The sequence below is a fragment of the Ruditapes philippinarum genome, unplaced genomic scaffold (genome assembly GCF_026571515.1).
Source record: "Ruditapes philippinarum isolate M1 unplaced genomic scaffold, ASM2657151v2 ctg5278_1_1_1_1, whole genome shotgun sequence".
NCBI lineage: Eukaryota > Metazoa > Mollusca > Bivalvia > Venerida > Veneridae > Ruditapes > Ruditapes philippinarum.
In genome coordinates, this window is record NW_026856007.1 from 1 (window position 1) to 72,089 (window position 72,089).

Genomic DNA, 72,089 nt, shown 5'->3' on the forward strand with positions numbered 1-72,089 from the left:
AAGTTAAATAACAATATTAAGAAATAAAGAAGTTATTTAAAAAACAATACTTCATGAAAATTCTAAGTTCAAGGGAGGTAAATCTGATAATTTTTGTGCCTAAAGTTTGAACCTTGTCACATATGATGTGGTGGATGACAAAAAACTAATATTTAAAGTTTGAAGTAAATACCTTAAGAAATATAGAAGTTATAGTAAAAAAGTGTAAAAACTGGAATCAGAAGTCTCGAAATAAAGCCTATTTGTTGCCATAGCAACAAGAATTTTCAACATGGGATGTAAAGAAAAATATGTGCATAATCTCCAGACTGCCATCTACCCTAATCAAGTTTCATAAAAATATTTTCAGTACTTTTAACGTTATCACTGGATCCAGTTTATTTGTTAAATTTGCCATGTTTTCAGTCTATTTATTGTCATAGCAACCCGTATTGTCAACATAGGAAGTATAGAAAAAAGACGTGCATAATCTCCATACTGCCATCTATCCATATATCAAGTTTCATTAAAATATTTTCAGTACTTGTTTAGTTATCGCGGGATCCAGTTTTGTGGACGGACTGATTGACTGACTGACAGACGGACGGATATGGAATGATATTGAATTAAAAATTACACAATGCCTTCTTGCACTTTCATCACGCTTGTTGACAATTACTCACTGCCTGCTTACTGTTACAATTTACTCATTGACACTGCTATTGTGCTTATTGGTACAGTCATTATGCATGCTTGTACTTTCATCATGCTTGTTGACAATGATACCATGCTTGCTGGAAGTTACAACTTGTTTTGTGTTTAGTCCCTGATGTCTATATGGCTGAATGACAGTGCAATGTAGCGAAATGAAATATTTCAACATGCCGGGACTGTATATAAGCTTTGATATATTAACATTGCACAATTATAATGCTCTTAGAACAAAACACACGACGTGACCACACAAAATGAAAGATGCAATCAGCCACTTAGCAGGTTGAAAGTAAGCATAATGTGAATTGCAAATTTCACATCACATTTTGATACCAGGGGGCGCACGTTCGTAGTTTTCGCGAAATATGCCGGACCTTAATATGCTTTTGCCTAAACTCTTTCCCATCAGTTGTGTCCCTTTCTTTCAATTACGCCATTAATTAGGGGGGGGGGATCCCGGGATCGCCTATAGAAAAGCCGGGATCCGGGATCGTATTAAACATATAGTAATCCCGGGCATTGACCACCTACTCTCGGTGTATTATCATTACTATTATTATTATTATTATTATTATTATTATTATTATTATTATTATTGTTTTTGTAGAGATTTCTAAATAAGTTTGATTTGCAGTACCTATAAAAATCTTTAAAAATAACGTATTTTTTTTCACAGTCAAAAGCATTTATTATTTGACATAAGAATGTAAAACACACAAAATCTTATTTAATATTGTAAGTTCATGTAATGGCAATGGAAGTCTTTGTATATTGGGCATCAAGAGTGCATATATGCAATAAGAAAAAGTAAACACAAGTTGTCAATCAATTCAGCCAGAAAAGCCGGGTTCGTATTACAAAATATAGGGTTCCCGGAAATTTACCAGTGTAAGAAGATATTTTTCAGATAAGCCGGAATCGTATTGAAACATATAGGGATCCCGGGAATTGAACTGTTAAAGAATATAGTTTTCAGAAAAGCCGGGATCGTATTTAAACATAAAGGGATCCCGGGAATTGACCAGTTCAAGAATATAGTTTTCAGAAAAGCCGGGATCGTATTTAAACATAAAGGGATCCCGGGAATTTACCAGTTCAAGAATATAGTTTTCAGAAAACCCGGGATCGTATTAAAATATTTAAAGATCCCGGGAATTGGCCAGTTCAAGAATATAGTTTTCAGAAAAGCTTGGATCGTATTAAAACATATAGGGATCCCGGGATTTGACCAATTCAAGAATATAGTCTTTATTTTTCCAATTAATCAGGCATATAATTATAAGTATTGTGATTTCCGCATTTTAAGTTTGTTAATAATTAGCTCTAAATATATTAATATCCTAAGTTAAATTAATATACCGTTCATTACATACAAGTCCTCCATTTCTAAGAAAAACAATTTTGATGCAAAGCCGTAACGTAGTTTTGCAAAGAATTATGTTGATTTGATCTCAAAGACCTTTTTTAAACTTCACAGTAGTCTGTTAAACAGCAACGGTTGGTGTCATGTATTATTAGAACTGAAGAAAGAATTGATGCAGAAATCCAAGGGATCTGTTACCTGCTAAATGCTATCACTAGGAGGCACAACGTATCTGAAAAAATAAATAAAATTAAGGAAAATATTAAGGCTTCTTTATCATTACATGTTGTATATGTATTGTGAAATATTCATTATCATTAGTATCAGTTGCTATCTTTATTTTTATGGCGGCAATGGACATTTTTTATGTTTCTTTCATGACGTAAACTTATAGTTATACTAGTTATATAAATCTATATAGCAAAGTGTAAAATTTAAGCACTTGTACAATGTACAAATGAGAATTAGGTATTATTCATCTTTGTCCGTTAAATACCAATTCTATATAAATGCTTTGACATATTTAAATACATACAAAGAGTATTACTCTTTCTAAAGGATCTGACCTTCCTGACTTCTATTATACCATTTATTTTGGACATGCAAATCAAGAAAATTTAGTTTCTTCTGCGACATACACTTTTCATTCTTTGGCCTAGGTTCATTAATTTGCGAAAAATATATAATTTAAAGCAATCACATAATAAAGAAATCGCTATCTCCAGATTATCATGATAATATCATTTCAGAATAACACCTGATCATCAGCCTTGTAGGCGTCTACAAAAATAATGTTTCTGTTCACTTTTTAAGATTGTACGGCAATCCTTAAGCTCCATGGGGCACCAAGCGAAAAAAAAAAAACCCGAAATTACGAAAAAATTACTTCTTTCGAAGACTGATACGAATATAAGACAACATGGTTTTATAGCCCAAATAAGCAACCATACTAAACATATATTAATCAATGATGATTATTTAAAGTATAACGATTGATTCTAGAATTATATTTTGAATTATTAGTTTAAAGATAAATTGATCACCACGAATTTTCATTTAATTTCTGGCAGATTTAGAGGTAGTTTTAAGAAACGTGTCTGATGGATAATAATGAGCGATTCAAAGGTCACATTCTATAGAAAGCAGTTTTCGTAGGTGCATTTAAATTGTGTTGTTGATATGGCTGATGTTTATGACAATCAATGAACACATTTGATTAACCACTAGATTAATATACCTTCATACTGTACATTAGGTTAAGACTTTCATAAAGGGTGTATCGGATATTTTGCAGTGTCAGGACCTGATACCTGTTCACGACCAGCAACAAGCAGATATTGAAGAATACGACTGACGTATCCGTCCGATTGTTAGAATTTCCACATCTTTAAACGCTTTGCTGGAAATCTAGACTTGAGGTAAAAGACGAGGTTTTGCATTCGTTTTATTTGGTGATATTTTCAGTTATTTCTGTTTATCAAATCATCTTAAATATTTATGGTTTTACAAAGCTGTACAAAACGTGTTTTTACGTGTTTTCACGTTATTATGAAATAATAATTAATGACAATGCTCAATTCGTTCTTATTATAGTTGACCTCTATAGAACTGAATGTGCACAAGTATTAATACATTAGAATGCGTATCATATATCGCATCAATTTCAAAGTTATAACATGTATTGCAAGTAATTCGCGTTTTTAAATTATTGAATGAAAGTATCCTTAAAATTACAGGATGATTGTCAATAACGCAGGAGTTGTAAACATACTTAAATTTGAGAAATTAAAAAATCATTTAAGTCAGTGCATTTCATTTTGTTTCCTTCTTTATTATCGTGAAATGATAATAAACGTTCATGATAATTATATTTTATTATATAAGTTCAAGCAGATTTACGTTTACATTTCTGTATTAACTATAGTCTTATTGCACGTTGTGGCTAAATGAAATTGTTCAATAGAAAATTGCTTCTTATAATTTTTAATACAGTGTACAAGCTTGTTGATATTTGTTAAATATGAGTTTCACGATAAATATCATAAACAGTCGTACTGTGCACTTTGAGTATAATGTATTAATCACAATTCATTTATAAGTTTACGTTTGCATATATTAATTAATTAATAAAAGTATGGACCAACTGGTAACATATCAGGTTTCTTAAATATGTCTGCTCAGTAAAATATGATATTTATCATAATAAAATTGGCAATACATACAATTATATCTCTTGAACTGTAAATTTTTCCAGCTCTTTGAATGTTCATGAATCATAAATGTTAAAAGGTGTGATAAAATAAAAGTGCTATATCCTATTTCATCTCATTTCCATTAAGTTGATATTTTCTATTTGATCACTGACATTGAAAGACTAATCGCTCGCCCTCTGCAAAAAATGACGCTATTCAACTTATGTGACATTTAAACATTTTATTAGAACAAACACTTAAAAGCAGCAGGGATTAATGCCCGCCATTTTGATTATTTTTAAACAGACATAATATATTAAACTTTGGTTCTTAAGATGTAAAACTACTTACATTATAAACAATCTTTATAATGAACAGTATTTATATTACTTCAATACTTCCATTCTTTACGATAAAAGAGTACAAAAAAGCATAGATTCAAGAACTCCTTATTGTTATATTAATGCACAAAAAAGGAAATAAATTAACTGTTAAGAATAGTCCTCGATATTCAGAATCTTTACTTGATAAGTTATTCTTTTATTTGTTCAATTTGGTATTACAAGAAGTTTAATTGACTTTAAAAAAAGTTTTACTGTCATAAAGAATTTTATAAATAAATTTGAATTTGTTAATTGTTGCTTTACAGCACAAATAAGGTTCAACTTAGACCATTCATGAAAATGAAACCTTATTAAGACTATATAAATAAATATTAAGACTAAATAGATAAAATATTTTGAATGAAAAATATCCTGATTATTCTTTTCCCATACCTAATTTGAGCTTGAAACATCCAATTAAGTTTAAATATATGACTTTAATAGACGCTAACATGCTTTTATAATTTCCTCATGATTTGATAGTTATGATAGGGTTTTTTACCATCGTGTCTCTAAAAAAAGGATCGAACAAAGACTGTGAGTTAATTTCAATCGCAAAAAAACTTCAAAAATTTAAATGTTGTAGACTAGATTTTATTGAGACCGTTGTGTGGCCTGATTAATTCATGCAAGCTCCTATCCACACCTTCCCCTTCTCCATAATTGGCTTTGCAGGAATTTGTCTCCCATAATGTTTAGAAGAAATATTGTTTTTGCCTCGCCGTAACTCTGTCCGTCTGTATGTTCTTCCGTCACATAACCTGTCTGGACTACCCCTCAAAAACAAATGGTGCAATTTCATCAAAACTTTACAGGAATTATCAGAACCAAGTACAATTGTGCATATTGTCGGCATTGTCCTGTCAAATGATTTTGTCAGAGTTAAGGCTCTTTCATGAATTTCATTCTAAAGTTTGTCTAGACTACTCCTCTTATACCACTTATACAATTTCAAAGAAACCTAACAGGATTGATCTGTTTCTCAAGAACTTGTGCTTATTACACAAAGTTTTACGGTTAAAAAGATTTTTGGCCGAAGTATGGCCCTTCAAGCTACACAGAAGTTTGTCGTGACTACTCCTTAGAAACTACTGGTGCATTTTAATCTAAACTTAACACAAATGATCAATACTTGTCGTATTATCCATATTATAGGCTTTTCTTGCTTCAATGATTTTAGTCAATGAGTTCTGACCCTTTAATGGTTTTATTTTCTAAAGATTGTCCGGACTACTCGTTTAATACCACTGATGCAATTTCAATGCAAATTTATAGGATTGATTTATAACTCAAACGCTTGCAGAAAATACAAGGGTTTCTCGCTGGAAGGATTTTTTGGCCGAGTCATGGCCCTTGAATAAAAAGAGATAATAACATTTGTCCGGATTACTCCTCTTATACCAATAACACAATTACAGTGAAACTTTATATTTGGTCGATCTGTATGTATCTCAAATAATTTTTTTTTAATATAACATGGGTTTTCCGGTTGAATAATTATGGCCGAGTTATTATGTATTGTGTCGCATTATGTATACAATCATTCCTTTTTCTTTTTGCATTCTGCTTGCATTATTCTGGAGTTTTTTTATCATTTGCTTTTCTTTTCAAACTAGTTCCTGCTCTTTTTTATAACTCTTAATATATATATATATATAAGATTTTGAAAAACCAACTTTTTATTACAGACATGCTTACTACACAAAGTTAGCTCCATGATGTATTATTGACACTTAATTATTTGTTATATTAATAAGTAGAATTAGACAAAAAAACTATCAATTTTCCTTATGTCTAAATTGCTTGACACTGCCATATTTTGAGGTGTCTTAATCATAATACTGAGCAATGGAAAATAATACTAACAAGCTTTCATCATTTGATTTGATGCATTCGGTGAGGGACTTGTTTGTACCTCTTGAGTAATAAACGTTTTGTAATTAGAAATACAAATGATTTTGAATGCCAATAATCTTATTTTTTTAGAAAAAAAAATGGGAGTTGATATTCAAACATACAGAGCAAGAATTGGCACATACAAGCATTCTCGATGTTGTAAAACTATTGAAAAATACAGACACTCCATGGGTAGTGATGTGGCAGTTCTTGTAACGAACATAAGCAGTGACATTTCAACTGTTGGCTGTGTGTTCTTCATTGGCGTTCTTTTAATGATTGCTGGTGTTGAACCTAATCCAGGTCCAACAGAAAAGGGTAATTATTTGCACGCACGCACACACACACACACGCACACACCAAAACACGCGAATGCGTGCAGAAACGCGCACACACGCACGTACGACCACACACACACACACACACAGACACAAACACATACAAAAGAAACAAGCAAGCCCGGATGCGGACTATTGCAAACTTTTGATATGTTATAATAAAATATTTTTTTATATAGAGGTTTCATTTGCTATTAGTTATTGGCTAGGAACTATAAGAGTTTTTAAAATATATTCTATGCAAAGGTATCCTATATCAAACAAAGTTTGAAATATAAATGATTTCGATTGAACTTTTAGAAGTAATAAATTTTCTGCACTACGCATATGTGTATCATGTTAACTTTGCTCTTACACTTTTTTCTATTGTGTGTATTTGTATTTTCAAGAATTCCTCAAAAAAGGAAATTAAATAAGGTGTAAATATCACATTATGCTGAATAGACATTTTAATCGTCATATATTTATATGTATTCTATCATGCACTTTGAATCTGACAATTACTATGGCGATGAGGTATCTGGAGTTATAAAATAAGGCGCAATATAGAGTATTGATGACATCTTTATACATTTAAATTTCAAGAGATAAATGAATGTTAACGTATAATTAATATAATGCTAATATAATTATAAAACATAACACATTTTCATACAGTTTATTCTATTTTAACTGACCTTAACACAACGTCGTTATGTCCAATAATTGTGATCCCACTCGACCTGTCGACGTGCATTATACGTCGTCAACGCTTTTTTAACACAAGTGTAACCTTGACCTTTGAACTGGAAACCTATGCGCGACATAGCATCGTCATGTCTTACAATTTAATTCCAAATTATTTTATAATCCATTCAGGAATAACAGAATTGTACCGGATACAACCCCCAATGCACTTTAATGAAAAAGTCAGATCATGACTTTACAATACACCATCATCTGACCTCAGACTTTGATTCTAATGGTCAATAGTCTCTAACAGCTCAGTTAAAAAGTATGTTGGCTCAGTAGTCCCACCTGCAAGGGAAACTGGTTTTCATTGATAAGATATCAAGAAAAGTCGGTTAGGTCGACCAAATTTTGAGATATGGTATTTAACAAATGTGTTAAATTAAACAGACAAAAGTTGATCCAATGTCAACACCTACAATAAGACGAAACTCTTCAGATGTATTGTATCATCATGTTTACACCGATGTCATCACTGAAGAGAAAAGTATATCTCTTGAATTGAAATTGTTGGTCCTGTTGACCCAATATTGACATCTATAGCTGAAGTATTTAAGAAGTTGCCCTCTTTAATTGTAATGTTTTATAATGTTGACCCAATGTTGACATCAATTAGGCCTGCTGTACAGTATGTGGGCCAATTTTTCAAAAATACATACAATGCAGACTTCTTTTTTATGTTTTGACAAAGCACTTACTATAAAGCAAATGTGCCTAAAAGTTTTTTATGAAAGTGCCGTAGGGTTCCTCTTTCCTAATATAGGAGGGGCTGTTTCGGCCTGTATTAGCACGGAAACAAATAAGACAATTTACTAAGGATGAAAGAAAACGCAACACAGCTACTTCGTGGCGCAAACCAATGGAAGTGTATTCAATGTGCAAAATACAAAATGCAACACGCATGTTATTTCAATAATTGAATGAATACATTACGAGTAATAAATAACAACAAAAATTTCCTGTAATGGCACGGAAACAAATACACCAATTTACTAAGGATGAAAAAAACGCATCACAGCTACCTAGTGGCACAAACCAATGGAAGTGTATTCAATAGGCACATGCGTGCCTTCCAATCCGGGTGAGTAAATGTTAGGAGGCCCGTCCAGAAGAAATCTGTTGTTATGAATTATACAGAATGACATTAAGTGTTACATTTTGCAGTGAATGAAAAGGATGAATGAAAATGAGAAAAATATGGGAAAATGAATAGGATAAATATACAGGACATGTACATATATAACAAAATGACAAACGTACAGGGAATATATAACGACACAATATATAAGACATACATACAAACAATAAATTATACATGTCGGTATATTACCCTCATTACATACCTCCCCACTTCGGGAAATGTCGTCCCGACATGTAAATAATTTATGAAATTAACGTTAAGTAAAGCTAAAGAAATAACAGAAGTGCTTTAAAATTTACAATCCAAATATACTATGAAATGAAATTAACTCAATATGTAATAAAGGCAGCACTTCAAATTATTATTGAGTACATAAGGGCTCTTGCCGAACTGTTAGGCATCAAACAAAGCTGCCCGAAGACTGTACACATGATTAAACCACATGTTTAATCAAAATTGAGGATAAGATAATACTGTAAAGTATTTATATTTGAATTATAGGCGTGCACTCTAATATAATTCAAATAAACACATCTATATATAAGAGATAAAAGAGTACATTAGTACCCACTAGTACATCATAAGTACATTTGTACTAAAATGTTTCTTTTCAAATTGTTCACCTTATGAACAAAACTTAATGGGGAACAAAAGTAAATAAAATGTTGGATAAATATTTGAAATATTTGCTTTATTTAAGATTTCTACAAATATAGAAAACTCAATTCTGATAAAAGTAAACATATGTCTATATTTAAAACAAAATTGTCAAATTCATGAATATGTCACAACTGATATACTATAAACAGTATTAAGAACCAGTTGAATTGCCATACACTATTCCTCATCCATGCCGACTGGGCTCTATTTCTTCTTTGTCTCTTAAGTGGTTCATCAGACAGACATGCCAGCTGCTTTTGCTTATCAGTACTATTCTGGTCCGACACTTTCCCATCAGTTTTTGACTGATTATTCCGACGTGCTGGTACAATATTTTTACTTGATGAGTCTGAAATAAAAGGATCATCATTTACTTGAACATAATTATCAGTATTAGGGATGGTTGGTGTAAAAGTATCAGGATGATTATCAGGACATAGATCAGAAGATGTACCTGAATCCCTCTTATAATCAACTGAGATTTCAGGGATTTGTTATCGGAATACCTGTCAATGAGAGTAAGAGATTCCTGTGAAGGAGTCTATGTTTTTTCTTACTATGCTCCCGTTTGACTTCAAATATAAGAATATCGGACGTAGGTTGACTGTCCACCACATAAACATTTTCCCCATCTATCAGCCAACTTTGCTTTACCCCTTGTTCCAACATTCCGAACAAGAACCCAATTTCAACATTGGTCTCCCTGACCCGCAGATCATACCATTTCTTATGTCTTTTACGTTGTTCACGAGCTTCACGACTAGCTGCCTTATAAGCAAAGTTAAGTCTGCTACGTAATCCAGATACATATATGGACTTATCTGTCGGCTTAGAACGATTAGGTTCGAAACCTAAAAATGCGTCGATTGCCAGCCGAGGATGACGTCTTAACATTAAGAATAGTGTGTATAACCTGTGCTTGAATGTGGCGTTTAATTATACGCATGAAGAAGTACAGGGACATTAGCTCTTTAATTGGACTTTCTGTCCTCTTCTAGAGTGCCTAGCATGTTCATCAACGTTTCGTTAAAACGGTCAGGCATTCCGTTCCCTGCGGGTGATACGGTATTTCTAGTCTTTCATATATGTGCAATATTACACAGTTCAAGAATAACTTCTTTTTCAAAATTTCTACCCTAATCACTATGAAAACGACTTGGAAATCCATAATGACAAATTTAATTTTCAAAAAGAAGTTTTGCAGTGGTATGAGCCGTTTGATTTTTAGCTTGTATTGCTTGTGCGAAACGAGTGAAGTGATCGGTTATTATCAAAATATTTTCAAAGCCTCCTTTTGACATTTCTAGTGACAAAAATCCATACAAACCAAATCCATAGGATAACTAGAATGAATAGGTACAAGTTTGGCAGAAGTCTTATCCAAAGTCTTTGACAAATACAACGAGGGCAATGACAAATAAGATGTTCTATAGATTGTTCCAAGTGAGGCCATAAGAATCTTGATCTGATAAGGGCAACAGTACGTGCACAGCCTTGATGACCGGCTTCATCATGAAGACCTGTAAAAACCACATCCTGAAAATGATCTGGACAACAGGGTACCCATAAGATGTGACTTTACGATACAAGACGTCATTCTGTAAATACAAGTTACTCCATTCATTGAGATATTTTCTCACAGATTCAGGTTCAAGCGACTTTTGTCGATCCGTAAGTCTATTAACAGCTTGTAAAAGCTGTAACATACGAGCAAGTGAAGGAACACCCTTCTGTTCTTGCTTCCAAAAGACAGCTTTAAAGTGAGTACCAAAGCATGTCTCATCTTTGGGATTCAAGTCTAAAACTTGCTGAGTCAAAGAAACACATTCCATGGCCGGAATCTGACATTGACCTTCTGAATGAGCTTGAAGTAAAGCTTTAACTACATCGGAGAAAAGAATGGTGTTTCTAGTATCAGGGTTAGGTAGTCGAGGTAGTGCATCGGCATCAATGATATGTTTTCCTGCCCTGTATATAATATTGATGTTATAGGTTGATAATGCGGCTAACAATCTATGACTCATGGCGTCTAATTTAGCAGTAGCAAAAACGTAGGTCAGGGGATTATTGTCAGGACGAACTGTAACAGAATTTCCATATACTTCCAGATACTCATGAAATTTGTCACATATTGCCTATTTGAGTGCCAATAACTCTAGCTTGTGTGCTGGATAGTTCAACACAATTGGTCTAAATCCTCTGCTGGCATAAGAAACAACTCGCTCCTTCTCGTCATGGTTTTGGTAAAGAACTGCACAAAGCCCACCTGAACAAGCATCTATATTGAGATTAAACGGCTTGAAGCAACTTACTTTTTGATAAACAATGATGGTTCATAGATAATCACTTGACTAACATGTAAGATATGCTGTCTCATATACTCTATGAAATTCAAGAATTGTGATTTATTTAATTTTAAAATCTTCTCCTGTAAAATTGTGGAAAATGTAATCACTACAGTGTTGCGTTCAGCCCTCGATATGGGTTGACTCTTGCTTAAGATCACGCAGTTGTCTGTTGAACGTTTAATTCCAATTAGTCAGCAGTGAGAGAGCTTAACTGTAGTGTTTCCCAAGGTAGGTGTTTGGGGTCATGGCTATATCTGACCTTTGCTGCCACGATATTTGACATTGTGTCTCCTTCTATTCCCGTGTTGACCAAACGGATAACCAACGCTTTAAGCCACCACCGAAAAACTGTTTACAGTGTACGACATTGAAAAATCCACCATCGACACCAATGAGTAGATGAATGGAAACAAATTGAAAATAAGTAAAATACAAAAACACTGAGTTTATTCTTTATGGAAGCCGTCAGCAACAGGGGTTGGTTTGTGTGGCGGCATGGCCGAGTGGTTAACGCGTCGGACTAGTAATCTCATGATAGCTAGCCTCATGGGTGCAATACCCGTCAGGGACAAATCGTTGTTTCCTTGAGCAAAAACTTTACACTTATTGCTCAGTACTGGTTTGTTCTAGGAACGGATTCGAAAGTGTTTCTTTAAGCCTATAGCTTCCTACACAATCAAACTAAAATAAATTATGTATAAACCAATAGGGTTTAACACACAATAAATTGTAATTGTGATATTAAGATAGAATCGCAACATTGTATAAGATAGCATTGAATTTCTTAAATGAATCTTTAAATCTCAAAGAACATACCAAACGAAACTGCAAAACTGCAATTTTAAGATCAATAGCATCAGGCAGTGTTAATTTCCCAATGCCACTGAACCACTTCTTTAATCTCTTGTTATATCTCACTTGGACTAATGTAACGTGAGATTGTACGGTATTTCGGAAACTGAGTTAACGACGTCTTTGACATTCGACAATACGTTAGTTACTGTGACAATCTTTTTTATAGAGGATTGGTCACGATCCGGGAGATTCTGTTTTCTGATGTTGACCCTTTCATTTACTGGATAATGCCTGTAAGGCTGCTAGGCAATGGCATTTTTTCAACTTACCTGTAACTAAATCCCGAAAGTAAAGTTACATAATTTCTTTTTCAGAAAACACTAATAAGAATTCTCAATTATATGTCTGTAGAGATGAAACACATATTGATATAAGGAGTTATCTCGAAACTATGAAAAATGTCCAAATTGATCAGGCAATATATATTTGTTGATATGACGGTTGATAAAACTTAACTTTACCGCGACTGAATGAAAAGTATCAACATTGCATTGAAAACAACATTATTCCATTTTTCTGTACCTGATTTTATTTATACGGAATTTTTAAAATAAATACCACATGCGATATTACCATTTATCAGAAATTATTTAACGGAAGCCGACGGCGTCTATGACATTCGACAATACGTTACTGTGACAATCTTTTTTATAGAGGATTGGTCACGATCCGGGAGATTCTGTTTTCTGAAGTTGACCCTTTCATTTATGGGATAATGCCTGTAACATATTTTCTTTTTCAGAAAACACTGTCGATTTAAAAACAAAATCTGCAGAGAAATTCCCGAAGGAAGCTGGACCTCTACAAACAAAAGGTAACATTTAATATAAGCTTATATCGAAAACATAAAGCTACCCGTACCAAAAGGAAAGGTTTGCCGCAAACTCGCCGCAACTTTGCCGCAAATTCGCTGCAAACCTTTTAGTTCGCCAAAACACTGTGTCAAGTGTTTGCCAGATATCGCCACTAGTGGCAACTCTGTGGCAAACATTTGGCGACTTTGCGGCGAATTCACCAGAATATTAAGTTGTTCGCCAAAAGTTTGCCAGAAACTTTCAGTGGAAAACTAATTTGCCAGAGATTGCCAGAATCTTTCTATCAAAAAAATTATTCGCTGAAAGTTCACCAGAAACTTTTCTATAAAAACAAGTTTGCCAGATAATCGCCACAAACATATCAGTTCTGAAAGTTAATCCAACTTTGTTCAGTAAATAACTATTTTGCCAAGGAATTATATTATTATGCACATATAAAAAAAGTCCTTCATGTACCTACCTATAACCACGGATTTAAATGTCAATTAAAGTCCGTGCTATAACCTACCTACCTACCTACCCAACCTTATTTTAATGGGTCGGGAAGTGGAAACAAACAATTTTTTATTTTTTGCCTAAGAGTTATCAAATTAAAACATCATATGTATCATGGAGGGTATTGTAGTTCACAATAACAGTTAAAAAATTATAAGGTAGAAGACCCATAATGAAATCGGCAATCTTCGACAATTACCGCCATATCTCGCCATTTATCGTAACGAACTTCGTTTGTTTACGGTCTCCCTAATTACCGACAAGAACCGTCAGGAACCGACAAGAACCGACAAGAAGTAAAAATGGGAAAATACGAATTAATTTCACTTATTAATCATTTAATGATAACAATTCCTAATATTTTTTACATAAAAAACATAATAAATTCGTTCTGAACCATGTTTATAGGCAAATATCTATAACGACAAGAAGTCAGTCTCAGTTTCTCACCGTCAAGAACTCGGCCATGTTCGTATCATTGATATTACATTAAGAATTTGTGTATAAGTGTTTAATCATAATTTTTTTTTATTAAGATGATGTTGTATTATAAATAATAATTATTATGTTAAATGTATTCTAATTCAATTAAGAATATCATCATTAATGAATGACCTTATGAGAATATTCGCGGATACCGACAATTAAGAAAGTTTCATTATTGCTATCAATGGCGTGTTCAAATAATTTATTGTCAGCCTATATTCAATTAATAATTTTAAAACATTTCGTTGTCATTGGTTACAAAATATCCTGCATTTAGGCAGAGGTGTTATATGTCTCTGATTTAGGCAATATTTCTGTACCGACAAGAAATGTGTTCATGTCTACCGACAAGAAATGTTTTCATGCCAACAGTACCGACAAGAAATATTATCATGCTTCATGTTTTCTTTAAAGAGACATTATGTATAGGCAAGATATAACATATTTAATGAAAGTGTTCAGTTAAAGTTGTTTTAAATAATAGTGTTTCATAACTGTATCAAAATATATTTCATATATAAAGTTTTACATACCTGCCAATTAAAATATCCAATTATAATCCATTTACAATTTTTACACAAATACACTGGTAAAGCATGCAACAAGAATATAAGAAATAAAATAAAATAATGGACGAAAACATTAATTCAATTCAATTATTTTATTAGCATATATACATATAACATATTCAGGGCAAATTTTTTTTTTCAAGTACAAATTTCAAAATCGATTGCTCAAACAAAATTGATTGATATTACTCAATTAAAGCTTGTGCGCGTGTGTTTCTCACTCAGTTAGCTTTGAGCGATTTAATTTAATCAAAGCTGTGAAAACTTTAAGCGTGTATTGCGCTTGTTCATAGCAAACGCTTGGGGTGAAAAAGTGCGAAAACAATTTCGAAATGAAAAGCTGTGAAAGAAAGAGATAATTCGTACATTGTATATAAAAAGTAGCAACGAAAGAAAAAATGCCCGTAAGTTTAATGCAGTGTTGTGTTTGTGTACAGTGCATAACTTTTATGAACTTTCACATTTCTGCAACCTCTGGCGCGGCCCAAAAGCCCGTAAGTTCAAAGCAGTGATCTGATCTTAGAACTCAACCTAAACTTGAAACGTATTGTTTACTAAACCAGAGAAATATATTTCTTGTGTTAAGAATGAAAATCATAGAATTAGTTTGGCCAGATTTAGATGCTCTTTACATAACTTACTTATAGAAGAAGGAAGTCATAGAAATATAGAAAGAAACCTTAGAATTTGTACCAAATGTAATATGATCGAATGTCATTGAAAATGAATATCACTTCCTCTTAGTTTGTCCGTTTTATTTAATTTAAAATTAAAAAAAAAAAGTTAAAAATTTCTGCAACCTCTGGCGTGGCGTAACTGCCCTTAAGTTTTATGATAATGGCGAGAATTAAGTCATCATCAATTTCTTCAAAAACTGAAAAAATACAAAAGAAAGATTATATACTTGCTCTTTCTACACTACAGCTCGTTCTCAATTTCTTATTTATTTACAAAAAATATTATAAACATGTTCTACACCGACACTACAGCTCGTTCTCAATTTCTTGTCGGTAAATCTTGTACGCATGATCCCTGTTTTTTTTCTTGTCGGTAATCGATTTGTTAAATATATTTTAAAACTAAATGGAATAAACACAAATTATTTTTCTTATATGCATTAAAATATGAAAGTTTAAAGCCTGAAAAGTTATTTAATTACAAAAAAGATTATATACATGTTCTTTCTACAATACAGCTCGTTCTCGATTTCTTGTCGGTAAATCTTCATTACACAGGATCCCTGGTTTTTTCTTGTCGGTAATCGATTTGTTAAATATATTTTAAAACAAAAAGGTATAAACACAAATATTTTTTCTTATAAGCATTAGAATATGAAAGTTTAAAGTGTTAAAAATTATTAAATTACAAAAAAAGATTAAATACATGTTCTTTCTACAATTCAGCTCGTTCTCAATTTCTTGTCGGTAAATCTTCATTACGCATGATCCCTGTTTTTTTCTTGTCGGTAATCGATTTGTTAAATATATTTTAAAACAAAAAGGTATAAACACAAATATTTTTTTTATAAGCATTAAAATATGAAAGTTTAAAGTGTTAAAAGTTATTAAATTACAAAAAAAGATTATATACATGTTCTTTATACACTACAGCCCGTTCTCAATTTCTTGTCGATAATCTTCATTACGCATGATCCCTGTTTTTTTCTTGTCGGTTGCATATACATTCATGTAATGTCATGAAAAACTGATTTATGACTACAAATAAGGTTGAAACATGTTCATAAGATATTCTGACCACAACTTTTGCAACTGTTTATATTACTTATATCATATTGAAAATAACAAATCTTTCGTGTCGGCGTCAACGTAACAGTAACAGTACGCGTTGCACTCGAATTTTTCTTGTCGGTACGCATATATTTAATATTCTATAAAAATACAAGAAAATCCTTATCAAATATGAAAAATATATATGCCCTGCATGTTTAACAATCATAAAAACACATTTGTGCGTGTTTATTTGTAATATATAGGCTCTTGTCGGTTCCTGACGGTTCTTGTCGGTAATTAGGGAGACCCTTTGTTTACGTATAAAGTCGGAATTCTAATAATAGCGACTTATTCACGTGGTAGTATTCCCCAAGAAAATGACGTAATTTCCGCAGATATCTAACATGGCGTCTTACAGCGTGATACGCTCGGTCTATTCAAAAAAAGTGTAAAAAGATGCAGAAAACTCAAGTATTCCGACTTTATTATAGAACATAACTATAGTGCAGGTAACCAGTATTACGTGTCAACCAAACCAGCTCTACAAGACATCAACTCTTCCTAAATCGGTTGATAATGAGGGTTGGAAAGAGGGAAGAAGAATCGTTGAGTTTGGCGTGTTACGGTCAAACCTAAGATTTTGTAAAAAATGTAGACTTGGACCAGTTGGCTACCATTAACAGCACTGATTAACTTTTGACAACATGTTAGGTGAATTTAAACAGGGAGTGTCTGGTTATTTGTATGTGAAATGTCGAAACACAGAATGCGGTCATGTGAATTGTGTTCCCTATGGAAAAACACACAGACTCTAGTAGATTGAAGACCTGTGAAAGTTGGAATGCCATGTTTCGTTGTCAACACAAAATTAGGAACAGGTAAGTGATTAATGTATTGCATCATAGTTTACATTAAGTACTAGATCTATATACTGATAATGAATTCATAGATGTAATGTCTCATACCAAAATGAATATATCGATACATTATGATTTATCAGTGTTTATTTACTTGTCTTCCAATGATGTCAAACATGTAAAATTATGCGGACCAAATTTATGTTTCAGATTTATAAATAATTAATTTATTATACAGAATACATGTATCTTGTTTGTGTTTAGCTGTAAATTATTGTGAAAGAAGTGGCTAGCCATACGGCTAGCCAAAAGTTCTAGCCGTACTCGACTCACATACTCCATATAATTTTGAAAAGTGCCGTACGGCTAGCCAATACAGTGTGTCCTGGCTAGTCGTACGTGACTCGCGTACGGCTAGAACTTTTGGCTAGCCGTACGGCTAGCCACTTCCTATTGTGAAATGTTTTATAAACTTCCCTCTGAACTGTTTTAATTTCCCCAAAGTCACTGAGAAATTTGAAAAACAAATGATAAAACGTTGCTAAATTAAATCTTGCAACAATGCAATTTTTAGTAAGACATTACAGAATCCTACATGTACATTATATAAAAAACACAGTTTACACTAGGCTGCCAATACACACAGTCACAGTAGTACTAATATTCAACGTACATGAGGCAGCTAAAAATAGCTCTATATTAATTTATGCAATGTGTTATTATCAGGGTTATGTAAATTACAATCCATGTGAAGTTTTTTTTTGACAAAATATTTGTATACTTTAATGAAATAATTTGTTTCTTTCATTTTCTTACAGCAATGATTGATAGTGTAGGTGGGCCGGTGAGGGTCAACAATTTGTTGTCAACACTAAATATACCAACAATTGGAAATAAAAACATGAAAAGAAATGGAGAGACGTGTTGGAAATATCATTGAGACAGCACTGGCTTCTATGCCGACAGAATCTGCTGCATAAGATCAAGGAAATGGAGTAAGACACATTTACATTTACAATGATATTTTCGAAATCACATGTACTTGAATTGGAAGAATTTCAAAAATTATTTTGTAATTATATGTCTATGCAGCTTATCATGGTATAATCCTATATTGCTGGCACACTCGTGATTTAGGGAACCAAAGAATATTATACAATCCATATATGAGAAAAGAATTTTTAAACAATGGCTTTGTTGTTTTTGCATGTTACTCTATATTCATGTACATATTTCTTTTTTCAAAATAACATGAATGTGTAATTGTTTTTTTTTAAAAGTATTTATTTCTACATGACAAACTGGGTCCGCCTGGGCTCCTTGCCATTGGTACTTGTTGCTTGGTCATATGGGGGTTGAGTTCATTGAACGCCGCCTTTCCTTGTTGATCTTGTTTATCATATTTTACCTTCATTGGTTTAAGACTAAAATTCATATTAAATACATGCATTCTTTTTAAGGGATGTGCATCATGAAGAATCAATGGTATCAGAACACAACATCATGGAAGATCTTATTGACAAGATCTCGGAGGATGTCCTTTGCCAGATGCCTCGCCAGCACTAAAGTGAGTACTGGTAGTTTGTTTTCTGTATTTTGTTTATTTACGAAAGTAAAGGACTATGCAAAACTGACTGGTGTTGTTGAACTGTTTGTGTTATGTCAGTTGCTTCAATATATGAATATCTCTCCATATACTGTTTGTACATATGTATTTTTTTTTTATTCAAGGTCTATTCATCAGTCAGATGCTACAGTTACAAATGACAGTGAATGCCAATGGTCAGATTTATACAATTGTGATTAACAATCCTCAACAATACATCAAACAAAAATGCCTATTAAACTGTAAGTTGAAATCTATGAGGTTTTTTTTATATATATTTATAATCATGGTGTAGCAATTAAATGATAATACTGTGATAATTTTGTAATGCTATTTGGGGTCGTCTTCAATAGAAACAATTTGATGTATCTTCATGTGATGAATAATCGATATGCAGTCCGAATTATTTCATAAAAGTGATTACTAAAATTGGTCAAAAAAAAGTCGTGCAATTAGCATTAATAATTAACAAAACTTATTCTAGTAACTGTATGAACATTGTGTTACATTAATTATAAATATGTTATTGTCAATTCATTGGTGTTCAGTCTTCAATATTTGTCAATATTACGTTTAAAGATGAATTTTAAAATACAGAAAATATTTTTGAAATATATTTTTACAATTACAGTTCTCACAGACAGTCAAAGGTTGAAAACAAATCAGAAGTGGTCCACATCTTAAAAAACCTCACAGCAGATTAAGACTTTCCCCGAAATTTCCCTGTAAATCCCGCAGTGGTATGTCCAGTGCAGTAGATACTGCCTGGCACAAAAGAGGATTTGACAGTTTAACATGTAAGTAAAATAAGATTATTTTTATCCCCCCACAATGTGGGAGCAAATAGCGTGGCACTTGTCAGTCTGTCCCAAAATCTTGTGAACGCAACTCCTCTTAAACCGGATGGCAGATTTTGCTTAAACTTCCAGGGATTAACAAACTTAATGTGTAGATGGTAGTAAAGGAAGAAATTTTTGCTGCAACTAAATTAAACAGAATAATGGCCCTTTGTTGATTTTTAGTTTTCAACTTGTGGCACATGTAGTCCAAAAACTATTTGACCTAGAGTCATAAGATTGACAGAACATTGGCGTGTGGGGGCATCCGTGTTTTATTGACACATTTCAAGTTTTTCTCAGTCATCATGTCAGTAATGATTTAGAATTTGTCAGAAAAGTATCTGTGTATATTTTAACCACTGTTATTGATGTATAATTGAAAAAGTGAGTTTTGCATACAAGTAAGACTGGTTAGTCAACATTGTTCTTTCAAACAGTGGCATTTAGAAGAAAAATCCTAATGGTTATTTGAATTACCCTGGTTTTAACTTTGAGTTCTGACCTAGCTGTCATGTTCACAGCATGGTTCATTTTTGTGTCGCCTCTATGGAGTAGTGGCAACATATAGGGATCATTTCTCCGTCGTCTTGTCTATCTATCCGTCCGTCACAGAACTTGTCCGGACTACTCCTCATAAACTACTGGTGCAATTTCATCCAAACTTTACAGGAATGATCAGTACCAAGTCTAGTTGTGCATATTGTCAGCATTTTCCGGTTCAATGATTTTTGTCAGAGGTATGGCCCTTTTTTTAAGTTTGTCCGGACTACATCTCTTATACCACAAATGCAATTTCAATGAAACTTTACAGGATTGATCTGTTGCTCAAGTCCTTGCACATATTGCACAGGTTTTCCGGTTGAATGATATTTTGGCAAGTTTGATGAAAAGGTGGTTTTTTTTCTGTGTGTTGCCAGATACATAAAAGCTTGTCCGGACTACTCCTCAAAAACTACTGGTGCAATTTCATCCAAACTTTAAAGGAATGATCAGTACCAAGTCTAGTTGTGCACTGTCTGTCTGTCACAAAACTTGTCCCAACATGAAATTGGCCATCATGAGGCGACACATGTGATCACTGATCGCTCTTGTTTGTTATTTTGGTGTTTTTATGCCCCCCTTCGAAGAAGAGGGGGTATATTGTTTTGCTAATGTCGGTCTGTCTGTCCGTCGGTCTGTCGGTCTGTCCGTCGGTAGACCACATGGTTTCCGCTGATTATCTTGAAAAGTATGTATCACAAAGTCTTCATATTTCACATAGTGATTGGTCATCACTAGTAGATGACCCCTATTAATTTTGGGGTCACTAGGTCAAAGGTCAAGGTCACAGGGGCTTTAAATGTCAAAATGGTTTCCGCTGATTATCTTGAAAAGTATGTATCACAAAGTCTTCATATTTCACATAGTGATTGGTCATCACTAGTAGATGACCCCTATTGATTTAGGGGTCACTAGGTCAAAGGTCAAGGTAACAGGGACCTTAAATGTCAAAATGGTTTCTGCTGATTATCTTGAAAAGTATGTATCACAAAGTCTTCATATTTCACATAGTGATTGGTCATAACTAGTAGATGACCCCTATTGATTTTGGGGTCACTAGGTCAAAGGTCAAGGTCACAGGGGCCTTAAATGTCAAAAGGGTTTCCGCTGATTATCTTGAAAAGTATTCATCACAAAGTCTTCATATTTCACCTAGTTATTGGTAATAAGAAGTAGATGATCTCTATTGATTTAGGGGTCATTAGGTCAAAGGTCAATGTCACATGGGCCTTAAATGTCAAAATGGTTTCCGCTGATTTTTCCATAATTGAACACTTCCATGTACCCATTTTTGGCAAGTTTATGTAATAAAATTATCAATTATGTGAGTCAATGGCTAGAAAGGGGCGTATATGTGTCGTTCGACATTCTTGTTTTAACATGATACCTTGACTTCTTAACTAAGTTAGATAAACTTATAATATATGAGCCACTTGTCATTTGTAAATAAATCTAGGTTTTGCAATGCAAATACATGTTCATCCCAACAGATCAAAATCAAGCCAGCAATAAATAATAATTGCCTTTGGTGTTTATTTTCTTCATTTGTAGGTGGGCTTTACTAATAGATTACTGCCACTTTACTTCAAAGTGGGGTTTTGGGGTATCATTCACCTTCAGTGATAGTTCTAGTTTTATCCAGTATAAACATGGTAACATGGAAATGAAAAATAAACCTTGTTTTTTTCAGTGTACTGCACCAATAAACTAAATATGGAGAGAAGCTTAGTCCACCAAAGCAGTCAACACCAAAATACACACAATGGCCAGGGCACTGAAACTTGGAAGAGTGAAAGAGTAAAGTAGTGCGTTTTTAGCTAACAAAGTGACATTGCGAGCTTTTGTCTATCTTTCGTCCGTAAAACTTGATCTTTAAACAACATCTCATAAATTGCCAAGCCAATTTCATGCAAACTTACGATATTGTCTAGTCAGTTTTTGTTTTGCTTGCAATCGTTATATGACATGACTAAAGACATTTAGTTTTATTCTTAAGTTATTATGTTTATGTTTGTATAAGACCCAAATATATTGTTAAGATTCATTTTTACAAATTTGAAAGCCATTATTGTTCTAGTCAGTTTTTGTTTTGCTTGCAATCATTATATTACATGGCTAAAGACATTTAGTTTTAATCTTTAATAGTTATGTCTATATTTGTATAAGACCCAAAAAATATGTTAAGATTCATTTTTTACAATTTTGAAAGCCATTATTGCTCTAGTTTGTTTTTGTTTTGCTTGCAATTGTTATATGACATGACTAAAGACATTTAGTTTAAATCTTTAGTTATTATGTCTATGAGGGGCGTCCGTGGCCGAGTGGTTAAGGTCATTGACTTCAAACCACTTGCCCTTCACCGCTGTGGGTTGGAATCCGACAGGGACTTTGGAATCTGTCTTGTGAGGAAGCTATCCAGCTAGCTTAACTGAACGTCAGTGGTTCTACTCAGATACCCGTTCGTGCCTGAAATAATGCAAGGAAGGGCATCTGAACGTCACGATATGACCTTTACTGTGTTGATGTGACGTAAAAACCCAAAACAAGCAAAACAAAAATTATGTCTATGAAATTCGTTGTTTGTATAAGACCCAAATATATTGTTGTGATTAATTTTAACAATTTTGAAAGCCATAATTGTTCGTGTCAGATATTGTTTTGCTCACAATCATAATGACATATGAGTTTAAATCTGAAGGTATTATGTCCATGAAATATGTTGTTTGTTTAAGACCAAAATATATTTTGAGATTCATTTTTTACAATTTTGAAAAGCCATTATTGGTCTAGTCTGTTTTTGCATAACACATAAAGCTATTGTTAGTATTTATTGTTATTAATAGTGATTTGTCTAAGTGGATGTCGAAGTATGTATGTTATTCCATGCCGGTTCATGTTTGAATGAAACTTTTTGTCCAGATAGAAGATTTCAAACTGTAACTTTTCTGATTTTTATCTTTTACAACAATATTATATTCCCATTTATGGTGCTAAGAAATACTGCAACATGTGCTGAATAATAGCTATTGTCAAACATTGTTTATATGCTCCCCGAAAAATTTCGGCGGACCATATAGTCATTGGGTTGTCTGTCCGTCTGTCTGTACGTACATACGAACCTGAATTCGTGTCCAGCCCATAACTTTGTTATTTCAAGTTGGATTTTAAAACTATTTCACAGAAATGCTCACCATATTGAGACGACCTGTCGCCCGCAACATTTGGTCGCTACCTTGAAGGTCCAAGGTCACACCATGACCTTGAACAAAATCATGTCCTGCCCATAACTTCGTTATTTGAAGTCGGATTTTAAAGCTATTTAAAAGTAATGATCACCATATTGAGACGATGTGTCGTGCGCAGCATTTGGGTCGTTACCTTGAAGGTCAAGGTCACAGCATGACCTTAAACAAAAATTGTGCCGGCCCATAACTTGGTTATTTGATGTCGGATTTTACAACTATTTCACAGAAATGATCACCATATTGAGACGATGTGTGGCACACACCATTTGGGTCAATACCTTGAAGGTCAAGGTCGCAACATGACATTGAAGCAAAATCGTGTCCGCCCCATAAATTTGTTATTTGAAGTCGGATTTTACAACTATTTCACCGAAATGATCACCATATTGAGACGATATGTCACATGCAACATTTGGGTCATTACCCTTGAAGGTCTAGGTCACAGCATGACCTTGAAGCAAAAATGTGTACTGCCCATAACGTCGTTATTTAAAGTGGGATTTTACAACTATTTTGGAATTATCACACTTTGAACTTTGTCTGGGACATAACCCTGAAACTTCAAAAGATATACTTTTCTGTATCTAGGATCACCCCGGTTCAACCGGCTCTTGTTTTAAATTGATTATTAAGTAATATGAACAATTCATGATAGCATCATAACTAAAGAGTGGAAATTTATGAAATCAAATATGATTATAGAATCCAGTTGCTAATAAAATGTGTGTAAAATTTATCTCTTTTTGGGAATTAATTTCTTTATTTTTACAAATTTATCAAATTTCATTTTTTATTCTACTGATATGTTTGTAATATTTCTTTTATTTTCTATTGAAAAAAATGTGTTAAACCAATATGTATTTGTTTTTCTTATAATTCAGCTAGTTTTATTATTCCAATGGTTGAAAAAATTGTTCGCCAGAACTTTACCAAAATGTTTGCCAAAATATCGCCATAACATATTTGCTGAAACTGGCAAATATGCAAATGAAGTTTGCCGCAGTGTTACCAAAAGCTTCTGGCGAACATCCGCAAACTTACTATGCAAATTGAAGTTTGCTGCAAATTTGCCGCAAACTTTTGGCGAACATCTGCAAACTTTTACCATGCAAATGAGGTTTGCGGTAAATTTGCCGCAAACAGAAGCTACCTCCCCCTATAGTTAGCGGCAAGTTTGCCGCTAACCTCATGAGTTGCGGCAAATTTGCCGCAAACCTCATTTGCATGGTAAATAATTGCTGAAAGCAGTTTGCCGCAAACTCACCGCAATGTTTGCGGCAAACTTGCCGCAATGTTCACCAGAGAGCCCTTTTTTTGGTAAGGGTATCCTTAATTTTATATAAATATACTAACAATGACATTATTTGGAGATGGATCATGACTACTTATTTTGTGCAAGATATTTAAAACAAGTGAAATCTGCAAAACACTACTAGCAGAAGCAGAAAATTTGCAAACAAAAGGTGACATTATGTAACACTACATCGCAAGGTCAAAGGCTACTGACTGTAAGTGGGAGATGAAAAGTAACACAAGTTTATTCAATTTACAATATGACAACAAAGATGACTGTTTTTCATTTCAGAAGACAATGTCGCCCTCGTAACAGGATCTGCAGTGAAAATACCGGAAGGGGCAGAACCTTTACCACCAAAAGGTTTTATTTTGATATAGAATTTTACACTGAAAATTAATATTTTGACGGTTGATAAAACTTAACTTTACCGCGACTGTATGAACAGTATCAACATTGCATTGAAAACAACATTAATCCATTTTTTCTGTACCTGATTTTATTTATACGGTATTTTTTTTTATAAATACCACAAAGACAAAGAACATGCGATATTACCATTTATCAGAAATTATTGAACGGAAGCCGACGGCGTCTATGACATTCGACAATACGTTAGAGTGACAATCTTTCAAATAGAGGATTAGCTATTTCTTGGATATTTTAATTGCTTTCGAAAATTAACCCTTCATTTTGTGATAAGGCCTGCAAAGGGTTATGGCAACAAACACAACGATTGCAACTTACCTGTAACTTAATCTCAAAATTAAAGTTGAATACTTTTTATTTCAGAAGACACTTTCGCTTTAGAAACAGATTCCGCAGAACAAATACCGAAGAAAGCTAAATCTTTACAAACAACAGGTTACATTTTATATAAAAATATAACGAAATCATTTAGAAATCATATATATTCTATAGGAATAAGCTTTCACTTACGTTGAATTGAGAGATCTTTCATAACGAACTATTTGTATGCTACATATTTGAAACAAATGGAATCTGCTAAAACCTACTACTTGAAGCAGAACCTTTACAAACAAAATGCTATGTTATGTAACGATTCCACGCAAAGTCAAAGGCTCAAAATACTGGTTGTAAGGACTGAAGATAAAATGTAAAATGTAACACAAGTTTATACAATTTACAATATGACAACAAAGTTGAATGTTTTTTTTTATTGTAGAAGATAATATCGCCCTGGAAACAGAATCTGCAGTTCATTATACCGGAAGGTGCAGCACGTTTACAAACCAACAGGTTTTATTTTAATATAGAATTTTATAATAAAAATAATTATCCAATATGTTATTCTGTTTCTATCAGGACTGATCCAGGAAACTATAAAAACTGTCTGTACCTGAAAAAGCAGAGCCTTTAGAAACAACAGGTAGCAATTTAATGTGAAGTTATATCGTCAACATTTAGATAAAGTCTATCTAATAGGAATTCTCAATTACAATACTGTAAGACATGAAACAAATATTGATATAAGGGTCCAGAAATATGAAAAGTGTCAAAAATTGATCAGGCAGCATATATTTGTTTGACGATTGATAAAATATTTTATTTTGAATACGACAAAGACAAAGAACATGCGATTTTGACATTTAACATAATTCGATTCATCAATACGTTACAGTGACAATCTTTCATAGAGAATTACTCAAGATCTGGAATATTTTGTTTGTTTTTTCGAAACAGACCCTTCATTTTTGGGATATTGCATGTAAAATGGTATGGCAAAATTACACATATGTTTTCACCCTACCTATAACTAAATCTAAAAATCTTAGTCGATTATTTACTATTTTAGAAAACACTGTCGCTTTAGAAGCAGAATCAGCAGATAAATTACCGAAGGAAGCTGACCCCCTACAAACAACAGGTTACATTTTATATAGAAATATATCGAAAGCATTTAGAAATCCTATTTTCTTTAAAAATATACTTTCAATTAAATTGATTTGAGAGATGGATCATAGCCAACTATTTTATGCTAGATATTTAAAAGAAAAAAAATCTGCAAAAACCAACTAGAGGAAGCAGAAAAAATTCGAAAACAAAAGGTTATCAACGTAAAAATTAAAGGCTCCAAATAGCTCGTAACCGTAAGGGGAGATGAAAAATATGACACAAATTTATGCAATTTGCAATATGACAACACAGTGAATGTTTTTCATTTCAGAAGACAATGTCGTCCTGGAAACAGGATCTGCCATAAAAATACATGAACGGACAGAACCTTTACAACCAACAGGTTTACTTTTATATAGAATTTTGTAAAATCATATAATTATATCCAATATATTATTCTGTTGATATCAGGAATAATCAAACAACAGGTAGCAATTGAATGTGAAGTTATAACGACAACATTTAAATGAAGTCTATCTAATAAGAATTCTCAATTATATGTCTGTAGAGATGAAACACATATTGATATAAGGAGTTATCTCGAAACTATGAAAAATGTCCAAATTGATCAGGCAATATATATTTGTTGATATGACGGTTGATGAAACTTAACTTTAACGCGCCTGTATGAACAGTATCAACATTGCATTGAAAACAACATTATTCCATTTTTCTGTACCTGATTTTATTTATACGGTATTTTTTATAAATACCACAAAGACAAAGAACATGCGATATTACCATTTATCAGAAATTATTTAACGGAAGCCGACGGCGTCTATGACATTCGACAATACGTCACAGTTACAATCTTTCAAATAGAGGATTAGCTATTTCTTGGATATTTTAATTGCTTTCGAATATTAACCCTTCATTTTGTGATAAGGCCTGCGATTGTAACTTACATGTAACTTAATCTCAAAATTAAAGTTGAATACTTTTTATTTCAAAAGACACTTTCGCTTTAGAAACAGATTCCGCAGAACAAATACCGAAGAAAGCTAAACCTTTACAAACAACAGGTTACATTTTATATAAAAATATAACGAAATCATTTAGAAATCATATATATTCTATAGGAATAAGCTTTCACTTACGTTGAATTGAGAGATCTTTCATAACGAACTATTTGTATGCTACATATTTGAAACAAATGGAATCTGCTAAAACCTACTACTGGAAGCAGAACCTTTACAAACAAAATGCTATGTTATGTAACGATTCCACGCAAAGTCAAAGGCTCAAAATACTGGTTGTAAGGGCTGAAGATAAAATGTAAAATGTAACACAAGTTTATACAATTTACAATATGACAACAAAGTTGAATGTTTTTTTTATTGTAGAAGATAATATCGCCCTGGAAACAGAATCTGCAGTTCATATACCGGAAGGTGCAGCACGTTTACAACCAACAGGTTTTATTTTAATATAGAATTTTATAATAAAAATAATTATCCAATATGTTATTCTGTTTCTATCAGGACTGATCCAGGAAACTATAAAAACTGTCTGTACCTGAAAAAGCAGAGCCTTTAGAAACAACAGGTAGCAATTTAATGTGAAGTTATATCGACAACATTTAGATAAAGTCTATCTAATAGGAATTCTCAATTACAATACTGTAAGACATGAAACAAATATTGATATAAGGAGTCCAGAAATATGAAAAGTGTCAAAATTGATCAGGCAGCATATATTTGTTTGACGATTGATAAAATATTTTATTTTGAATACGACAAAGACAAAGAACATGCGATTTTGACATTTAACATAATTCGATTCATCAATACGTTACAGTGACAATCTTTCATAGAGAATTACTCAAGATCTGGAATATTTTGTTTGTTTTTCGAAACAGACCCTTCTTTTTCGGATATTGCATGTAAAATGGTATGGCAAATTACACATATGTTTTCACCCTACCTATAACTAAATCTAAAAATTTTAGTCGATTATTTACTATTTTAGAAAACACTGTCGCTTTAGAAGCAGAATCAGCAGATAAATTACCGAAGGAAGCTGACCCCCTACAAACAACAGGTTACATTTTATATAGAAATATAACGAAAGCATTTAGAAATCCTATTTTCTTTAAAAATATACTTTCAATTAAATTGATTTGAGAGATGGATCATAGCCAACTATTTTATGCTAGATATTTAAAAGAAAAAGAATCTGCAAAAACCAACTAGAGGAAGCAGAAAAAATTCAAACAAAAGGTTACAACGTAAAATCAAAGGCTCCAAATACTGACCGTAAGGGGTAGATAAAATATGACACAAATTTATGCAATTTGCAATATGACAACACAGTGAATGTTTTTCATTTCAGAAGACAATGTCGTCCTGGAAACAGGATCTGCCATAAAAATACATGAACGGACAGAACCTTTACAACCAACAGGTTTACTTTTATATAGAATTTTGTAAAATCATATATTTATATCCAATATATTATTCTGTTGATATCAGGAATAATCAAACAACAGGTAGCAATTGAATGTGAAGTTATAACGACAACATTAACATAAAGTCTATCTAATCGGAATTACATTTCTGAAAAAGATGTATCGTTTATTAGTATAAGGAACTACATCATGAAAAACTGTAAAAATTTGATCAGCCCAAAATATATATTTTTGTTTTTGAAAATCGAAAAAGATTTTTTTAAACCCCCGGGGGCCCCCGAAAAAAATATAAAAAATTGAAATTGAAAAACAAAAAAAAATTTCCCTTTTGTTACTTGGGAATTTTTTACTTTTTTTTGGGTGGGAAAATGCCACAAAGCCCAAAAAGAACATGGGATTTTGGGGACATTTAACTTAAATAAATTTTAAGGGGGAAAATTTCCCGGCGTAAAATGCGTCTATGACGTACGACAAAACATTTCAGGCGCCCTTTTAGGGAATAATATTCAAATGTAGAATTCAATTGATGTAAACAAGAAGCATCGGTTCATAAGTCAAATAATTTTGTAGTGTCTATGTGCAAAGCTTAAATCATTTTAGTTTCAGATGCGTCATTTGTTGTAGAACCGAAGCGTATTCCGCGTGTAAGAATTTCCGGGTTAATGGAAAACACAAATAATGAGATGCTTGTATATATTTGTTAAAATGGAAGCAGTTGTGAAACACAAGGACATGATAGGCGCTGCGTATAAGTAAACCCCAACAAATTAAGGGGGGTGGGTATACTAGTGTCAACTTGACAATCTGCATTTGGTCTGCAATTCAAAGGAAGAAACAATTGGCGTTCGAAATATTTTTTTATGTTTGCTTTAACTACTCTGCAACAGGATCTTATAGCTAGTTTGCCGGCTGGTATAATCCAAAACAATCCGTGCTTAAATAGGGTGAATTGTGCACCTCTTGTGATAATAATTAAACTAGGCAAAGTTGTTTGGTTAATGGAATACTTTTCATTTATCCCTGGGATCCAAGTTTTGAAAATCCAATATTGCCACAAAAATCCAAGATGGCCGCTATATAAAATTTTTCAGAAAACTATAGTTTCAGTTGTAGTCATAACTAAACTAGTATGAAAATAGCACCAAATTATTATGTTGAATAGTTATTTGTATTTTAGCTATTCCAATGATTTGATATGAAACTATTTCAATGATTTAATACGTAGTGATCTTTTATTTGGTGTGCAAAAGTTCAAGGAATGGTATAAAACCTTTTGTATATTTTTACCAACAGCTATGCCATTTCTCATGAAAAGAGTCACTTCATAACAATTTTAGAGAATTGAAGTGTATGAAGTGTGTTTTTGAAGAAAAAAATAGAAAAATATAACCCAAAACTACTTGAACTAGTATGTGTTCCGAGTCTAAGTGACAGCTTTTAAAAAATTGTTTCTGGAATTAATTGCAGAAAATGTCAGAAATATTGGTATCTCAACAAGATCCGCATCGTCATTTTATACCCAATTGAACAATTTGAAGTATTGTTGTTCAATGTTATAAACTTAAACTGATCAGTATAAAACAAGTAGAAATAAGTCATTATTCATGATAACCACATATTAATCTAGTAAGGAAAATATCCATTTAAGGTCAATAAAGTTTTATCGATATTAGAAGGATTTAGAGGAGTTTAAATTAACTATCAAAATAAAAACAAAAATGGTTGAGTAGATGACAATTGAACTATATTGACTTTCAACAAAAAATAAAACACATTAATATAGCTAAAGTAAGCATAATTTCAATAGGCCAAATTTTCTGTACTTTTATGACAGATGCGGAAAGAAGTAAACAAACCAAAATAATTTATTCTAATTAAACAATAACCGCATTTAAATTTATAATGTGCTTAATTTTTTTCTTAGAAATTCAAAACACTGATATACTCGTATAAAAGCAGCTATTTGTAATATCAGGAAATATATATGATACTTTCCTGCGCTACTTTGTACGTAAATGCGCTTTGTGACCCTATTTTTGATGTTATTATTGTTATTTCTATTGTTTGACGTATATAACTTATAACAAACGGAGAAAAAAAGACACAACGATGTAGTAATTTATCAAATGATATACGATATTGGTGCCGTGACTTAAAAAAATGAACCTACAGAAGTAAATTTTAGTGCGTAGAGGCAATAAAAGCGTTATGTTGAAGCTTTTGGGCAAAATCGAAGACCCAAAGGAGAAATCAGACAAAATAGAATTCAATTCTTTTCCGGAGGCCCTCGAATCGAAGACAAATACTTTAGATGCACTCGCTGAGAAGTTTCTATCTCAAACTGGAGTCTAGGATGTCGAAAAGGAACTCGTTCCCACTGAATAATATAAGCTAGAACTCGAGATTCAGTTACGGAAACTTAGAGCATATCATCAAATGAACTCCCAGACGGACGGTCGTACGAGTGAAAGTACCAAGAATCCTGAAGGAATTAGTCATATAAGAGCAGACGATATGGAGGAGAACTGAACTCTACTGATGGAGCAGACGGTGGTGAGACCGGAAGTCGTATCAACGTTCTACTTCCGGAAGGAAATATTCACTTTGCTTCACAGAACAACCTCTTGTATGTCGGTTACTTCACAGTACCATAAGTTACCTAAACCTTAATAACTGATTTAATGGTGAAATTTTAGCTGATAGGCATTTTGGGACTCGTTTGAGTTAACCGTTTATCCCAATTGTAACTTGACAGCTGTGCAGAGAAATTTTAATATTTAAAAGAGCAGAGCTGCATTACTGGTACTGGTACTGGTACTGCAGTACGTACTGCAGCGATTTTGCAAGTACTGGTACTGATAACTGAATTACTCTTAACAAATTTTTTGCTACTAACTGGTACTGGTACTGCATTACTGTCTTAACAAAGTGGTACTGCTACTGCATTCCAGTACTTTTTGGTGTTGATAAAAATTAAAAATAACATCAATTTTTCTCATAAAATAAAGCTGTAAATTACATTAACTATATTTTATTTTTTGTGAAAAGTAAGTTATCAAATCTAAAGATAAATTTTGCTGCAATATTCCTTCAAATGTAAACATAATTTTTCCCACATAAAAAGCACCAAAGACTTTAAGTAAAAATTAGATTAAGATAACAGACTCAATAACTCTTTACCCTAAAATTCCTTATTAAAAATATTTTATTACTTTGTATTTACTAGTAAAAGAGCAAATAAACACTAATTAATTTCTTCAATTCTAAAAAATCTCAATTTCAAGTGAAAAAAGTGATATTGTTAGCACCATAAAAAGTTGTTATTTACTTTGGTATAAATTGAACAGTGGTGTGAAGGTGTGAAAGGCAACAACAGACTGTTGTGTTTTAAATGAAAGATGTTGCATTGTATTTATACAGTTGACTGGTTACTAAACAATTAGATATGACATGAATATATGTTGTAAATATTGTTTGTAAAAAGTATGTTAAAAATATAAAATTGTAGATATGTTGTTAACTTTAAAGCAGCATGCTCCAGATTCATCCTAATTTTCATGAAAATTTTGAAAATGTATTTAAAGGTAAAATATTGTTAAACGAACAAAGAAAGTACTTGACACATTACAATCGGCACTTAAAATCCACGTAAATTACCAAAAAAAGGTCAAAAAATGCATAAATAGCCCCTACTGCGTTAGTAACGCAGTAGAAATATGGTGATAAATACTACAAAATACAGTCATTAATTGCACATAAGATATAAATTATCACTTGAATCTTTAATTAGCTTACTTTTCTCAAAGTTTTAGTATTTTTTTTCCAAGTTTAATTTTCTTGAAATAGTTTTGGTCATCTGGAGGCATGCAGCTTTAAAATTATGATTTTATTTCTTTGCTGAATAATATTTGCAATTATTTGTTCGACACTGTATTAATTCAGATGAATATATAAAAGTAATGGTACTGATACTTAATTACTTCACCAAAAAAAGTACTGGTACTGCAGTACCCAGCTAAAATCTAGTACTGGTACTGGTAATGGTACTGCATAATTTGCCAAGTACTGGTACTGGTACTTAAGTACTACACCCTTAGTACTGATGCAGCTCTGTTAAAGAGTCAGCTCGAAGTTGAAACAGATAGGACTTTTGCTGGTTTTGAACTTACATATTCAAACTATGCATGCGCGACAGAACTGTTAAAAGAGAGATATTGCCAAAAGCATAAATAATACATGCAACAATGCAAGCATTGCTTCAACACCCAGCCCCCAAAAATACATTACATTAAATTCGAGGATTCTATGATAAAATGGAGACATACATTCGTGTTAAAATTCCCGAGAGGACACGATGACAGTAATTGGTTGCTATGTGACTTACGTAGAGCTTTTTACAACGAAATTAACATAAAGTGACCCGGATCATACACTTTCTGTAAGTGGAAATATACAAATCTACTGTACCATTATTCACTGGGACAAGAAGTACCAGGAGTTCGAACAGTTCACATGTGCCACGAAGTGGAATTAAGCGCGCGCTTTGCTAGGAAGCCCATAGAGCCAGAGATGACCGGTTGTATCCTGACGTAGCGTCAAAGTTAAGTGTTGTTTAAGAAAAAAACAAACTGTGTTTTAAATGTTTCAGGAAACACCAAGTATTCACGTATAAGTCAACCAAGAGATGCCAGAATTGTAACAGAAAGCACCACACAACTACATGTAAAATATGATAAACAAGATCAACAAGGAAAGGCGGCGTTCAATAAACGCAACCCCCATATGACCCAGCAACAAGAACCAATGGCAAGGAGCCCAGGCGGACCCCAAACAAAAACAGGACAGGGCAAAGACAGAGCACGGACAGGTTAATCATTAAATGATAAATAATTTGTAACTGATTAGGAATTCAAAGAAAATAATAATAGGCCCACAAAGGGGAAGGGGACAGGAGACCGGGGGAAGGTAGTCTGAAAGCGGGCGTAAGTCTGAAAGCGGGCGTATTTCTAGTGCAAAAGTTCTACACAACAAACATAACATATTAAGCTACAGTGATGTATTCCTCCGCATATCAATTTAGATCCGGGGTTTTGCTTAAGAGAGCAATGGCAGATGTTTGTTCATAGATATATGTAGGCCAGCAACCGTTCATAGATATATGTAGGCCAGCAATCATACTTTTGTAGAAGGAGCTCAAAGAAGTTATGGCGCAGAAACTCGAGCAGAAGAGCTACAATTACAGGGGGAAACATCAGAAACAATCCGGATATCTGCGTTTGGGGGTAGAAGTAATCATATGCAACATTTTGACCAAGCTGCAGTGTATCTTGTTGCAGACAGAAGACAGAATATACCACTGAAAGTACTGATTTCCCGACTATATCGACCCCTACAGATAACACATATTTCAAGTTTGCATTACCTTAAAGGATTAAAATTGCCACAACCAGTAACGCATGGCAAAGAGTTTGCTATTCCCTTGCTAATCGTAGCCGACTTTTACTGGAAAATTGTTAAGGACGAGACTATTCTTGGCACAGGGCCTACTACCGTTAAGTCGAAAATCGGATACTTTCTGTCTTGACCGAGCAATTCAAGAAAAAGTAGCAGAATGTTTAACAGATTCGGAACGTGATTATGTCTCACATATCAGAGGACATATCGATAGAACTTTTCTGGAGTCTTGAAAATCTTGGAATCACACCAAATGATACAGACCGGAAGTTACATTACGAAAGACAACAATATCAGCTGACGTTGATCGAATTCAAAGTTGAAAAGTACATGGAAAACTGACCACCCGGAACGACCTACAAATTATGATATTGTCCTTAAATCTATAAAAGCACAGTTCGAAGATTAAATAGAGAACACAATATGCTGAAAAAATATCGAGATGTCATTGCAGAACAAGAGAGGCGAGGGTTTATTGAAAAAGTTCAAGAGAAAGAGATCCAGATGACAAGGCCAATCCATTACTATCCACATCACCCTATTAAGAAAAATTTCCCAACTACGCCTATAAGAATTGTAAACGACTGTAGCTGCCGTAAAACGCCACACCATGCAATCCTGAATGATTGCCTACAGTGCTCATCCCCAATCTTCAGAGGAATGGTTCGGTTCGAGCAGCTGAAATTTGCTTTAGCAATGGACTGTACGCTACCAGACCGATTGTGAAACATTATCCACTCGAAGTAATAGACACATAGACAATAGAGACTGTGATAAGCAAAATGTTTTGATAAGATAGACTTCATTAATTGTCAAAATTATCCAAGGTTTTATAGAGAGTTTAGAATAGTTCACTGAAAATAATTCAAGACTACCCTTTCAAATGCCTTGATATTCATTAAAACAATCAAAGAGCTGTATACACCGCATCAACAGAGACTTTCAGATTAAAATAACGAACATTTCCTAATTCAGTAATACATGTACATTTCTATTTAACCAGATTTATACATTGATAACATACGTGCAATTTCATGTGCTATTTATTGTTTTTCGCGGCCGAAAGATGTCGTAGATTTACATTAATTTATACTTCCCCGCGCTACTTTGTACGTAAATAACGCTCTGTGACGTCATTATAGTTGTAATGATTGTTGTTATTATTGGTTTTACGTGCATAACTTGTAGTAAACCGAGAAAAGAAGACACAACGTTGTAGTACTTAATCAACTAATATACTAGAATGGAAGGCTTTAATTGGCCTTTTCACTGCAATAAGATATGAAAAGAAGATTAGAACTGATTAACTAAAAAGCCAAGATTTTCTTATAGCTCAATACTTTGCTGATTTTCTGATTTATCTTGCAAAAATGATGACACAAATATAGCCTGATTTCGTTATCTATGACACAAAATAGTCTGCTTCAATTACCAATGAAAAGGAAATGCAGCTACAGTAAACTGACAACTTTAATTTTATTGTTTTGAAAAGATCCTATTTTGTTGGTTCTGTAAAATTGAAGGTGTGGGGTTTTGTCTACTTTGTAAAATTGAAGGTGTGGGATTCTGTACACTCTATTTAATTTCGAGGTGTATGGTTTATACGTGTGGGTTTTTTGTCCGTTTGTAGCACATCTTAGCTTGCTTGACTGTTCTCAGTGCTGGATATAGTTAAACAAGTAGCTTGATAAAAAAGAACTTTGTTTATCAAAAGAGCCATAACCAAAATGCCAAAATCGATAATAAATGTTTAGGGAACTTAAACCACTACTTTCTATTACTATTTCTATCACTCGATACCTTAACCATTCTGTGACCAAGTCGCCTTTTATGTACACTATCGCTCTCAATTCTTCGAATTGTCGAGCTTAAACGCACTTACATAGTTTAATCCATAAGTACATGTTTTTTTGTCCGTGAATAGACACCTGTCTGTTCAGTTTTTAGCAGCAATTTTAAGTTTATTAGTGAGTTAAATACATACAAAGAGTGTTGATCATTTGTATTTTCTTTCTCATGCAAATTTGTCAAAAAGAAAACATCGTTACATGGCGGCCATCTTGGATTTTAAAGTCATATTGCATTTTCTACCTAGTCTACTAAAACATTTTTTCTATGAAATTACTATTATTGACCTAAAATATCAGTTTTAATCATTTTGATGTCATGCATACCTCAATTTTGTCATGTACAACATATATTGTATATTTTCGCGGCTATCTTGGAGTTTGGTGGCCTTTTTGGTGTTTTTTAAAAAGTGGATCCCAGACTGAAATAAAATAAAATACTATTTCCTGCCACCATACCAAGTTTTATGCTTTGCACAAAAGGCGCACAATTAGTTCACAAATTAAATTGTACCCATTTACAAAACCGAGTATGACTGCAGTACTCAATAAATATGACTCTAGTGTAATAGTAGGATTCAATCAAGAAGCGGACACATTTTGAATACCAATTCAATCAAATATCAATTTCTAAACGCTCTTTTATAGTTGTTTTTATTTCATGCGATATCTTTTAGGACAACGTACGTTCAAATTCAATTGTTGTATTTCTACGTAATAGACACACAAGAATTCAAAGTTTGTATTTGAGTATATTTTATTTGTAAACTCCTATTGTAAGACCCTATCCTGCAATAACAGACTGCAAAGATAGTGCTCTTCATTTACTATTTTGAAAAAGTAAAGGTCTTGTGATAAGTTCCAGTTTTAATTTTCAATTACAAATTATCTTTAAACAGATAAATTTCAATAACTATTAAAAATAACTATTATAATATTTCTGAAATTATAGTGTGAAAAGTTTATTGTTCTGTCATTACAATAGTGTACGCCTCTTTTGAAAACGCTTTATAATTTATTGCATGAAATGTAAAATACTTAACAAGTTATATTTTTTTACATGTGCAGACATCGACCCTACAAGATTTGATGACAACAAAAATGATTCTTCACAAAATAACGGTATGTTGATTTATGATATATTTAGAGCATAGAACCCGCTTTTGAAATTTATGTTTTGATTATTATAATAGTCTACTTTAGCTATATTTCATTGTTGGCAATATGAAATAATCAATTAATCGTCAGCTTCTTAAATGAAAGCACTCGGCAATCTGTAGTGCGTGTTATTCACTTTGATACATTCATTAAATGGCATTGTTGCTCAAATATTTGCAAAAAGTGTTCTTAAGGTGATTGTCTACATTTCACATAATTATATTATGCTTATCGGGGACAAGCATCCTAAAAGTAACAATTCTTCCGATTTTGTATTATTTAAAGAAAATATCTATTGGTTTCTTACATGTCAAATAATTTCTCTTAAGTTGAGCACTTTAATTCCAAATTATTTCAGAGGATATCAAGAAATATCACCGACAAGCATGCATGGATTCATGTGCTTCAGATGTTGATTAAAGTTTATTGATGTGGTTCTCTGTTGCCTTTTTAAGAGATTCTCAATATCAATTTTATAATTTTGTAAAACAAACTGCCATTAGGAATAAATCATGACTCCCTAGATTGATTTACGGATAAATGGATGGAAAATGGAAATACTAGGAAATCTTTTTCACTAGTTATAAAATGAATTAATTCATAATTATACATAAAATACTTCAGCATGTCACATTGTATGAGCAATAGCTTTGATACCTGCTAAGTCATGTATTGTGTAAACATGGAACTTAAATGCCAAAATATATAATTATTATATACCAATCTACAAATTGAAAACTACAACATAACTTTGATTTAAACTTTGGATAATCTTTGACATAATTACTTTCTAAAAGCAATGTAGTAATTGAATTGCAGGTTTCAGACTTAACTGCATGTTGAAATAACCAAAACGTATTTGAAATGAAATTGTCACTTAGCTGAAAACAATCAAGGTACACTTCTTGAGGGATTTAAGGCGATATTACTGATAGACTTAAAAAAGGAGATGAGTATATTATTTAAGGGGTATTGTGGTATCATCAACATGAATAATGAGAAAAGTTATAAATATTTCCCCAATTTTTTTTTTTTTTTTAGAAAATGACGATTCTAACCCTGTCGAAAATGACATTGAAATGCCGGATTCTGCAATGTCAAAAGGTAATAAAGCTGATTTTGTTCTGTTTAAAGTAATCTCTATTGTTACATACTATCATGTCATATTTCACCCACTACAAATAACTGTGATGCTATCAAGTAGTGTTATTATAATAATCTACTTAACCTTTTACCCCATGAGCATATTGCGAAAAATGGCAATTTTTCACTGAAAAGCCTCCTGTAACAAGTTCAAACTGCTATGAAAGTATGAAAAATGCTTCAATACTAATGAAACTTGACACAAATGTTGACTACACCATAGCCTTTGTAACGGCATGCTCAATGGTAAATTTCCTGTTACCATGGCAACGGGGGGACGTCTCAAAATTGCCAAAAATCACTATTTTGCACTGTTTTTTCATCAAAAATGATTTCAAAATGCCGCAACTTCTCAATGAATTGAGATAGAGTAAAAGGCTTTTCAGCGTCAGTTACCACCTACCCTAAGATCGACCTGAGGCCATTTTTAGCCTGTCACATGTCCAAAATTTTCTTGGAGATAAGGGGGACTCCGCCCCCCTTCACACCCCCGAAACAGAAGGGGGCGCATCCCCCTTCTGGCAACCCCCTGATGTAATATTTGGATGGGGAACGGCGCCGAAAAAGTGGTCACTTTTTTAACAACATTTCTCAAACGAAAAACAGTGTTTGGGGCCTAAATATGGCATTTTTCACTGTTTGAGGCCTCAAAAAAGGGGGATGGGCATAATGCCGTCGAAACACGCTTATATAAGGGAAAAGGTTAAGCTATTTTTCATATTTGGTAGTAAAAAAAAATTACAATAAATAAACATATCAAGACAAATTCCTTTTGACATAAGCAATTCAGATGATATAGAACTATCAAATTTTCTAATCTGTTATTTTCTGGATGGCCATGATGTATTGTATTTTCTGAATCTTAATTTTAATTGTCATCTTAATCCGTAACTTAGACGTCGTTCGCATTTGCTCTTAACCAGATCTGCCCAGAATAACATATAAGGTCAGTGGTTTTAATTTTAGCAGCTTCTACTGAAACTGAAGGCCAGACTTTTTACCAAATACTGCAAAGGCTTGGACTGACAGACAAATTTCCTGGTAAAATATCTATGCGAGATGTCATAGCAGTTGATCCAAACGAAAGCATTGAGCAGATAAATGATAAGTTATCATTTACTGATATTCCTTGGTTGGTTCTGAAACGACTGATGTGTGCTCATAGTGAATCTAGAGACATCAGAGTGCCAGAAGAAAAAAATAATGAAGATAGTTCTAACTTTGAGGACTCAATATCTTGTTTTTCGGAAATACTAGATGTCAATGAAGACATCAGTCCACTAGATATATTCACTGTTGTTTTTCAATGTTGTGATCCATTTTTGAAACAAATATTTGTTCAGAAACAATATCTTTGCAAACTTGCTGTACCTTTTTTGTATAGGAATTGGGACACAAACCAAAAGTACTGCCCAGTACTCTCTGTTTGGCCATTGCGTTCCCTAGCCATAGAAAGTAAAAGTAATGCCAATAAAAATGAAATGCAGGGTAGGGAAAGTGATGTCCTTGATCTTCAAACAAAGGTGGTAGCATTTGGAAGGTTAGGTCGCCCTCGCTATTCCAAATCAAAATTGATTAATAGTCTTCTTTCAGGTCAAGGTTGTAAAACGTTTTTTAGTATTGACTGTCCCTCTGGAATGACACCAAGGCAACTAAGTAATGGACAGGTTGAAATGTTTTGGTTGCCTACCATCGATGAAAGAAAGGATAGATTTCAGGATGCTATGACATTTTTTAACTTGAGAGGTGATCTAGGCCAAGACTTTAGTCAAGACATTTCATATTTCATCTCACACTTAATAGACTCTATTGTAATTATCATTGACTTAAATACAGTTTTGGTTCGAAGTAAGATGGTTGAAGACATTCTTCTTCAATTTTCCTCAGTCATTTTGATAATTGCAGACCCTTTAAACCGTGATGAAATTAAACGTGTACAAAGCTTACAAAGTGCTGTAATATCATCATCAAAATCAGCAATCAAATTACGAATAGAAAGTACACATAAAGGAACTGTTGAACAGAACGTGGTTGACATGCTATCAAGTATAACAAAAACAATTTCAAATCAGCTGAAAACAAATAAAACAATGTCTTTAGAAGACAGATTGTCAAGTGCAAAAGTAGCAACGGTTAAATTGGACGAAGATGATCCGGTTTGTCAACAAGGCATGCAGGAAGCTACTGTATTGATCAAACAACTGAGGAAAGAAGGTAACGGTGAACCTTGTGGTTTGAAACAACGCTTAACACCTGTCCATGGGAAATTAACAAAGCAATTAGGAAAACTTTTAAAAGAAAGAGAACGAGAGAGAGTCCGTACAGAAGTAGACAATATTGATAATAAAATTAAAACAGTGAGACGAGAACAAATAGAATCGATTACAAAATCTGTTCGATGTTTTCTTGACATTCTTATTGAAAACAACGGTTCCCCCTTAGTAATTGAATATTTTCTTTGTTGGTTACATATTTTTATTGAAAGAGAAAAGCGGCAAATATTACCCCGCTTGATGCATGCAAATCGAAGTGCATGGGAAAAACTAAAAGCACTTAAAAGTGCTAAAAATCAGGTTAAAGAGGAAATAGAAAATCAAGAAACTACTATAACCGATCTAGAAAAAAATATAGATGATGCATCATTTGCAGTTCAACATTTCTTTCGTGAAATAGGTCACATATATGAAGCTATTTTAGAACTTAAAGAAGACACAGAAAAATTGAGATTGCCAAATGTACACCAAATATCAAGTATTATAGCTCGTCTTGTTGCTCATGGACACCAATTAGAGCTAATTGATGGTGAAAGCTTTTATATGCCTTACAATTGGATAAAAACAGTCCTGCAAAAGGTTGACATATGTATTGAGTCCAGTAAAGTTATGACACTAGGCGTTTTAGGTCTACAAAGTTCTGGAAAGTCAACTCTATTGAACACGATGTTCGGATCTCAGTTTCCATCAAGAACCGGTAGGTGCACTAGAGGAATACATGTTCAGCTCATTCCTACAAAAAATGAAACAATGTGCAATTTTTCTTCCGTGTTTAGCTATGTACTTATTGTGGACACAGAAGGCCTTAGGTCACCTGACTTAAATCATATGCAGCATGAACATGACAATGAATTGGCTACTGTAATAACCGGTGTAGGTGATATCACAATGTTAAATATAATGGGAGAAAATACGAGCGAAATACGGGATATTCTGCAAGTGATTGTCCATGCCTTTCTGAGATTGAAAATGACAAATCAAAAATTAGATATCAGGAAAAGTTGCGCATTTATACATCAAAATGTCACTGACACGTCCGCATCAGAAAATATGGTAAGTGGATTAAGCAAATTGATACAGACTTTGGACGAGATGACAAGCGAATCGGCGAGAAGTGAAGGAATACTTGATATTACTACCTTTAACCAGGTTATTGAATTTGATATTAATAATCAAGTCTGGTATCTGAAGAATTTATGGCAAGGGAATCCACCTATGGCGAGAGTAAATAATGAATACAGCGAAACAGTAGAGGATATAAAATGCAAAATTTTGAAGAAGGCTTTGACAATGAAGAACAAATCTTACAAATCATTAAACGATATAATTGAACAAGCACATAGTTTATGGAAGGGTGTTCTCAATGAAGATTTTGTTTTCTCTTTCAGAAATAGCCTTGAAATAAAGGCTTATATGGAAATGGAGTCGTTTGTTCAGGCTGAACTTTGGCGGCTTGAAAGCCTTACTCGTGATAAATTAATACAAACTTCTCAAAACGGCTTTGCTTCATGTGATCAAAACGAAAAGTTGCGAACAGTGGCAGATGATCTGAAAAGCGAACTTGATGAATGTCTTTTTAATGAAAAAAACAAAACTGAAGCCAATATTGAAACATATTTTGAGGGAAATAAATATAAAGACATCATTATTCAATGGAAAAATATTCAGCAAACCCGTGTGACCATGCTTTGTGAAAAACTACAACAAATCATTGAAGAACATGTCGAAAAAAGTCAAATGAAAAGATCATTAGAAATCTTGACAGTTACATGTCAAGGAAAGCATGAAGAGGAGCTTAGAAAAAGATCGATGGAAGTTGCAAATCAGTACAAAGGTCTCCTAGATAGCGATAAAATAAATCAGCTGTTTAATAAAATTTGGGACACATTTCTCATAAAGGTTCATACTTCTCCAACAAGTACAGAGAAACGCAGACAAAAAATGAAAATCATATTTCGAACATGCCTTGACACTAAATTTTTTAGAGAAAATCACGCTTTGCTTAAGGAAGCTTTGAAAGAATCTGGCGATTTAACACCATTACAAAATGTGAAACAATTAGCTAACTCGTTTAGTGAAACAGGTATAAATAATACAGATATAAGCTCTACATTTGTACAAAAGGCAAAATCAGCAGTTAGATGGTCCAATACAATGAAATATGTCGAAGACAGAGTTAACCAAATATTTGCGTCAGTTGATGGAAAAATTAAAGAGCTTTGCCAAGTTGATGATGAAGTAACAGAAATGTCTGTTAACAAATTAATGCATGAGCTTGACTCTAGCATACAAGCAATCTTAACAGGAGAAAGTAGATTTGATTTCAAAAAGACATTTTATATAAAAATCTATGTACATGTTAGTAGACACGTCCATCCAGTGTTCGAAAGTCATAATGACAAGTATTTCAAAACGCATGGCGCTGCAATTCTTCTTGAAAAATATAGAGAACAACAGAAAATAAGTTTTGAATCTCATTTGCGATGCCGCCAATTTGAAGATATAGTCGCAAACCTTTTTGCTAATGTCATACAAAGTTTTGCAGAAGAATGGACATCTCAAAGTATGTCAAACAGAGTAACGGATGAACTACTGTCGCTTCTTCCAGACGTAAAAAATAGAGTTATAATTGAAATATGCAGTGATCTTTTGGAGGAAGGAAACTTTGAAAATTTTGTCAAATACATAGTGGATCCACATATGTATGCCAGTTCATGGATAACTGAAAAGGCAAATCAGTATCTCGATAATCCAAAGTTTCCTGTAATTGCTAGGACTGCATCCTCGTTGCTTAAAAAATTGTTCGGCACTGTCAGTTATTGCGTACAAGAGGTCAAAACAAAATATGATGGGAAATCTCCGCCTTCTATTAAAATGTGGTTAGAATCTTTTCAATTCTTTATGAAATCGTCTGATTGCTGTATTCCATCTGAAAGTTTCCGGAATGTAAGGCAAGAAACATCGTCTAATATACAAAATGTGGAATACTTAACAACTACAATTTTAGATCATTTGAGCAAATCTGAAGAGAAAGTTGCTGCTAAATTCAAATCACAAACGAGTCATTCAATAACATGGGCAAGTTTTAATCCCATATCCCGCATAATTAAGAAAATATGGGGATGCGAAGAACAATGCATATTTTGTGGAGAACCATGTGCAAAGAGTCAGGATCATGGGGACTCTAATCATTATAGTATACAGCATCGCCCTTCATGTTGCAGGGGTATTCGTAACTCTGACACAAAAGAGGCATTTTTAGAATCATGTGAGTTTGATATTCAGTCAAACAAAACACATAAGTGCTCAGTTTTCAATTACATTTGTGATGCCGAAGAAAGAAAAGGATGTGGTATAAACCACTTATACAGGGACTACAAAACGTACCTTCCAAATTGGGACATTGCACCAACGTCTGACATGCATGACTCATCTAAATATTGGATGTGGTTTGTAGCGACATACAAAGATGAACTTAAAAATCATTATGATTATAAAATTGATCATATTCCTTCTTCATGGAGTAGTATTAAAAAATCAGAGGCAAAACAGAGTCTGCATAAAATATACTCTGCTTAACGAAACAAAACTTTTATTATTGCCTACATTAGTTGCTACACTAAGGATGTAATTAGATTAAACAGAAATGTGCTTTAATCAGAAAAAGGATTCCTTGTCCAGAAGCAATGAGTTATTTTAAAAACTTAGTTAACGACATACTTAAACAAAAATATGAAAACAACATTTTTGTCACGTTTATCATAAAAACATCCTTTTTAAAAAGGTAGTAACTATAAATAAAAGAGCGGCAGTAGATTTAATAATCTTTAAGGACTATAAGATTACGTAAACGGATGCAGAAAAAAATTCTGAAAGAAAAATAAATATAAAAATGGCACTGCTGTCCTACTTGCACTAAAGAAAGATTACAGTGTACTTTTTTAGTCTCAAGATGTAGCAAATTTAAATATTTGATCGCAAAAGTGAGCTTCCCTTATAATGCTTACATTAGCCATTGATTTCTAAAACATGCCAAATAGATAACAAACACAAGTCAGTTTTTTTCTTTTGTCAGAGATAAGTTTAAAGTATTTGGCAAAAACAATCTGAACAAATTGTCAACAGTTTTTCATATCAAAGATGCGGGCAGGAATTGAATTAAATAATATTATTAATATGCATCAGCGATTAGGGACAATGCAGATATTTCATCATTGTTAATCGAAGAATATTACAGGAGTCAAAGGCGGATTCCAGGTTCAGAAGCTACAAAGAAAAACGAAATGTCGATTGATATATAAGTTAATATGTCAAACTGAAATGTTACTGTCCAAATATTCATCGTTTCGCAACAAAACTTAACGTACAAAATGGATAAACGTCTGACCAGTGGAATTGCAGTAAAATGATATTGGCGATTACCTTAAATCACTAAAGCGTCACAAGAGTCAAAACCTCATATAATAAAATCAGATATGCTAATGCCAATCACAATGTGCTTCTTTATGGACACTTGCCAAATGGCAGAACCAATATATACACACACTGTTGTTAACAGCATAATCCTGAAATGCATACCGAGCAAAGGGATTATCTTTAATTAAGTGTATGTAAGAGGTAACACTACACTACAATCTTGCATTAACAAGCTTCATTTGGACGGATCGTCAGTAAGTCATGTAACAGGTTTGGTAGGCAGTCATTTAACCGTGCTCTAGAAGTCTGGCACTTGACAATGGAAGTAACTGACAATATCAGACACATACGGTATCTTGCATTTTCTTTGGGAATGGGAGGTTAGAGAAACACTCTTTAAATACCTAGTAAGAAATTATGTAAAATAGATCTTTTTACTTAAGGTTTAATATGCATTTTCAAATAACGTTCAAAGCTGCATCTTTACACCATGACAATTTAACGTAAAGGTTGTTGTTTTTGTTGTGCGTTTTTTTATATATAATTTGCTGTTTTTGCTGTTTTTGTTAAATGTGTGAGGTGTAGGTGAGTGTTCGTGCGGTTTGATTTAATATGATATTTATGACTTAATAACGTAAGGTAATTTTATGACATAATCGCGTTGTTTATATTATGTGTAACATGTTGATGGTTTTGCTTGTAAAAGCCATTATATGTGTATAATATTTTTACATGTATAGTATATATGTATATCACATATGTTTTGTTGGTAACAGGACAAAAAATATGTCAACGAAGGTACTGTTACTGATACATTAGTTTCATGCCATTTCACATTTTGTCCTGTTACATAACATGTAATAGGTAAGTCTGAACTATCAAATGAAACAAATGCAATTGTACCTCAAGCATTTCAGCATGACATTACATACTTTTCTAAATTATTTTGGTTATGAAGAAATATCTAACATTTACTTATAATGAATATAAATTTGCTTTTCTAGAATAAAATAATTATCATTTCTATCATCAGAAATATTTAAACAATAGTCATAATGTTTTTGTGAACTTCATTTATAAAATTGTAAGACTACTATGACTTGTAATACTATAATGTGTATTTATATACACAAACTTATTATAAGTAATTGTTATGATTAATTGATGCACATAAATTAATAGGTACTTTGCTTAATAAGCTTTGATAACTTCCTGTTAAATTTTTACATGCTGTAAATAATTATTTTTTTATGCAAAATTATGATGATGAATAAATTGTGAAACTAATTGTTCAGGTATATAGATATAAGCAATCAGATTTGGTAAATATGTTGAATACTTTGAAAGAAGTGTCTCTTTTATAATTCTCCGAAATTATGTTTTACTACATTAATATGGTGGGCGGATAAAGCAACAAATGAGTAAAATAATGTAAAGCAAAAACAATTCAAAGTGATTGTAAATCTTCGAATTTTACATATGTATGAACATTTTGAAAATATATTAAAAAAATTATTAAACAAGGAAATGAAGAAACTATTTGACACTTACAATCCACTTAGATTACCAAATTGAGGTCAACATATGCAAAAAAAGCTTCTATTGCGTTAGTGACGCAGCAGAAATTTAGCGAAACATTATCTGCAAAATCAGTCATAAATCCACTTGATATGTAATTGATTACACGAAACTTTACTAATTGTATTACTCTTAAAATCTTAGTTCATTTTCCTAATTTTTCAACGGCTCATCAAGAGGCTTGCAGTTTATATAGTTTGATATCGAAGATTCCTATTGCAATGATTTCTCATAGGACCACTGAACATTTGATAAACTTAGATGACCACACATAGGTATCAAGGCCTGCCAAAGCATTATGAAAGGGTAGATTACATGTAGCACCGTTTAACGTTTACTAATTATAATAATTTTTTTATCTTGACCTGAATGATAAGTAGTTATAAGGATATACGAACTTTCATTTGAATTTCATGTTATTTAATTTATTCCTAAATTGTCTTGATTTAATATTTCTATATTTTTGCAAATGTTTTATTTATAATGGTGTGTAAAGTTAGGGTTAAGGTCTTATGTAATCTTGTTTTATTTTGTTTGAATTCAAAAACATAACAATATTAGATTGCTTATTCCGAAGCATTATCCTGATTAAATTGTTTTATTTTTCTTTGACTTATCCATTGTTCGTCACTTGGTGTAGGGGTATTTTGAGTTTTGAGATACAATTATGAGCATATATTTTAGAAAGTTAGACATTTGTATTTAATCATATTTTCTTTATTATGCAGTAGATATAATTAAAATATATATTATAGTCACCTTTTGATAAATAATTTATTACAAAAATATTTTAAAATCTAGGAAATCCTCACTAAAATTTTTAAATATGCTATGTTATCATAATGTGTGTACCTGTGGTTTGCAGAATTAGAACTCTGCTTACTTGTGTGTTTGTGCGTGTGCGTGTGTGCTCGCACGTGCGTGTGTGCGTGCATGTGTTTGTGTGTGTGAATTTTGTTCTTTTAGAAATTCATATCTTGAAGTATACTACTAGTATAAAGTATTTAAAGCTTGTTAGTAAATATTTCTGTATGTTAATCGGAACAGAATTTTGGAAAGACAGAACATAAAAATAATCACTTTGTGTGTTATTGTGTTTGCAAATATAATAATTTATGATTTTTGAAATATTTGGTTCATGTTTTCAAATCAAAATAACGATACAATAGAAACATAATGTCATTCAATCGACTACATCAAACAATATATTAAGATTTCATCTATTTATAAAGAAACATTTAAGACTTTAAATCAACGAATGAATAACAGCTTCCCTAGTTTACAACCAGATTTAACGATTTAACATGTGTTGTCATATGTTTTTGAAAATAAAATGTGTGTGTGTATTAAGAAAATTGTTGTTTTTCCATCCTACTGTTTCACTTTCTGTATTGTTCAGTTATGTTCACTGAAAAATACGTTATTGATCACGGCTGTACTTTACAAGAGCTAATGCGCTAAAGGCAGCAGTTGCCTGGACGTAAAGAAGCTTTTTTTCACCCACAAATTACTATTTGTGAAGGCTATGTTTTCTCATATGAAATAAGTGTAAGTTCAAGGAAGTTAACTCTTGATGAGTTCAAATACCACAACCGAGCATAAATAGATACTTTTCAAACTATCACTTTAAACTCTTCTTATTACTAGTTCCTCCTTAATTTGAAAAAAAATGTTGCATTTTCTATCTTTTATTGGAAAGATTAAATTCCGATTCTATTCAGACGAACACGTATTATCATGATAATTAAATGATTTCTTGTGTAATGCCATTTTCTACGACGCTATGTTCATCTATTTCTCGTTTTTAAGAACATTGAAATTGCAATGCCCTTATGGAAACAGTTTCTGCCTTCTTTACAGTACTAATTATTATCAATTGCCTGTATTTAAAGTCCATTTGTTTTGGCATACATTGTATTGAAAAGAATACTTTGTAATCGGAACCATAAGAAACCGGGTTTCTCGGAATACCTAAAAGTCTTGATATTCTGCCAATAAATATAAAATATAGTCAATAAAAAAAATAATAATTTATAAGGGTACAACATCTGCTAAAATATCCGAATATAGAATTAAGGTATATGGTGAAATCGTATTGCCTCTTGTACAATTTTGTTTAATTTGAAAGAATTTGGCTAATGAAAAACATTAATTTAACATTAAAACAGATAAATATCTAAATGATGGCTATGATAACAATGATGATAATTATTTGATTTTGATCACGGTGATGGTGCGGATGATGATGATTATAATGATGATTAACTGCTAACAATAACTTGATGATGGGGTTCTGATGATGATGATGTCGTTGTAATGATGACAAAAATATGAGTGATGATGAAGGAGTAACAATTGTTATAAACTGATTATGACGATGATGTTGATGACGACGACGACGACATTGATGATGATGATGATGATGATGATGATGATGATGACGATAACTATGATGATGATTGTGATGATGATTGTGATGATAATAATGATGATGATGGTGATGATAATAATGAGAATGTTACAATAAATGTAATATTAAAATGAACCTGTGAAAAATGCATAATAACAAAATTTATACGAGTAGACTGTTTTATCCATCAAAATTGGGCATCTGAACATATTCGTTGCGAACTATGAGCGTAGTAATATTCCCTGTTTATATCATGAATAAAATCAGCATATCACTTTTCTGCCCATTCCTCCAGTTTGTACAGTCGCAGTTCAATGTACCACATGAATTAACAATTAGCTTATTATCCTTTTTAAAAAAAAAACAATAATGCTACAGTATATTAGTGGGCGTCCTTGTATATTCCCTTTAAATCTAACTACACGAACTAGATAAATTAGAAGTACTTAAGTAAATTGTTCCATAATGGGAGTGCTGTAATACAAGAGTTATTACGTTGATAGTATAAAATATTAGACAAAACAACGATCGATCAACAGATCTCTCTATTTCCTCCAAAGGTACATAGCAATACAACAAGGGGGCATACTACATTCTAGAAACATTATGATAAATAAACAAACTTCCATTAGCACTTTATCAGACGGTGTTTCGATTAAATTATGTTAGGATTCATTGAGGTGTAACGATAAAGATATTTTTTTGGCAGGAGGGGTTTTTGAACTTAGATTTGATACGCACAATATTCATATGATGATAAGTTCTATAATATAGCAATATCAGGAAAAGGCTTAATGTTATTGACATATCATGAAAAGAAACTTACTTTGAAATCATAACACTGTTATTCTATGCAAAAAAGAAAAAAAACAATAGCACAGTAGTGTGTTTCAATTAACATTGATACGCTAAATATTCATGTGACGATAACCATTACATGTAAATTGATATAAATATGCATGCTTATGTGTACAATCATATACAAAGGACACATATGATCAGCAAGCAATAGAAAGACTGCAAGTACAATACATTTATTTTTATATCCAGTTATCATACAGGTGTACATATCAAAATAATAAGAATAACAAAATGATAATAATAATAACAAAAGTATCTTTTTAAGATCCTGTAACACAATTGTTTATGGTTTTATTTTATAAATATAATGCTCAAATTAAGATTTTTCAATATTGTAAGTTCCAATAAGCATAATTTATAAAGATATTACCGAATTTAACATTTCATATAAATAAAGGGGGGTAATTAGAAATTTATTTTCTTTAAATTCTAAGTCAAATTTTCCAATATGAAATGAATGCGTATAATATTATTGATTACATATAATGTGCACAAATATTTGCAGTACATATTTTATATATTCTCCGGTGTTTAAAACTTGTTTTATTTGCATAATTCTATAATTAATTGTAAGAGTGGTATACACACAGTAGGGGCCTCCGTGGCCGAGTGGTTAAGGTCGCTGACTTGAAATCACAGGTCCCTCACCGCTGAAGGTTCGATCCTCACTCGGGTCGAAATCTTTAATGTGAGGAAGTCATCCAGCTGGCTTACGGAAGGTCAGTGGTCAGTCAGGAGGGGCACCTTTAGTCTTCCTCCACCAATAAAAGCTGGAAAAAATCTGGGCAGGACGCCCTAGGATTGGCCGACTTGGGTGTCCGGTCGCCCATATGGGCTTTCCTTTCCGGCGGCGACCTTAGATAAACTCATTAAAAAAAGTATACACATAGGAACAATATCGATCACAAAACATACAGGGTCTTTAAAAGATACACGTCCGAAATAAACATGATTTTACTTGCATATGTTATTTGAAAGTAATACATAATTAAATGCTAGTTCAGTGCTTGTTTAAAGATCCTGTATGTTTTGTGATTGATATTGTTAATGTGTGTATACCACACTTGCAAAAAATTATATATGTATATATTTATGCAAATAAAACAATTTTCAAACATCGATTAGAATATGCAAAATGTGTACTGCAAGTATCTGTGCGCATTATATATAATCAATAAATTATCGTTTCTTATTGGAAAATTTGCCTAAGAATTTATAGAAAATAAATTTCTAATTACCTCCCTGTATTTACATAAAATGTTAAATTCGGTAATATTTTTATAAATAATGCCTATTGGAACATAATGCCTATTGGAACCAGCGCCACAAAAAAAAAGATCCTTTATATTCCAAGTAAAATTCATTCGTTTAAATTATTTTGTGAATTTACTTTTACTGAAGTTGACATATCATTTAAAAGTTAGATCTAATACGTGTAATAAACACTGTTAGATAAACACTGTTTTAAAATTTTAATTAACATCGCACCAGGTAGTATGACAGAATTGATCATTTATCAGACAACACAATATACTTTAAGATCTAGCTCAGGAAACGATATAGTACAATCGACAAAACCTATATCAAGCTTTATCAAAAACACATTTTCTAATCATAGCATGAACATTTGGAACAGTATACCTTTAAATATTCGCAATGTTGACAATTTGAAATGTTTTAGAGAATAATATATAAATAACACATGGGTTCGTGGGTAACAGTAAAAATATTATCCCGAGGAAAATACTGTTACCCGAGGCGTAGCCGAGGGTAACAGTATTTTACGAGGGATGATATTTTTACTGTTACTCACAATCCAATGTGTTATTTATTTTATTACCCCGAACAAAAATACTGCGATGATCTGAAATTTTCAACTAAATCTAACTGTAACAAAAATAAACCAAGAGTAACAATGATAACTTAACTGTCCTTACCTTTCAAGTTTTAAGTGTACTTTAGGCCTACTTGAGAAGTTTTCTTTTTCTTTTATTCTTTATGCAAGTGATGATATCTACAAATCATAAACATACAATAAGCTAGGTTTTATTTAGAAAACAAAACACTAACCCATTTACACGGTTATGATCTGTGAAATCTGATCCTTCTGTTTCCAGAATATTCTTAGCATGGTTTTTGACAAAATAACGATGATATCCTATGTCTGTCCACCATCTCTGTAACGTTTCACTGATTAAAATTGTTAAATAATCCTTTGTTGCATGCTTAAATCGTCTGCATGTTCCAGTTTGACAATTAATTATTTACATTGCAAGTACTTCCGTTGAAAACGGATGTTCACTTTTTGACTATTCAACAAAAAGATATTTTATACACGAAAAGCACACCAGGGTGCGAACTACTAAATTTTATGGGTGTCATAGATACTCCAGAGAAGAAATTGATGTCCTATCGGGGTTTAACGACGAAAATAAGAATGAATCGAGAAAAAAATGGCGGCCATTTTATTTCATTTTATTTAGAAAATAGACCACGTGACCAGATTTTATACTGTTAAAAAATACTGTTACCTATGTAACAGTACAACATTCATAGTCACGTGTTAACAGTAAAAATAACTTCCAGAGGCCTATGGGAAATTAGCATTACGAAAAAAGTGAGAGGTAATAAAACAAAACATATCGTTATGTTCATATGAATGAGGAATGAATGATGCAGTATAATATACGTTTCAACAAATTGTTTGTTGAGTGTCTGTCAAAAGTATGCGAATGAGTCATTCACTTTGATAATTAAGTTAAAAAAACAAATTGAGTTATCTTATTCTAGAAATTAACATATTATGCATGACTTAAGTCATTATGAATTTGTCCCTATGTGCATGTTCTGGTGTTTTGCTGTTCAGTTTGAATTTTATATTTGATGCTAGTCATTTTAATTATCACTTATAGGTCATTTAACAAAATATTAGTCAATTATTTAATTAAACCTAACCTGGGAGCGACAAAATGAATATAATGTCACTTTAAACACACCCGTGTCACAGAATTATTGCAGTTTGAGATAACGATTTAATAACCTCAAAATAAGTTATAATCATCTTATCCACTGTGAATCTCTTTTACTTCTGATGTCTGCTTTCGTGTTAAAAGATATGGCAACCAATAATAAGGTTTATATGTTTATTCAGAAAATATCATAAACTGGTACATAACTGTCAAAGAAACTGGGCCGGTACCAGTAACTCATATGTATGTTCACATGTAAATATGACTGATTTGTCTCCCATATCATAACAACTATTATTGTTCTGTTCGTTGGTATATTGTTTGTTCTCATATTGTATGCTTTGGTTGCTTATTTTAAACCTTAAAATGTACGTTTTAGGAAAAGGTTTAAAATGGAGTTGTCTTGCTCATCCTTATTGGATTCTTGTTACCGAAAACTTTCAGTAGTGTATGCATCTCATAAACCGAAGAAATTCATCACTACCCTTCCGACACAGGTCTTCATTGAATCATTTAAGTTTTTGACCTATGAACATTCCTGGATAAAGTTTTCTTCCTAGACCAATGTATTGACACAAATATTCCTATTAATTTATAAATATAAGCCGAAATATTCCAATATGTTAACTATTGAATTTCACTAGGCGCGCAGGTCCGAGGGGAAGAATTAGAAATAATATAAATTTGTTTGTGTTAGAAATACACAATTCAAATGTTTTAGCAATTACTTTTCTTACTTGTAAATACCCCATAGGTAGCCTTTTGATTTATAAGATTTCCTTAGCATGATTTTTTTTTTTGTGTTTTAGTCTATGACCAATTATATTCATGGACACAATGATAAACACATATTTTACTAGTTGGCTTACATGCATATAGTATATATCAATTTACATTGGGGATTATAACCAATTTGAGTAAAAAAGTTGTTTGCTACAATTATACCTCTGATATTTTGAATGATTGACTGAGAAGATAAGCGTCTATTAAGGAGGGTTTATAAAGTCTGATTTTATTGACCTGTCAATTATGAATACTTTATAGCAATCATTTAGATATTTAATGTCACTTCGGTTCTGTCCGTGCAGTCACGAAAAATTAATACGGAGCAAATAAAAGTTATGTTATGAAATGTTACACCAGTTTAATACATAGGCTTTGTCACATCCGCAATAGCACAGTTGGTTGAGTGATTGTCTAACATGTTTAGGTCAGTGGTCCGATCCCTACTTTTGCCATTGTTTAAACCTACTCTTTCTATATTTTTACAGTATATTTTGGTGCTTGCAAAATTGTCTCGATTTGTATTGTTTTTCCGGCATTGAAATGACAGTTATTTATTTTAATCCGGATGAAGTTTAAATATTAATTCTTCAACCGTATAAAGAGTTTATAGTTTACCAAAATAATCGTATAACACAATGAATAAATTATAATAACAAATCGAAAGAAATAAAAGACAATCGAAGCTTTGATAATTTTGAAAATATAAAAAAAAACATGGACCTACGCGGTCTCAATCTTACAATTCGGAAGAATTAATAAATTCATGAAGCTGAAATCGTGAAGTCACGAATTCGGTTGTGAATTCATGAAGATGAAATAGGAAATTCGTGAAGTTGAGATGGCCCTACCGGTCCTTCGTAATTGTGTGTGTTACTCTACGTGTTAATACGTGTATTATACGTATTATACGACTTCATCCCTAAAGAGCTATATAAAAAAAGTGTCTTCTTACGTTTGTACTTAAGTCGACTTGTATCGCTCTTTTGTATTGTTTATAGATAAAGTAGCGAGATTAATTTTAATCTTCGTGGGAATCAAAGTGTAAACAAAACTTTGGGATGATTAAACTAATTCCTTCATATTTCTTTCGGACTTAAAATATTGTTTTGTTCGGGTTACCAGACCCTAGATTATAACCTACAATTTTAAGGTCTGTCAAAAATGCTAAATTTTCAAAAAAATATAAACAAATAATTAGAAGTCCCATCAACAATATGATTTAAAATATTTTATTCATGAAATCGATGTAAAGAAAAAACGTTTAAAATTTGGGAAAACTTTAAAGAAAAAAGCCGAAAATGATATGCGATCGGAATTCGCCATACAAAACGTAGGAAAGTAGCAATTTATAAAACATGAAGTCAGTAGGAGCACAGCAGTAGCAGTGCAAATTTATAAAACATGAAGTTGGAAGGAGCAGTAGCGCGGCAGTAGCTGTAGCAGTAGCACAGCAGTAGCAGTAGCGCAGCAGTAGCAGTTTAAGTAGCACTGCAGTAGCTGTAGCAGTGGAATTACAGTAGCAGTAGCGCAGCAGTAGCAGTTGAAGTAGCACAGCAGTAGCGGTAGCAATGGAATTACAGTAGCAGCAGTAGCAGTGGCACAGCAGTAGCAGGAGCACAGCAGTAGCAGTTGTACAACAGAAGCAGTAACACAACAGTAGCAGTAGCACAGCAGCTATAGAAGTAGTAGCAGTAGCAAAGTACCAAAACAGTAACAGTAGTACAACAGTAGCAATAACACAGCAGTATCAGTAACACAGCAGTTGCAGTAATACAACGGTAGCAGCCGCACGGTGGTAGCAGTGGAACAGCGGTAGCGATAGCAGTAGGACAGCAATAGTAGTGGCATTTACAGTGTAGCAGTAGGACAGCAACGTATTTTCGCGACTTCGCTAACGATGTTTAGAGGGAAAAGGCCTTAAAAATAGCGCAATATTTCGCCCTATTGACTGGGAAGGTGAAAACCCGATATATATCACTGGGTGAACAGGCGTAAACACGATACTTAAAGTGCAGTTTTTCGTTTTGCATTCCATTTACAATCGGACGTCCGTGTAAAACCAAGCTGGTCAAACAAACAAACGAACAAACACATAAAAGTTCTCTATATGTCTGATGTAAGTATAAGTTATAATATACTGTAATATTTTCAGTTTGTAATCAGTTTGAAGTACCCTACCTTAAAATTTTGAAAATTATGTCATCTGGTTATTGTCCCCCGCCTTTTCGAAGAAAAAAGGGGGATATAGAAATAGGCTCCGTCCGTCCTCCGTCCGTTCGTCTGTCCGCACTCACAGGAGAGTAATTATGTGGCTTGAGGGACAATAGGTAACTGTTCTTTCTCTTTGATGTCATTCATTCCGTAATGCTTTTATGTGGCTATTTTCTTTTGTGTGGCTAAAAAGAACAATAGAGAGAACAATAGAGTAGCCACATAATTACTGTCCTGTGAGAACGTCCGTCCGTCCGTTCGTCACACTTTCGTGTCCGGTCCATAATTTTGTCATTTATCAAAGGAATTTGAAATAACTTGGCACAAATGTTTATTATAATAAGACGATGTGTCATGCGCAACAACCAGACCCCTACCTCCAGGGTCAAGGTCGCACTTGCTCATTCAAGGTCAACATTGTCTATTTGATGGGTATATGTCGTGTCCGGTCCATAACTTTTTTATCTATGCAGGAATTTTGTAAAAACTTGCCATAATTGTTCACAATAATCAGACAATGTGTCATGCGCAAAAACCAGTCACCTTCCTTAAAGGTCAAGGTCACACTTGGTGGTCAAATATTAACATAGTCTGTTACAGGGTATATTTCGTGTCCGGTCCATAACTTTGTCATTTATCAAAGGAATTTGAAATGACTTGACACAAATGTTTGTTGTAATAAGACGATGTGTCATGCGCAACAACCAGACCCCTACTTGCAGGGTCACGGTCGCACTTGCTCATTCAAGGTCAACATTGTCTATTTGAGGGTATATGTCTTGTCCTGTCCATAACTTTCTTATCTATGAAGGGATTTTGTAAATACTTACCATAATTGTTAACAATAATCAGACGATGTGTCAAGCGCAAAAACCAGTCACCTACCTTCAAGGTCAAGATCACACTTGGCGGTCAAATATTAACATAGTCTGTTACAGGGTATATTTCGTGTTCGTTCAATAACTTTGTCATTTATCAAAGGAATTCGAAATAACTTGACACAAATGTTTGTTATAAAAAGACGATGTGTCATGCACAACAACCAGACTCCTACCTGCAAGGTCAAGGTCGCACTTGCTCATTCAAGGTCAACATTGTCTATTAGAGGGTATATATTGTGTCCAGTCCATAACTTTCTTATCTATGTAGGAATTTTGTTAATACTTGCTTTACTTGTTCACAATAATCAGAAGATGTGTCATGCGCAAAAACCGGTCACCTACCTCCAAGGTCAAAGTCACACTTGGAGGTCAAATACTATAGTCTGTTACATGGTATATTTTGTGTCCGGTTCATAACTCTTTTATAGATCAAAGGATTTTGAAAATACTTCGCACAAATAGTCACTATAATAAGAGGATGTGTCATGCGCAACACCTGCATCCCTACCTCCGAGGTCAATGTCACACTTAGATGTCAAAAATTAACATAGTCTGTTATAGTGTATATTTGTGTCGGATCTAGAACTTCTTCATAGGTCAAGGGATTTTGAAATAACTTGGCACAAATAGTCACAATAATAAGACGATGTGTCAAGTACAACACCTACACCCCTACCTCCAAGGTCAAGGTCACACTTAGAGGTCAAAGGTTAACAGAGTCTGTTATTTGGTATATTTTGTGTCCCGTCCATAACTTTTTCATAGATTAAGGGATTTTGAAAATACTTGGCACAAATAGTCACAATGATTAGATGATATGTCATGCGTAACATCCTCCAAGGTCAAGGTCACAATTAGAGGTCAAAGCTTAACATGATAGATTTTTAAATTCCGTGTTTCATTTATTTTTTTTAAAATTTATTGTTGCATTTGCAGATCTAGCATTGATCATAATTTTGGACTGAATGTCCTGAGATCCATACCTCAATCTTTTTAAATAGTTCCATTTTATGCTTCATATAAAACTTCCCGAGGACGTTGGTAACTCTGTTATAAATTTTTGTTGTTTAAAATATTGATCGCTGGAAATTAGTTTTGAATATCGTGGTTTCGTAGTTACCACATTTCAAAATCGTACTTTCGCGTTGTCATTGTTTTGAGTTAAATTTGTGCAGCGATGGCTCGAATGCGACGTTTTGCTGACTTTTGTCATCCTTGACTTTTCACTCCCCAAGATATACCAATGGCTTTAATATTAATGTCATTAGTACAGAAGCTTATCAGGGCCTCCACTTATCTTAAAGTGTCACGGTCGTTTTGACCAAAAACATTCCACTGCTACTGCTGTGCTACTGCTACTGCCAATTTCACGTTTTTAAAATTATGCTACTGCTACTGCTTTGCTTCTGCGACTAACAATGTCACATTTTATAATTATGCAACTACTTCTGCTATGCTTCTGCGATGCCAATTTTACGTTTTATAATTTTGCTACTGCTGTACTTTTGCTACTGCCAATATCACGTTTTATTATTTTTCTTCTGTTGCTGCTGTGCTTCTGCAACTGCTACTGCTTTGCTACGGCTACTGCTACTGCCAATTATCACGTTTTATAGTTTTGCTTCTGCTACTGCTGTACTACTGATATTGCCAATTTAACGGTTCATAAATTTGCTTCCTCTACTGCTGTGCTACTGTCAATTTCACGTTTTATATATTGTATACACCACATCTGATAGGTTGGCACATATCTTCGCATCAGTGTAAATATTAACATAAAAAAGCAATACTAAATGTACCTCTGAAAAAAAAGTACAGAAACTTGTTAATTTACATGCTTCTTAGAAGAAATTAATTTGATCATGATAATATTCGCACATTTAAGATTGTTGTTCGGTGTTTGGCCATATAGATTTCATTTACATGTGCATTGATCAAAGGTCAGTACTTTCTGATTTGCTGAAAAAATGAAACCCGGTTTATACAACCGACCACAGAAAAAAATCATGAAAAAATGAATATATAGAAAATTATATTTAAAATAACATAGCAAGTCCGGATTCAAAGTTGAATTTTGCTTGTTTAATAAAAAAAAGAAATCTCGCCCAGTTTGTGAAGTTGAAAAAAAAAATGCATCATACATACAGCATTTAATAATAAGGAATTAAAACGTAATGTGGTCCTGGAGTAGTCTGAAGTCTGCGATTGTAAAGTTAAAATATCTATATCACATTTATAAAGGAAATGCAGAGAGTTAAGTATGCTCTTAGATTTTTTTCTGAATACATGAGTATTTTACATTTCCTGATGAAACCCAAATTGAAAATTTATATGAAATTTTACTAAACTTTACTCGCTTTTGTTCAAAATATGTTATCAATGAAAATGGAATAAATGTCCTGTGATTGAAGTGTTTTACCTAAATAGAAGAAATCATTCCAAGCATTGCACCATAAGAACAGAGCATGGGCTTTAATAACCTAAAAACTGTTTAAATGCTTTTATTTATATGTTCATTTATGCTAACAATACTAACAATAATAGCAAGATTTTCTTTTTTATAATGTAATATACTTATCACAGATACCTTAAAGGGTTAATAAGATATTTTCTACTTATACATGTATATGAATATGAACCTTGTTGATACGTTGAGTATCCAGAAAAAAAGACAACTTGTAACTATGTTTGTTTGTGTGTGCGTGCGTGCATGCATGTGCGACAAAGTAATAATCTCACGGTCAGGTGAAGTGTTTTGATAATGACAGGTACGTTCTTACATTCAACAAAACATACCTGATAAATATATCTCTTTATTTGCCTAAATTAATTCTGCGTCTGATGGTATTTATTTTTGCAAACTAGTCTAAACGGATATGGAACACCTAAGAAACACTGATTTGTTTGTTTGGTATGGTGTATGGTCTTTGCTAAAATAAGTGCAAAAAAGCATAAAAAAACTTAAAAAAAATATAATCATACCTTCAATCATGTTGAAAATATAAATAATAATAATAATAATAATAAAAAATACGCGGTCTCGATGTTACAACATTTTGGACGTTGTGCTCTATTGCGCTATAACAGTCAATATATCTATTCAATAGAAACAAATTAAAATCAATCAAATCTTACTATGTACATTTCACGAACCGATTATTTATCGGAGATTAATATATTGTGTACAATGACCGTGTAATGCGTATGCAATTGACAGGCTAATTAAATCAAACAATACCTTAAACCCTAGACACACTAGATCTAAGATTACTTGCGACCACCGGCGACTTGTAAAACTGACGATCATCAGCGATTGTCTGCGACCAAAACCATTTTTGCACAGATAAATTTACTTCTGCGACTATCGTAAGACCTGTCATCATTGACAATCGCACGACATGTCATAAGCAAACGTACGATGGTCTCAATATTATGTGGGATTACTTACGACTAACTGTGACCTGTCATGCGATCACCTACAACTTGTCCTACGACGATCGCACGATAACTCAAGGTTACTCAAGATTATCAATGACTAGTGGCAATTTGTAAAGACTGTCGTAAGATTGTCGCACTTCCGAACGACGATCGTGCGACAGCCTAAGACCTTAAAAGATCACTCGCGACCTGTTTGATCGCAGGGAGGTTGTTGTGCAAGCTCAAAAACCTATCTAAAGCCCCAGTCACATTAGAGCTTACGACCAGTGAAGACTAGTTCACGATCACCAGTGACCTCTGGTCGCGGACAATCTTTAAAACGTCTTACGACGGTCATCGGTGATCTTTGATAGTCGCAGGCTATCTTATTTAGGTCCCACGACCAATTTCAGTCGTAGAGAGGTTTTTGAGCTTGCACAAAAACCTCCTTGCGATCAAACAGGTCGCTAGTGATCTTATTAGGTCTTAGGCTGTCGCACGATGGTCGTTCAGAAGTGCGACAATCTTACGACAGTCTTTACAAATTGCCACTAGTCACTGATAATCTTGAGTAGTCTTTAGTGATCGTGTGATGGTCGTACGACTAGTTGTAGGTGATCGCATGACAGGTCACGGGTAGTCGTAAGTAATCCCACACAATCTTGAGACCATCCTACGTTTGCTTATGACCTGTCGTGCGATTTTCAATGATGATTGGTCTTACGATAGTCGCAGAAGTAAATTTGTACGTGCAAAAATGGTTTTGGTCGCAGACAATCGCTGATGATCGTCAGTTTTACAAGTCGCCGGTGGTCGCAAGTAATCTTAAGCTCTAGTGTGACTGGGGTTTAAGACTAAAATTGATCGTGGGACCTAAATAATAAAGCCTGCGACTACCGGAGATCACCGATAACTGTCATAAGACGTTTTAAAGATTGTCCGCGACCACTGGTTACTGGTGATCGTGAACTGGTCTTTACTGGTCGTAAACTCTAATGTGACTGGGGCTTTAGTTGAACGATGGCCCGGATCGTTTCATCATTTATCAAGAAGTATTTTTTTAAAAAAGATACTTGGCCGAAGTTAATCTTCTTTTACTTGCAAAGGTCATCTCGGAGTTTTGAAAACATGAAGAAATGTAAGCTCAGTGCATGTTTAATATTTACACTAAAATGGCACACGTCGGCTATTACCAATAATAACTTCAGACTAAATACCACAACGGATGATCACATGACCAAAATCGTACAATGGGCCCATAAAATGGCGGCTTAAACACTCGGTAAAACGGTGAAATTGAGGTAAGCATACAGTTAACGTTATATTTATATGTAAAACTAGGCCGCACGGAATTCCTGTATAAAAACCACGTACTGTTCTGTAATTGGTTACTTTGTAGCTTTCTCTGTTAAGGCCTGAAAGTCGAAAACGTTGTTTTGGGAGAGTGATGAGTACAATGGCCAAACAGGTACTGCAATGCGTTGTTGTCAGTAAAAGAAACGCATTTTGAGCAAAATTAGCAATGACTTCTTGTGCACAATTGCAAGTTTGCCCGTCATGGACAATTTCAATCCTTTGTAAAGTTGCATAACGAAGAACGAGTACAATGGTTGAACCAAATTTAATGAGTACATTGGCCGAACGATTTTATTGCCTGTCCTATTTTGTCATTTTTTTCATTTAATTATGCTTGTTTCTCGCTTCCTGTCTTTGAAATCATACACATATAATGTTTGAAAGTGAAATATGTACACTATATAGAACTTATTTCACCAGTAAAATATATGTTTCAATGACATAAATAAAATGTCATAACATTTTGACAATTATTTTGGAAATAAAGTCAGTTTTTTGTTGGTTTTTTTGGGGGTTTTTTGTGTGTGTTTCAAATGCCGAAAAAGGTGTTCCTTTAAATGAAAAGCATGTTAATGTATATCTATGGAATATAGACATATCTTGTATATTGTTAATCCTAATATTGTGCTTATATTATCGTTAAATACTTCATCACACCACATAAGGTAATTCAATATCTTTACAGGAATTGGAAATTCATATGTGTTTATTTGCCGGCATTATGGCAAATCGTATGGAAGACGATCAGTTTCATGTTGTCACGAGCAGGTACACAAGGGGAAGGCACTCCATACATGCTGTGGGACATGGTTCCTAAGTGTTGGCAAATTGCAAAGACATAGGTTTGTAAATTGCATATCATACACAAAGAACATAGCTGTCTGATATTTCTACATACGGCTTGAGTGTCTAATATTGAAAGAACACAAAAAAATGGTTACATGTAAATAAAGAAAAGCTGTTAAGAAAAAGAAATTAGATAGCTCTGGAGCAATATATTGCCCCATTATTTGCTATAAGCAGCGGCATACAATGTACCGATTGTGTTGAGAAATGAACGCATTATATATGTTCCTAAATAGGTACAATTAAAGTACAAAATTTCTTATGAAATATCATGAAACCCAGTTATAATAGATCCAACACCGTTAAACACAACATGGAAGCTATACATCAATAAACTTCGAACTAGGACAATGCTGATTGATCACCTTTCTTCCCATTCCGGCAAAAAGAAACACGAATGTACTTGTGGAAGAGCCTACATATATAGTCAGGGTTTGAGTAATCACTGATCAAAGTGTTTAATATCAGAGCAAACTCAGTGAAACTTTATTTGTTCTAGTCATTGTCACAAAAGTGTCTTTTATTAGGTCATCAGACTTTGTTTTGGCCATATCACATAGCCAGATTATGGAAAATAAAACTTGTTAACTCAATATTACTGTTTCAATTTTCTATACTGCAGTCTATTAACGGGTGTTTCACAAACTGATTTCTTTATAGCTCATCTATCAGCTTACCTAGCAATACACAGTTGGAACATTATATCTTCCTTGTCTCATTAATAACTTTGGAAGAAATAAGCCTTAGTTTGATTCACTTGTTAGGGACATTGACCTTGGCCAGAAGATGACCCCCTATTGACTTTGAGGTCAGTAGGTTAAAATCAACATAGCCTTGATGACAAAAAAGGATTATATTATCAAGCAATGTATACCTCAGTGCTTTCAGTGCTTTGATTTTCTTTTTTTGAAACATCTTATTGATGATACTATATTTTAGGTGTGGTGTGGTTACTATAGCTTGTAGTTACACTGCAACAATGTGCTTTGCTTGTTTTATCGCCATACAGATCATTTTTAAGCGATATTTTCCTTGATTTTATCTCATGTTTAGGTATTTTGAAACAAAAAAGAGGACAATAAAATAATCTTGTTAACATTTCAATAGAGACATCTGACTATGTTTTTTAATGGTAACTTACTTTTGAATTGCGTTATAACTAAGAGTTCACGTTAGACTAACTTCATGTTTATTACTTTCTATTTGGTTCATTCTAATAACTATACAAAGAGATAATATTATTATATTTAAATGACATGCCATCGCTTAGATTTCTCTTATATTCCTGTTTATAGGGACACTTTGGTCCACGAACTGATTGTTGTTCGTTTTTTTTTTTCTTAATGATGCAATGTCAAGAGGATTAACGATAAGCTTCAAAATGTTGGTATGTTAAATCTTTTGGAAAGTGAAGGAGACGTTGTAATGGGGCGTGACCGCGTATTACGAAAAGACGGAGAAATTTTGATAATGACTTTTATCACTCTAATTTTGTCATGACATTTAAATGCAATATAAAAAATTTATGACTTCATTCGAAAACAGAGAAATCTAAAATAAAGTAATTAAATTATCGTTTAAGGTGTAATACTATAGCATAAGTACAAACAAGGAAAGGATCCATCGGGAAGATGAGCGACTTCGAGGGAAGGGTTGAAATCACCCCTTTGACGCACATACAATAACATAAATTTACTATGATAGCTGTTTTACAGTATAGTTCCAGGAAATGTTTGATAAGACACTCACAAGTGCATGCACAATAAGTCGAAGAAAACATTATACCAACAGAAGCGGTCCACGTTTGCAAAATCTAGTTCTTAAGCTATGTCTGGTTTATGCAGGAATACTTCTAATGTTCATACACAAATATTTCAGCAGTAAAATAAAGTGTTAAGCGAAATTTTGATATAACATACAAACTGAATAGTTCCCAATATCCGATTTACTAAGCTGATACGGCAAAACGTCAGTCCAAATGTTTAAAAGAAATTAACAAGTTGTTTCTGTTTTGCGTTAAATGTAATCATTCAAGTTTCATAAAGACATTCTTTTACATGATCAAGAAAGAACTACACAATGGTGTGCTCGTTTCAATTGTATTACGGCAAAATGAAAATGTCGCTGACATTAACTGTGATTGTATTAACTGTGGCTGTTAAATTCAAAACCCCGCCATGTTTATTATTTTTTGGATGATTTCTGCTTTAACCGGCGAAAGCAACTATCGGACTGACAGTATCGTCCGTGAACAGGTACGCATAATTAAACATGTTTCAAGTTTGCGGTTCGGGCGTTGTTTAGGATGCTATTTTCTTTGTTTTGTTTTCAGCGGTAGGTTGTCGAACATTGTATCGATATACGAGTATATAACATCTTGTTACCTTTCGGTTTACATAAATGTCTCCTTATCTGTTCATTTAGAAATTCTTATCTTTTCAATGATTTGTTGAAATATTTATCCCCTTTTTAAACTATTTTGCATTATAATAAATGTGTGATCCCCTTGCGTATGGTTGGATCAGCTTTAATTTTCTATTTGAATTGATTTTATTTGTCAACAAGACATATTATTTTTAAGGAAGGATACAGCGTTATTGTATATCATCGGTGAAATAGAAAAAATGTTATTGACAGTATATTTTACGGTGACGTCATGACATGTCCTTCGTATAAATGATTGGCAGTACACGTTTTAAATAAATCGCATGCGTTAAGACAGGTATCTTTTGATAATTTCTTAAAGCAGTTAGTACTAAAAATGATATTCAAGACCTTGATGATACTTTAGGCTTAAACAGTAAAAGTCAAAAATGTTGCCAGTAGATTTTTTGTGCGTAAAAATGGCAGTAGTTAAAATTAGGCATAATGGTTTGACAGTATATATATATATATATATATATATATATATATATATATATATATATATATATATATATATATATATATATATATATATATATATATATATATATATATATATATATATATATATATATATATATATACATTTAAGTTTGATATTGTTAAATGAGAACAACTGTTGCTAGAAATTACCAAAACAAATTCATCCAAACTTTACTTGATTGATATGTAACTTTGTTTGTTTGGATTTTACGGCACGTCAACATATAACTGGCCATAATGTGCCGAATGCTATAATAGGCTTAAAATGATATGTAAAGCTTTGTAAATGACAATAAAAATGAGTCATTTAGATCCTAGAATACAAGTGTATCTCTTTCAAAAAATAAATGGGAATCGTATTAAAATGTTCTTTGAGTGAATTTACACAATCAAATCTATTACGGGCCTGTGAAAAATCATTACATTCAAAAAGAAAATGTTTGACAGTAAAATTTTCATTAAAATCTACACAGTGAGGAGATAAGAGCGGGTAATTTTAGTGTGTCCAGTTCGGCATCGAAGAAGAACTGTTTGATCATGGCGGTTTGACAGAGATGAAGATGGTGACACATAAAGAGATGGGTTTATATCATGACTTGGAATCCAATATAATTTAACAGATTTTGTTTTAAGTATATCATGAAATCGTATGAGAAGTTTCCTTATCATGATATTGTCAGACTTTTTTTTATTTTTAATGGATATTAAAACAGAAAGCAAGTCAGAAAATATCACAAATTTATTATGGGTATGCTGCACTATTGACAATGCTAAAACTACAGCTTTTGCTTCAGCAGTAAAAATTGACGCATTATCTGGTAACCTCATACTAGATGTAAAATTATTTCCAAACACAGCTGCACCTACTTTGCAACCTTCTTTTGAATCGTCTGTATAAATATGTATAAAATCTTCACGTTCTTCCTTAATTGCTAGAAACTTCCTTTTGAAATGTTCAGGTGAATTTGCTGACTTTTTTTATATTTGAAAGGTTGATATTTATTATCGGGGAATTATAAGTCCAAGGTGGAACATCCACGTCGTCATTTTGTAGGATACTGTCTGGATTAATTTTGAGTTTATCTAAATCATATTTTAAACGAAAGCCTAATGGTTTAATTTCCTTTGGTTTGTTAACAAATTTTTCAGTATATTTGGTTTGAAAATAATATTTTTAGGTGGATGTTTGCTTTTAGATGAAATTCTAGTTGGATATTGAAGTGATAGCTTTTTTTGACGAAGAAGAAGCGACGGTTCCCCAACTTTCCCATATAGACTTTCTACAGGTAAGGTGCGAAAAGCACCTAAAGCCAAACGTAAACCCTGGTGATGTATGGTATCTAGCATTTGAAGATATGATTAATTCTCTTATGCTACTACATGAAATGTATTTCTAATGAAACTCGACCGCTATTCCGATGAAACAATTATTAGCTGAGATACATCAATTGAATACAATAGTGATTGTCATGTTAATGTTTTTTTATGTCTCGTGCTACTTAATAGCTATAACATGCAGTTGGCTATCATCAGGATACTACTCAATACTTGCTAAGGATCACTTTTTCTACAGTGTGTTACTTTTGTGTTTTTGTAATAAATGTGAAACTTGATTAAAAGGAATTAAATATAATTAGTGAGGAATAGATTTTTATGAAAATAATGACAATGGAAGTGTTCCTTGACGTGTGCCTGTTGTGGAAAGTGTGTGCCGGATGAAAATCAATATTTTGGAGACCACATAGTGGAATAAAAAAATCGTGCAGATCAGAAAATGGTTGGTGTAGGGTGTTTAATATCAAGTACGGTGTCCGCTTGCATTAATAACGGATCTAAATCCGGGTACCCCGCTGGCCAATCCATGCGGACTACAGTTGCCTCCTCAAGATATCGGTTTGTGATGTGGGCACGGGCGTTGCCATCTATAAGAATGAAATCAGGGCCGACTGCACCAGCGTGCGTGCGTACATGGCCGTCTTAGATTTCATTGACGTACCTTACTGCCGTCAGTGTACTGTTTTCAATGATGTGTATGACCGTTTTTCCCCGAGCGCTTATTCCCGTTCACACCATGACTTAACCCCCGCCAAAACAGTCGTGTTCTGCAACGCATGCTGGAGCTAAGCGTTCATTTAGGCTTCTCCAAACCATAGCCCGTCTGTCCGTGACGTCCACACAAAAACCTTGATCCATCAGTGAAGAGGACCGTGGTCCTATCATTAACTGTCCATGTGACATGAGTCAACGTGCCGCTGCTTGTACACGTTTAAGTGAATGCACATGGCCATAAAACACCAAATTTTGATAGGTATGCTTTTCCACGTGCTTATCGTGCAAGGTGTACATGACAAATCGATAATTTAAGTACACGATAATGAGGTCCTTGTACCGGTGTATTGTTAGCGGAAATATTATTTTAATATGATAATAATAGGACTGAAATATGCAATGTCAAAAAGAAGATCGTTAGCAAATTTTAAGTCGTATATGTGGTCACTGATAGCCCTTGTTACCTGACATCAATTGTATAGATCACGTTACAGTAAGTTTACTAAAGCTAATCTTAACCGATTCAACACTAGACTTGAAATTCACAATTAACACAAGGTCAATAAGTGTGTGGCCAATACGTAGAAGGGGCGTCCGTGGCCGAGTGATAAAGGTCGTTGACTTCAAACCACTTGCCCCTCACCGCTGTGTGTTCGAATCCTGACAGGAACTTTGGGGTTTTTCATGTAAGGAAGCTATCCAGCTAGCTTACAGAACGTCGGTGGTTCTACTCAGGTGCCCGTTCGTGCCTGAAATAGTGCACTGAAGGGCACCTGAGGTCTTCCTCCACCTGTAAAGCTGGAACGTCGCCGAATGACCTATACTGTGTCGATGTGACGTAAAACCCAAAACAAACAAACAAACAAACAAACAATACGTAGAATTTTAGCCTTACCATTCGTCTTATTATATACGCTATTGCGTTGATTTATATGTGTAACATTTACCATCTTCATCGGATTTCGCTAAATATTTTAGCTTGACAAATCGAGAAGAATAAGAAGAGCTATCCTAGTCACCCGAGCGTCGGCGTCGGTGTCGACTTAACCACTTATGTAATGTTTGTTTACCACCTCAAATTTTCTCAAAGTCAACACATGGCTTGAAACTTTGTACACTTGTTCACCATCATGCCTTAAACATGTAGGCAGGAAGAGGTTATAAAAATAATGCCCTTTTATCGACTTAGAATTTACAATAATGTTTGTGAACCACCTTAGATAGTTTCATATTCCATTGACATTTGACTTTGAAACAAGTTGAAATTTGATACACTTATTTGAGAGCATAATAGAATTCTCTCAAAGGCCTATAACATGTATAACTGTAACATGGATTTGAAAACAATGACCCTTTTGTGTCCTACCGACAGATCTTGTTATATATATTGTCCATAAGTTAATTATTAATGTAATTGAAAAATTATTTCAAAATAACTGTAGGATTGTATGGCGCATGTACGTAAATACCATAGCATAATATTTTGTTCGGGAACCTTTTATTCTAGTTCTATACAATATTCATATGTGTTAAATGATACGTGCATAAATTTCAAATAAATGAATTGCAATCATAACAAAAACAATAATTGTATTGACTTCAAAAATATAGACTGGTTTGATTTTGGGAAAATGTTCATCCTAACGGCATTTTTATTTGTTTGGGTCGTCCGACCAAACAAATAATGGTAGCGAAATTTCAGAGCCTAATGCTGTTAATTGCAAATGCCTAAAGTAGTCCACTTTTTTGAAGCGGTTACTTCCCTTTATATGTACATTAACTCCAAAACATTCAGGGGAGATCAATGCGTAAAGATTGTCAAATGACAGGCGCATTAATTTTCAAGCAGAGTAGTTCCTGAATGGTCGAGGATTTCTAATATTGTTTCATTCTTTATAAATAAACATGCTTACAGTAAGCTCCATGATTATTTTCCCCAGCCGAAAAGGCGGCGGGGGATATAGTAATAGTCTCCGTCCGTCCGTCCGTCCGTCCGACCTTCCGCACTCACAGGAGAGTAATTATGTGGCTAGAGGGACAATAGGTAACTGTTCTTTCTCTTTGATGTCATTCATTCCGTAATGCTTTTATGTGGCTATTTTCTTTTGTGTGGCTAAAAAGAACAATAGAGAGAACAATAGAGTAGCCACATAATTACTGTCCTGTGAGAACGTCCGTCCTTCCGTCCGACATTTTTGTCCGGAGCATATCTCTAAAAGTATTTGAGTTATCAACTTGAAACTTCATAGGTGGATAGACCTCATTGAGGAGGAGTGCAGTGCACAAGAATGATAACTCTACCCTGCATAATTTTTGAGTTATTGCCCTTTGTTATTTTTCAAAATTGATTTTTGTCCAGAGCATAACTCAAAAAGCCTATGAGATATCAACATGAAACTTCATAGGTGCATAGATCTCACTCAGGAGGTGTGCAGTGCACAAGAATAATAACTCTACCTTTCAGAATGATAACTCTTCCCTATACAATTTTTGAGTTATTGCCCTTTGTTCTTTTTCATGCTATTTTGTCCTGAGCTTATCTCAAAAAGTATTTGAGGTATCAACTTGAAACTTCATAGCTGGATGGATCTCATTGAGGAGGAGTGCAGTGCACAAGAATGATAACTCTACCCTGCATATTTTTTTAGTTATTGCCCTTTGTTATTTTTCAAAATTAATTTTTGTCCAGAGCATAACTAAAAAGCCTTTGAGATATCAACATGAAACTTCATAGGTGCATAGATCTCACTCAGGAGGTGTGCAGTGCACAAGAATGATAACTCTACCTTTCATAATTTTTGAGTTATTGCCCTTTGTTATTTTTCATACTTAATTTTTCACCCGAGTGGAGCATAACTCAAAAGTGTTTGAGATGTCAACATGAAATGTCATAGGTGGATAGATATTATTGAGGAGGAATGCTGTGCACAAGAATGATAACTCTTCCCTATACAATTTTTGAGTTATTTCTCTTTGTTCTTTTTCATAATATTTTGCCCGGAGCTTATCTCAAAAAGTATTTGAGGTATCAACTTGAAACTTCATAGCTGGATGGATCTCATTGAGGAGGAGTGCAGTGCACAAGAATGATAACTCTTCCCTGCATAATTGTTTAGTTATTGCCCTTTGTTATTTTTCAAAATTAATTTTTGTCCAGAGCATAACTCAAAAGGCCTTTGAGATATCATTATGAAACTTCATAGGTGCATAGATCTAACTCAGGAGGTGTGCACTGCACAAGAATGATAACTCTACCTTTTATAATTTTTGAGTTATTGCCCTTTGTTATTTTTCATACTTAATTTTTCAATTCAATTTTTTTCTTAAACTATTTGAGGTATCAACTTGAAACTTCATAGGTGGATAGATTTTACTGAGGAGGGATGCAGCACACAAGAATGATAACCTACCCTGCATTATTTTTCAAATATTGCCCTTTGTTATTTTCAGCCATCATAATTCACATAGGTTTGAAATCTGTAATCACTATAGCCATCAGTTTTCAAAAGACCTCTTAAAATGGAGTTATTCTGCTCTACTACATATACATTCTTCCAATGAGCAAACACATTCGGCGGGGGGATGGCCATGTTGACATGGCTCTTGTTTACATCTGTGTTAAACAACAAGTTTAGCGTCGAAATAATAAGAGTTACAAAACCCTAATTTAGAATAATATGGTTTTCGTCAGGTCGTTAACATATAACTTCACAGTGGCCGAGGGGTTTGTACGCTCGCTTATGAATCGAGAGGTCTGGAGTTCAAATCCCAGTTGAGGCAACTCATTTTTTTAAAGTCAAATAAACATTGAATTGACTATCAGTGTTGCAATTAGTCTTATAGCCAATTTACTACAGTAAAAACACTGGAAAGCATTGGTGGCACTATACAAAAACAAATTGGTTTTATAATCTCACAACCTTCACCTTTCTGACATTCTGAAACCCAAACAAATTCAGCGCCTTCTGTGCTTTGATTTAGTACAAGCAGGTAGTTGGGCTTACTTACCTATATTGAGTACGCTGAATTCATTTTTTGCTCTACCAAGGCTGTATTTTTAGTCCTTGACCTTTAAAAATTCAATTCAAAATGGCCCCAATTGAAGTTTTAGCTCACCAGAGCCGAAGGC

General features: G+C 33.2%; 2 protein-coding genes and 2 long non-coding RNA genes across 4 annotated transcripts; all 4 read left to right on the forward strand.

Moving 5' to 3' along the window:
- The first annotated feature begins 6,623 nt into the window (after nucleotides 1–6,623).
- Nucleotides 6,624–27,298, forward strand: LOC132745105 (uncharacterized). The gene is made up of 6 exons (XM_060733928.1): nucleotides 6,624–6,845; nucleotides 13,341–13,412; nucleotides 25,366–25,437; nucleotides 25,867–25,938; nucleotides 26,261–26,334; nucleotides 27,263–27,298. Exons 1-6 carry the CDS (start codon nucleotides 6,626–6,628, stop codon nucleotides 27,296–27,298), a joined length of 546 nt encoding a protein of 181 aa, XP_060589911.1. The 5' UTR covers nucleotides 6,624–6,625.
- On the forward strand, nucleotides 17,084–23,204 carry LOC132745103 (uncharacterized). The gene is made up of 6 exons (XR_009627795.1): nucleotides 17,084–17,571; nucleotides 18,369–18,545; nucleotides 19,011–19,117; nucleotides 19,282–19,398; nucleotides 19,788–19,953; nucleotides 22,226–23,204. It is a non-coding gene; the product is annotated as an uncharacterized LOC132745103 (long non-coding RNA).
- A 612-nt stretch (nucleotides 27,299–27,910) lies between the features above and the next one.
- LOC132745100 (uncharacterized) lies at nucleotides 27,911–29,394 on the forward strand. The gene is made up of 4 exons (XR_009627794.1): nucleotides 27,911–28,013; nucleotides 28,335–28,406; nucleotides 28,960–29,031; nucleotides 29,323–29,394. It is a non-coding gene; the product is annotated as an uncharacterized LOC132745100 (long non-coding RNA).
- A 5,881-nt stretch (nucleotides 29,395–35,275) lies between these two features.
- LOC132745102 (interferon-induced very large GTPase 1-like) lies at nucleotides 35,276–44,852 on the forward strand. Its single transcript, XM_060733927.1, has 6 exons — nucleotides 35,276–35,555; nucleotides 37,768–37,821; nucleotides 38,899–38,961; nucleotides 39,967–40,811; nucleotides 41,073–42,741; nucleotides 43,039–44,852. Exons 1-6 carry the CDS (start codon nucleotides 35,276–35,278, stop codon nucleotides 44,850–44,852), a joined length of 4,725 nt encoding a protein of 1,574 aa, XP_060589910.1.
- The last annotated feature ends 27,237 nt before the right edge of the window (nucleotides 44,853–72,089 follow it).

What these genes read in the sequence shown, in the direction of transcription:
- LOC132745105 (XM_060733928.1), top strand. Translation starts at nt 6,626, where the DNA reads ATGGGAGTTGATATTCAAACATACAGAGCAAGAATTGGCACATACAAG. An exon ending in TCCAGGTCCAACAGAAAAGG is followed by an intron (nt 6,846 to 13,340) that starts GTAATTATTTGC and finishes TTTCTTTTTCAG; the next exon opens with AAAACACTGTCGATTTAAAA. An exon ending in GCACGTTTACAAACCAACAG is followed by an intron (nt 26,335 to 27,262) that starts GTTTTATTTTAA and finishes TTTTCATTTCAG; the next exon opens with AAGACAATGTCGTCCTGGAA.
- LOC132745102 (XM_060733927.1), top strand. Translation starts at nt 35,276, where the DNA reads ATGCTGAAAAAATATCGAGATGTCATTGCAGAACAAGAGAGGCGAGGG. An exon ending in TGATTCTTCACAAAATAACG is followed by an intron (nt 37,822 to 38,898) that starts GTATGTTGATTT and finishes TTTTTTTTTTAG; the next exon opens with AAAATGACGATTCTAACCCT. An exon ending in CACACTTAATAGACTCTATT is followed by an intron (nt 40,812 to 41,072) that starts GTAATTATCATT and finishes ATTTCAAATCAG; the next exon opens with CTGAAAACAAATAAAACAAT.